A 72,089-nucleotide genomic window follows, 5' to 3' on the forward strand; every position below is an offset into this window, starting at 1 on the left:
ATGCAGTGTATAAGAACCCCCAAAGTTACAATCCAAAGGGGAAAAAAAAGAAAAAAAAATGTGAAAAGAAACAAACAAATTCTCACTCCATTTTCCACTCCACCATTCCTCAAGAACAACAAATCTCAGACCAGCAAACACAAATATCAGCTTATCAGAATTACAAAAATGGAGATATTATCACAATTGTGGACACTGTTAGGGTTACTCTCTCTGCTTCACTTTCTATATGAATCAGCGCAAGATCTGTTATCTCCTTACGCATACATTGGGATACTCGAGTTCAACGACTACTGCGGTGTCGACCTCAACGAGTTGAACCTGGTGCGGATGAAACGAATTCACGAGATTTCGGTGGAATGAGAAAAAAGCGACGAGAATCGCAAGAATTTCGATGAAATCGCGAAATTGAATAGAGACATGGAGGGTACCTGGTGTGGAAGATGGGAGAGGAAGAAGCCGCAGGGTGATTGATGGTCTTCCATGAAGGTGTTGATATGATTTCTTTTTGGGAAGTTCTTCTGGGAGCTGAGCCGAAATTGAATAGAGATAAAAAGTTAGGAACAATATGAGCTGATACGAGGGTTTTATTATTGGGGCAAATTTAAAATATTGAAAGATTTGTTACCTTTTAGTATAAATTTTAATAAATTATTTATAAATTAAATATAAACCATTTTAGTATAAATTTTAATAAATTATTTATAAATTAAATATAAACCATTACATCTGTTATCAATCTAATCTAATGCTTTAAATTGAATGGTGCATCAGATAAGCTGAAAAGACTTGAGCTGATTTTAGACAAACCCAGTTTAAGACGCCCGTTTTTTTATCTTAGTATTTTTAGATTCACTTTATTTTTCAACTAGTAACAATTCTAATAAAAACTATTTATTCAATATTTTTACACATGTAAATTATTTTATAAAAAGATTTCATATTATTTTAAAAATTTCGCAAGATTTTTGAATATCAACTACTAATATATTCCAAATAAGGCTTAACCCAATTTAAAAGCATTAGGGTGTTATATCCACAATAATTCATGCTATAATTCTCACTTATTCTAATAATGGTTCATTAATTATATAGTTCTTTATCTTCTGCTTTAATTAGTGGGTAATAATAATAATAATAATAATATTGTATGGATACAAAATTAATTAGTTAATAAATTAAATTTTAATTATTATATTTTATTTTTTACTCATATTTTTATTCAATAGTTATTTTATTTTTTATATTTACAGTAAATATTGAATATAAAAAAATAATATTGATTGTTATCTATTTTATTTATTTAGAGTTATAATTAAATTTGATATAATTATAGCAAGTATCTATAATTAATAATAATATGATACTATTACTTTAAGTTGTATAATATAATAAAAAAGAACGTAGCAATTTATATTTGCTTTCTATAGAACAACAATATTATATATATTTATATATCTCTTCTTTTAGTTCTTTCCTAAAAATGTTGGCACATAATTAATGTAGATAATATATATACTGAGCAAGTATCTCAATTGAATTAATCACAAAGTTAATAAAAGATAATGGTATGATTTTTATCTAATTGTAGCAAGTATCTCTATTAAAAATATTGACTAATTATTATCGTGTATAATGAGTGTCTCTGTGTGTGTGTGTGTATATAACAATATATATATATATATATATATATATATATATATATATATATATATATATATATATATATAAGGAGTAATAGTGAATTATAACAATTATTTATCATCTAAAAATTCGTACCGCAGACATAGTTCTTTTCTATTTATTATTTTTTTATACCTAATGGCCTACAATTCTATCAACAGTATTACCTATGGTAGATTATTTAATGAAAAAGTTTGGAAAATAAAGGTAAGAGTAACGAATAAAGATGGTCTACGAGTGCTGCTGCAAGATCATGGACACTTGGAAGATAACTACACGATGAATGTGGTATATAGAGAAGTTTTTTAGAGCTTATAATAAAAAGGTAATAATAATGAAATCTCTTAATTAAATTTATTAATTTATTAAAATTTATTACTATCAATTTAAAAAATTGACAAATTCTAGGTACTAATGGGTAATGCATTCTTATTGTACATTTATAACTTGAAAATATTAGAATTATCATAAAAATATGTATTATTTATTCTCCTAATAAACAATTTTATAATTACGTTAATCATATAATTTTGTATATTAACATTGATATAGTATTGTTTCAGGTATATATTTTGCAGGCATCAAAGGATAATGTTGAGTTGTTACTTAGTGGTTTAAATTATTTATTATTTATTGGAGAACTTCTGCATTAGAATTTTCTAATAATTTATTGTTCATTTTCAACTGATTTTGATATGTTCTTACATATATAACAATTTGTTGGTAAATTTAGGTATTACTAAATTATTTATGACCACATTTAGTATATATGTCTGATTTATTGAAAAAAATAGATTACTAAAATTGATTAATAACTATTTTAGAGTTAATACAATTAACACTAAATAAAAAAAACAAACAATGCATAACTCATTACTTTTTTATTAGTCAAATTATTATAATTCAAATTAATTTTAACAAAACAACTTAAAATTATCATTTTAATTTTATCCAATGTTCTGAACCGGGAACCGATGTAAAAAGCGAATCGGTCATATACCAAAACCGGAGAATTCAGAAATCGCTGTTGAACCGTCGAACCGGTCGGTCGAACCAAACCGAAACCGGACCAGTTTTCTGAAATTTGCTTAAAACGGCGCCGTTGGTTTGAGGAACCCTAACCCTTAACCAAAACGGAAAACGCGCAGCACCCTCTTTCCTCTCCTCTCTCACAGTCTCACTCAGCCACTCTCCTCCTTCCTCTCATTGAGCTCCTCCTCACTCCCTCACTTCCCTCTCTCTGGCCTCTGAACGAACACACTGAAGGACGCAGAGAAGAGAACTCAAACGCAGCTTGGAGGAAGCACCGAAGGAGCCTCCATCTGGTCGCCGTTCTTCAACCTCCAACCACCGGCGCCGTCCGCATTGCTACAGCTTCGGCGCAACATCGCCGTTGTTCGCCGCGTGTCTGCCTCCTTTTTGGCCAAGCTTCTGCCTCTGTTTTCTGGTCGAGCCTTGTTCTGCCCTTTTTGGCCAACCCTTGTTCTGCCTTTGTTCGAGTTGCTTAGCTTTCTGTTCAGCCTCTGTTCCGCCGCCTTTCAGCCACCGTTCCGCCATTGTTCAACCATCTCCGTCGCGTTTTAAAGCTCCTCCCTCTCCTTGTACTGTTAGAATTTTAGAACTGCTCCATTCTAGGGTATTTTTTTTCCTTCTTCTTGTTCTTTCTTGTATTAATTATTCAGCTATTATTTTATTTGATTGTTGTTTTCATGATTAGTATGCTTTTTTAGTTCTTATTTTGTTGGATTGCTATAGTTTAAAATTTTAATTGTTCTTGTTATTTTGATTTTCAGTTTTAATTGATCTTATTAACTTGTTAATTTGATAAATTATTATTTTGGTGTTGTTCTTGACCTTTTGATTGTTATATTGTATTTTGCTGTTGTTGATTTAATAAATTGTTCATTGAGTGGAAGATGAAAACCTGCCATGATAAACCTACTCCTGCCATGTTAAACCTACTCAATTCATTTCATTCTTGGCATTCATAACAAGGCTTTTAATTTTATTGCAAGAGTGGTGGTAATCTTGATGAAGCTATAACGATGTAGGCATGGATAAATCATAAGTTTGATATCTAACACACTTTATTCCACAAACAAAAAATTCACATGACAGAAAAAAAGAGAAGAAAGAAAACATATGGGTTGTTCTGTTAGACAAATTCACAAACAAGTCTCGCAAACCACAAGGGTTTAGATAAGTGAGAGATTAATTTATATATAGAGGTATTAGAAAGAAGCTTGATTTGGAGGCAATTAATTAATAATGACAAGCCATGATGTATTACATTATGATAATAATGATGGTGGTGGGGGTTTGCTTACAATACTGGGAAGGAAGAGTATAAGATCAAAGGGGCTTGGTTGATGACTCTAGTACTAATAATAAATGGTTTTGAGAAGGACCTCAGAGATAATAGATACTTTTTATTTTATTTGTTTTTTTTTTTTTTTGCTCACAAGTTATATGTTGTTGCTGGTAGAGTAGGAGTAGTTGTATTTGCACAATAAAAATTAAATCTAATTATATATTTATATATGATTGATGCTGATTTAGATTAAAGTAGTAGTGGTGGTGGTAGTAGTATATGTTATGCTGCACCACTTGATTTTTATGGTCTAAGTAATTGATGTATCAAGGAAGCAAAACTGCTGCAAGTTATGGCGGATTTTGATGATTGATGACAAACTTGGATGTTGGCATTTTATGGTTGATTGGTTGTTTTCGTTATTTGATTTTTGAGTTTGTATTTGAATGAGATTATAACATTCTAGTTTATGTAGTACTTTTAATTTGGATGATATTTTAAAGTTTATATTAGACTATAATTATGTTTTAGTGTATTTATTTATATTTTATTTATTATTTTATTATAAAACGATTTTTTCGATTCAATCACGGTTGAACCAGTTGAACCTATGAACCAATAAACCAGTCACTAGAACGGTTCGGTTTTCAGAACATTGATTTTATCACGTGCATAGTACGGGTAATTACACTTGTTTACATAGACTAAGTTTAGGAATGAGATGTAACTAGATTGAGAATGTTATAATTATGTAAATTTGAGTTATAATTTATTTAAATATATCATTTGTCTCATACTTTATACTCTGCTAAAATTGTTAATTATTTTTATTCAACTTAGAAAAAAAGTTAATCATTCAAAACTTTTAAATTATAAAATGTTTAAATTTAATTTAGTCAACTCCTTATTAAATTATATTTATTTAAATTTTAAATTTAGATCATCTAAAATAAAAAAGTTGATAAAATAAAGAGTTGATTACAGTTAATTTTATAATTTTTATGAAATATGTGTTCAATTATCTTAATTTAAGAGTAATTAATTTTTTATTTAACTATTTTATCAATTTTTTTATTTTAGAAGATATTGATTTTTAAATTTAAAAGTCAATTCTATAGTTTCTATGAATTGATGTCTAAATTTTATCTAATTTATCTTTATAATATATTTTAAATTTTTATCTTTTAAATTAAATATTAATTTTTATCCATATTTAATAAATTAGACACTATAATAATCTTTTAGACACTATAATGATGCCCAATTTTAAATTAAATCATTCAAAACAGGTATCCATCTTTGAGCAAGCGAAACCCTAATTCAATATTTAAATACCAGAATCCTCTCAAAATTTCATATAAAAGGAAAATTTCAGGATGGGATGGATTAGTCGTTTTTAAAAGACCCACCGTCCTATATAAATTGTAACCCCATTGCAAAAGCTCTTCCGCCTTCTTTTCCCTCTCTAATTATCCTTGCTTTCACTTCAAATCTTTGTGGAACATCAATTCCTTTCACATTCTCTCTTGATCTCCCTCTTCTTAGTCTTATATATTATATTTATATATATTTACAGCTTCTTCAACCAACACTTTCATCAGCATCGGCTTCGGTGCAGCACAGAGTGAGTTTTTTCTAGGGTTTGGTTCTGACGATTGTTATGAATCCTTTTTTCGTGTTTGTAGTTTTATTTGTTGGTGAGAGTGAATTGACGTTTATTTTCTACGAATTTTCAAATTCTGACTTTTTTTTTTCAGATCTGACTCTTTGTAACTCAACATAGCTCGAGTCAGAGACATGGACGAGATTAATCGATGGGCAGACATTGACGAAGATTTGTTGAAAGAAATTTCAAAACGGTTCCATGCCTACGATGATTACCTCCAGCTTCGATTGGTTTGCAAAGAGTGGAGCTTGAAACTTGCAAAGATTCCCAATGGAAACAAAATTCCGTGGTTATTGTTACCTGACGAAACTGTCAAGAATCATTCCTACGAAGACGAGGAGATTTATCATCTCATGCAATTAGCTGCTGCAGATGATGAAACTCTTGATACTTGCGTCCTTGAAGAGAAAGATATTTACCATATCATGCTGCCAGAGATGCAGTCGGACAACAAGTTCATCCGCGGTTCTGGTCATGGATGGGTGATTGTCCAATCCATATCTGATGGCACTATACAAATGTTAAATCCATTTACAAATCGTAGTTTGGATCTTCCTCCAGTCTCAACTTTACCCGATATAATTGATTACCAGCCTGATAATCATGGGGATGAATACACACTGTGGGATTTTCGTGACATTAGGATCACCCTGGATAGAGATAGCGTGCATAGATTCGAAGTTTATAAGGTTATTATAAACTCATCTCCTGAGCATGACATTGAAAATTTTATGGCGGTGGTGATATTCGGACCTAACCAGAGATTGGCCTTTTACAAGCCTGGCAATATGAGATGGGTAGAATTTCCAACCAGAGATAAGAGGTTTGAGGACGTAATATTTTTCCAAGAAAAGATATATGCCATAAACAATGACGGGCAGCTATATGAATTTGATACAAAGATAAGAGCAGGGCTTAAGGGAGGAATCCATGAAACCAGACCTCCATCCGAAATTCCCGTAGGCCCTCACGAGCCTAAATGTCTTATTGGGTGCGCCAATGGAAGCTTATTGATGTTGGTAAGATATCTTCGCCATCCCTTCTTGAGGAGAATACGCAGGGATTTTGAAACTTACAAATTCGATATCTATGAGTTAAAAAGAAACAGAAAAGAGTGGTCAACATTAGATAATTTAGGTAACTATATACTAGTGATTGGCTTTAATTCTTCTGTTCAAATTCCTGTGCCTTTTCTAAGCAAAGGAAATCAGATTTGGTTTACAGATAACCAAACAGCGATGCAATCATCATTTTACGGTCCTGTTCCTCAAGATATCGGCATCTTCGACTTGGACCATGGAAGTTTCCAGAGAGTATTGTTAGAAGTGAAGTTCTTTTGCCCTCCTGTTTGGTTGTTACCCTAATTCATACTCCTTAAGCTTTTGTCATTGTAGTTTAATCTTTTCAAATTTCAAATCTTTTAATTTGTTTAGACTATTTGTTATATATGGTTAAATATTAGTTCTTCCAATTCCAATCGTACCATTCTCCCTGAATGGTGAATACATGTTTCCAAATTATTATTAATGCACTAGTTTGTGAGTATAATTTATTATTTTTAGTCAATATTCATAGACAACCGTCTAATTTTTTTAATTTAATAATTTAATAATATATTTTTAATCTATATTTTTAAATATAATAATTAATTATTGTTTAAAAATAATAAAATTTGCTAGTCCATTAACATTCTTTTTTAATTTATTATTGTTAAAATATGATTATATAAAGATGATAAACAATTATAATATAAAATATTGTTGTATACATTTGTTTATATAGTTCATGGCACAATAACATCGTCTCAAATTTCTCATCCAAATTTTAAAAACATAATATGTGATATATACATAAGCATTAATAATAAAAAGGAACAAACACAGGGGAAATTACTTTTTATAAAAAAAATAAAAGAAGAAATAAAAAGGGGGGATAAATAATGAGTTATATGCCTGATATATTCTTTGGCAGAAATAATTTTGTGCAGGTTTTATGCTCATATTTCTAATAGCTACATTATTGAACTACAGGTTTTAAAAAATTATGGCACAAAACAAAATTATTAGTTATGCTACATATTCAAATTTTTTTGTCATCTAAATTTAATTAAATTGACTTAAATTAAAAAAAGTCACTTTTATTTTGGAAATCATACACGTGCCCAAAAACAACTATACAAAGATGTTTTCAATGAAAACTCAAAATCTCGCAACAAATAATCAAAATCTCAGTGAAAACTCAAGCGAAGGAAAGAAGAAAAATTATTGAACATACGTAATTTTTTCTTTCATAATCTCTCTCTTGTGAAACAGTAGATGTAGTTAAAAATAAGAAAATAGAAACAGTAGTTTTTTTTATAGTATATATTTTGTGATAACTATATTTATTGGATGTTATCTAACTTACATTGACGATCTTTTTGGATATAAAATTGATTTACATGTGTTTCGATTAATGATTGAATCTCGTTTTTCTGGATTTTATATAATTAGGGCATAGAATATGCTTTTAGTGCTTCTGGTGTCAAAATTTTCAAATAAATATTCTACAAAATTTTTTTAATATAAAACAATTCAAATTTAACATTAATTTACATATTATCTAATCTTTAAATAATATAATACTTATTATTAAAAGAAAAAAACACAAATTAGCCCCTGACAATTATCTCAAAAGACAATGAGGTCCTTGATAAAAAAATATTCAACCCAGTTTTTGAGCTTTATTTTTATGGGATTGATTAGCTCCTGTGCCAAAAAAATCAATGTTATTTTTTTTCAGGATTTGGTGGTTCCAGAACCTTTAGACCACTTAATGGTCCCATTAAAAAATATGTTTTTAGAATTTTTTTAACAATTACTATATAGTCTTTGAACTAATTTTAATTATAAATTAACCCATATATTTTATTTAATTATAAAAACTGTTTTTTATTTTATAAATTATTATTTTATCAATTATTTATTATATTTATTAACAATCAAATACAAAAACAACAACCAATTATATCCTCCATTGATCCTAATAAAGCTTTTAGCCATTCCAATCGATTAAAATATTAAATTTGATCTCGTGACGTTTGTCCATAGCTTCCAAATCGTGTTTCCTTGAAATTCAATCGATTGAATTACAATGTATCACAAAACAATCGATTGAAAGTTGTAAGGTAGAATGGTTTTCGCTTAAACCAATCGATTGTTTATACTTTCTAATCGAATGAATGCCTAAAAACAATCGATTGTTTTTGTTACTCAATCGATTGAATTCATGAAAACATGTATTTGCCAAATACAATGATTGGAAAGTGATGACATTGAAGTTTTAGCCAAATTCAATCGATTGGTAATGTAATCCAATCGATTGGAAAGTGATAAAGTTGAAATTTTTGCCAACTTTAATCGATTGGTAATGCTACCCAATCGATTGAAATGTGTCCTGTGCCTATTTCAATCTTGTTATCTTTTTAGAAATTATCTTATTATTCATCTATCTTATCTTTAAAATTCTATCTTCAATTTTTGCTGTTTTATTTTGATGTAGATAAACTAATCTTATCTTTTCCTTAATATTAACATTATAAATTGGTGAATAATCCATCACTAATTATTCAATCCCACCATTAAAATCGTGTATCATTTTCTTTGATTATAAAAAATTTAATTATTTTTCTTTGGAACATCCATCTACTCAATATCCAATTTTCTTTTTATTTTTTATCCGTCTATTTAATATCCAGTATTTCTTCATCGTTAATCACCGTTGCAGTAATCAACAAAGATCTAATCAAGTTTTTCATTATAGTGTTCAAAAAATAAACCATCGTTTTGATTACAAAATCGAAGTCAGTGAATAGAATCTCTAATTTTGCAATTATTCGTTTTGATACTTTATTTGTGAAATTGATTGTGTAAGGAAAAAATATTTTTTTATCTTTTATTAATTCACAAAAATTGAGAAATACTAAAAAGTAAATAGATGTTATTATTTTTTATTATTAATTAATTAGCTAGTAATCAGAGACGGACTTAGAGGGGGCGAGTAGTGGTCTGGACACCCCAAAATTTTAAGAAACTATACTTATCTATAACAATTTATATTAGGAATACAGAGGGTTTAGTGTCGATTATTTTTTCCTATTTTACCCCTATGTTTATAATCTAAAACAACATACTCAATCACGTACTCACATTCTGTAAATTTTGCATTAACCCATGACAGAATGATGTAACTACTTATTAAGATATTCTTGTTGGATATAAATTATTGTTACAAATATTTGTATTAAGATATATTTTGAAGGAATAAAAGTAGAATAGTTCAATAAGGATTAATTTTTTAAAAAAATAAATTTACACTAATAATTTTTCTGTTCAAATTATTAACGTATTTTTCTAATATACTCTAAGTACCTACACAATATATAATATCAATTAGCGTTCAAATTTAAGTTTCAATATTGTTATTAACGAGAGAGGTTTATTAATTTTTAAATAATATTTATTCATCTAAGTTATAGAGTGTCTTGAAAAATTATATTTAAATAATTTTTTTATTTTTTTAACTATTTTATATTTTTAGATTGAAAATTTTGTATTTTTTTATTCAAGCTCTATTTTTATATTTTATTTTAATTGTCTTATTCAAAACTATTAATATGAATTTTTTTTTAATAAATTAAATTATTGCCTTATTGTAAAAGAAGTTAAGTATATTTCTTGATTATAAGAATACATATAATTCACTTTTGAATGTAATCAAAATAAATATAAATTTATTCAATTTTTTAAAATTTACATTAATATTAAGGAAAAGATAAGATTAGTTTATCTACATCAAAATAAAACAGCAAAAATTGAAAATAGAATTTTAAAGATAAGATAGATGAATAATAAGATAATTTCTAAAAAGATAACAAAATTGAAATAGGCGCAGGACACATTTCAATCGATTGGGTAGCATTACCAATCGATTGAAGTTGGCAAAAAATTCAACTTCATCACCTTCCAATCGATTGGATTACATTACCAATCGATTGAATTTGGCTAAAACTTCAATGTCATCACTTTCCAATCAATTGTATTTGACAAATCCATGTTGTTTTCGTGAATTCAATCGATTGAGTAACAAAAACAATCGATTGTTTTTAGGCATTCATTCGATTGGAAAGTATAAACAATCGATTGGTTTAAACGAAAACCATTCTACCTTACAACTTTCAATCGATTGTTTTGTGATACACTGTAATTCAATTGATTGAGTTATAGTTCAATCGATTGTTTTGATAAACTAATCGATTGAATTTCAAGAAAACACGATTTAGAAGCCATGGACGAACGTCACGAGATCAAATTTAATATTTTAATCAATTGGAATGGCCAAAAGTTTTATTAGGATCGATGGAGAATATAATTGGTTGTTGTTTTTGTATTTCATTGTTAATAAATATAATAGATAATTAATAAAATAATAATTTATAAAATAAAAACGGTTTTTATAATTAAATAAAATATATGGAATTAATTTATAATTAAAATTAGTTCAAAAACTATGTAGCAATTGTTAAAAACACTCTAAAAACATGTTTTCTAATGGGACCATTAAGTGGTTCAAAGATTCTGAGACCACCGAATCCTAAGCTTTAAAATACACTATATAATATAATTAATTTATCATTCTGCACATTGTGCAAATTTCACTCTAGTTGTTTATTAATTTCCAAGATTTTGATGCTCGTTTTTTCGTTCTTAGTAACATTTCTATTCACATTTGCGTTTCACTTATTAATTACTAAAAAGGAAACTCGGCAGCAAATAAAAATGGTTTGGTTGCCCATTCCTCACTATTAAAGTCATAAGTTTGCAGTGACGTTGGAAAATCTAGGATAGACGAAAAAATCCAAAATTTGAATTTTAAACCAAATTCAAACCAAATTACTAAAATAAACTAGTTTTAAATAAAAAAATTAAATCAAATTATATTTATTTTATAATTTGGTTTTTAATCTAAACAATTTAAATAGTTTTAAATTTGGATTCAGATCCAAATTAAAAAAAAACTCTAACTCCAATTTGGTGAACTACTTTACCGTGTTTCACACATTTTAGATTTGAATATTAAAAAACCGAATTTAAAATCGGTTTGTAAATAAAACCGAAGAAGGGAGAGCTTCCATGATATGCAACCAATCAAATGACTTGGACAAATGTGCACCATGCATGTTCAAGTATTGCAGGGATGAAAGACTCGAAAGCCATAAATACTTTGGAGGCCAAGGTGGACCAAATCGGTGAGGTTCCCAAATTGATATGGAATTGTTCCATTGGCAACATATTTGAGGTCAAGATAGAGCAAATTGGATAGATTTCCAATTTGATAAAAAATCTTTCCATCATAAACCCGGAATGTGAGAGGTTAAGATCGATAAGTTAAGCTTCTGATTTCATAAAGGATGTTTGGAATTTGCATACCTCCAAAATCATTGCCGCTCAAGTCCAAGTACTTCAAATGTTTCAGTTCAACCAAAGAGTGACTTATCTCACCACGAAACACAGAATTCTTATAAGCTTTCTCAGCTTCTTCATATTCTACATAATTATCAAAAGCATCATGTTGAGGACCACCAGAAGTGTGGAGGTCTAGCTGAAGAATGTGTGCAGTTACTTCACTACAAACAACTCCATACCAATTCAATGGCAGCAATTAGGATTGGAAGCATTCCAAGAAGAGTCATTGAGATGAAGCTTGAATTGAAGAAGCACTTCAACGTTCACTTGGAATGCACTTAATCCCTATTTATTGACGGATCCAATAGTATAATAATAATTTTTATATAGTATAATAATAATTTTTATAATTATACCATAGTATTATAAAATATCATTACTCTTTAAATTATTTAACTAACAAATTAAAATAATAAAATAATAATTTTTAAAATAATAAATAATTTAAAATTTCATTTTTCTGGTTTCATATTTTGAAAAGATTGAATAATCTTTTCATTGTCAACACAATCAAATGTCTCTCTTTCTATATATATCACTAAACAATCATTTAAAAATTCATCTCCCATACGATTGCGAAGTCGATACTTTATAATATTCATAGCAGAAAAAGTTCTTTCAACTAATTCAGTTGTTATAAGCAAAACTAAAGCTAACTTCAAAAGAAGAAACATTAATGGATAAAAAATATTTTTTCGACTCTCAACCAATTTTTAAGAAAGAACACTAATCCCATTTAAGTTTAAGAATTGATCATCAGAACGTACATCTAATATGAAGTTCTCAAGTTAACTATTAAATGCCAAAAGTTGAGTAGAAGAAAATTTTAATGGATAGAACTGAGCTAGCTGGATCGACTTTTCCTTATCAAACGCAAGAAATAAGTGTCTTAGATTTAGACAAACTATACAAAGAAACAATTCAATATTCACCTTTGTAAATCGATTGTTGAGTTCTTGAAGTTGGCTATCAACTATTTGATAGAATATCTCAACTTAAAAAATAATGCAAATTTGAGATCTTTTGAGCTTTTGCGTCTTGATCTTCCTTGTGACACAAATATATCATCCATTTTTGGAACAGTAATATTATGTTTGTCATAAAACAATGAAACTTCGTCAAGTAAAAGAGACCAACTATCATCTCTTATAGTTTGCAACCGTTACTTAGACACTTTAACCAGTGCCATAGTATTTACAATGTCTTGACCATTCTTTTGTAATGCTTGAGATAATTCATTAGTAACTCTCAAGATATTTTCATCAAGTGCAAGTTGAAAATGAATTGACATTTAATAAATGACATGCTTCAACTATTTGTTCTGAATTATTTTCATTTTTCTCAATATATTCAAGAACATTGACCACAAAAGGAAAAAAAGAAATTAATCTAAGTATAGTTCCATAGTGTGAACCCCATCTAGTGTCTCCAGCTCTTTTCAAAGCTATTTCTTGATTCAAACTACGTCCACTAAAAATTTCTCCACGTTGTAATACTTCAATTGTCTTAATCATCTGACTATCACAAAACATATCTCTTCGTTTACACGAAACTCCAACAAAATTACACAATTTGGTTAATAAATTAAAAAAACAAAGCAATTTCAACTTATTTTTTTGCAACCGTTACAAGAACTAACTGAAGTTGGTGGGCAAAGCAATGTACATAGAAAGCATAAAAATTTTCTTTCAATATCAAAGTTTTCAAGCCGTTAAATTCTCCTTGCATATTACTTGCACCATCATATCCTTGGCCACGTACTCTTGATAAGCTTAAATTATATGTTTCTAATAATGACTTTAATGCTAATTTTAGAGATAAAGTATTAGTATTAAAAATATGAACAAGACCAAGAAAATGCTCCCTGGCTTGCCCTTCTTTATTCACATACCTTAAACAAACTGACATTTGCTCCTTAATAGAAATGTCGCGGGTTTCATCAACCAAAATAGCAAATAATTCATCCCCAAAATCATTAACAATAACTTTTGTCGTTTCACTTGCAGCAGCTCTTACAATATCTTTTGAATTGAGGGAGCTCTTAATTTAAGATTCTCACAAATATTTTTGAAAGCATGATAAATCTCTTCATTATGTTGCGCAAGAAAATTTAGAAGTTCCAAAAATTTCCTTGATTAATAGAATCATCTCATCATTACCACGAAAGATCAATCATCATCGCAAAAAAATATAATACAATCAATTGTGGCTGTCAAGTGAATTTGATAATTTTTTTTAGCTTGCTCAGATTGTTTTTTAATAGCAGCACTAATGTGTTGTTTTCACTTCATAAGTGTTTCATATTTTTTCCAAGCTTGATTATGAGCACTATCATGAATCCCAATATGAGTTTATAATCTTCTTTTTTTTCAATTTGAAAAGTCATTGGTTATAAAAGTATTGCCACCTTCAGTCTCAGTCTCAGATTTCATAAGATAACAATAAAGTAAAAAAACAACATCTTTTGATATACTATACTCTAACCAATTGCCATAATCATAAAATCAATTAGGATTAAATATTCGAAAAGAAGAACCATAAGCAGTTTGCGAAAAATCATGAGTCCTTGGTTGACAAGGACCTTTTTGCAAATATGCACATTTAACTTTGTCCCGGTCATTCGGATGATAACTTGAAATCTTTGGTCATTATCCTAGATCTGTTATGAAACTCTCTACTTCGAATTCTAAAAACCTCCTCTTGTTAGAAGAGATCGATAAATTGTTTTGGGATCCAATCCAATGATGAAGTTCTTTTGAAATATTTCTCATTACTAATAGAATAAAATTATAAACTTAAATTAATTAATTAATAAAATTAATATAAAATTATAAATACAAAATTGATCAATTAATAAAATGAATTTTCATCATACGACAACAACAAACTAGCAACTTATAATATCCTAAATTCCTAATTCAAAATAACTCAATACACAAAAATAATTAACAAAGAAATTAATAAAACTAAAGTATCAATTCCATTATAACAAATTCAATCACAAATTTACAATTTCTAAACCAATTAAATTATCAATTATCAAACAATGAAGCAAATAAGTGAAAAACTGAATGAAGCAACTAAGTGAACTAACTATATAAACTATGTGCTAACTATTGATTATTATTCAGTCACATAAAAATATAACACTCTAATAGAACTTGAATCTCAATGAACATAATGGATTTGGTTAGTTGCTCATAATTTTTTGTTTCAAGTTAACAAGAAAACTAACGCAATACCACCTAAGACCTAACCAATGGCATCTTACACAAACCATTCCTTTATTCTGAATCTCCATTCGGCCATTCCCCACTACAAAAGCTTATTTATTTATAATGTACATATGCTATAATTAATTGATTCCAGGGTAAACTTAAGAATTTTTGGTATTTACCACTTTTGATAGGTTGATTTGGGTTTCCAATTATGTAGTAAGAGGCAAGACTCCAAGACTGAACTCCAGGAGGACGACCCACTAGCGATGCGGGGCCAGCGACAACAGAGAAAAGTATTGTAGAATAAAAAAGAACCAGAAGTCCAGAAGAGATTGATGTTTGTTGAAGAAGAAGAAGGCAGAACCGTAGAACCAGATGCCGAACTGCCGAGTGCCGAAGGAAGGAACGCAGCGGCAGAACCACACAAATAATAAGCAATGACGCAGAAGAAGGTAGAACCTGAGAACCACCAGACGCGACGTGCCGGCGATGCAAGGAGAAGCTGACGGAGTACGGAGCCACGCAAGAGAATCGTGGTGATACAAGGAGAAATCGACGGATTGACGGAGCCATACGGGAAAAATGTTGAATAGGGCAGCGAGTTAGCAACGTCAATGGCAGGGACTGTGCTTTCGGTTATAAGTGAAAATTCCTCCAAGAGTATATGAAATATTTGCATAAGAGAATTGGTTAAATACCTTTCTAAGAAACTTTGTCCTAACTTAATTTTGTATTTTTGTTTGCCAAAATTTTGAAAATAATAATTCCAAGGATGTTTCAAATTCATAATGATGATGAGGTAAGGGCATTATTCATGCTGCTCTCGAACTCAAGTAATTAGTACACTCATATTTTATCAATACCCATCTTTTATTTCTCTCTAATTTTTATAAATTTGGTTTCAATTCTTATTTTTATCATGTTGGATACCCTCAAAGTTGGCAGCTTTTTTCTTTTTGCATTTTGCTCACATCACCAACTATTTATAATTTTTTTTCTTTGTCATGTTCAGAACTTCAGATAGCAAAAAAGATATAGGGGATTCAAGTGGGAGACACGTAAGATACTATACCCGTTACACTTGAACTCTCGGGACAACATTCTTTTCTCAGGTAAGTGAATTTAAATATTTTAAAATGATCAAAGTATTTGGTGGTCTGACATGAATTTAAAATCTTGCTATAGATTAATTTTACTTTTTTTTTCTTATTTTGATTGATAATTTGTTTTCAATGTTTTAGCTTTATATGTCAAATCAAAAATTTATTTAATTTATTTATTTGTTTTTTTAATTTAAAATACTTTTTTAATTTTCACTTTTCTTAGTTTTTTTGTGTATGGAGTCTCCCTCCTTTTGCAGTATGATGATAATTCTCCCCCTTTTAATTATTTGAGTAACATTATGATAAATTTATGATAATTTGGTCCTTGAAATTTCTGTGTGGATTTCATATTGTGGTATGTTGGTTAAAGTGGATTACCTGCTAGAAGTGAATGCAAGATTTAAGAGGCTGCATGCATCAACATTTATATGACTATGTAAACATACATGCATATATTATATTGTTACTCATTTAGATCAAGTTTTTGTTCTTCGTATTTTAATTACAAGTGATTTTGTTTGTTTATATTTGTTTTAATAGTCATACTACTATCTCTTTTGCGAATCAATTTTTAGAAAATGTTTTACTAAAGTGATGTTGAATTGCGTCTATCATTGTTGTAGCTTTGTGAACCTGTGTGAATCAACAAAAGAAGAAGAGTACCCTATACCAAACATTTATGGCACCATTTTAAATATGTATCTAGATTCTTAGTCAAGGTGCCATTTATTACTGCTGCAATGTAATTGATGATTGAAAAAAAATAGAAAAAATAAGATCATATTTTAGTTAATCTGTAAGCTCAAGAAATGTAATATAGGAATGTAAGAAAAGTTTTGTGCAGGGTAATGCTGTTTGTTTGTTTTAACTATTATTAAAAATCAAATGAAATGTTGTGATATTTTTTCTTTTTCTTCTTTCATTGTTTTTAAGGTGTTCATTTTATTTGGCCAAAGAAAGATAATTTCTCTGTCAACTAACTAATTCAATTTTCATGCTTAAAGTTTCTCTTTTTATATAGATGATGCGATTTGCTGTTTTATTGTTGTGATTAGTTCCATCAATACCAATAACGAAAATTTGTATGTTTTATGCCTTATTTACAGGGTTATCTTGCACAAGTGTTTGCCTTTCATCCTATCATCACAGATGTTAAAATCTCTAGATATATTCCCCTTATTTAGTGCAAAAATATTCACTTATATTTTGGAGTATTTATGATCTTCTTAGTGCATATTTGGGCGTCATTATTTTATTAAAAAAAAGATATTTTTTCAATAAAAAGATCTTTTTTATTTTTTAACGTGTTTGGCAAATTTCTAGTAGTAAAAGTAAAAGCATTAGTAAAATAAAAAAAAAAAAGATCTTTTTTGAGAAGCTGTAATTTACATCTTTTTTTAAAAGATCTTTTTTCCTTAAAAAAAAATATTTTTCATGTAATAAATAAACAAAAAAGTACTTTTAAATTGTTATACCCAAACATAATTGATAGATAAAAAGATCTTTTTCACAACTAGAAAATGGATTAATACAGACAGATTTACAGACAGATTTACAGACAGATTTAGTCTTTATTACAGACGGATTTTTGGTTACCGACAAAATTACCGACGGATTTTGTCCCTCTGTAAAAGCCTCGTCGGAAATTATTTACCGACGGATTTTTTTCCGTCGGAAAATTACAGACGGATTTTTACCAATTACAGACGGATTTTTCCTCTGTAAATTCTCTATCAATTTTCCTAAGACGACGAATTTTTCGACAGATTTTTCGTCTGTAATTACAGACAGATTTTCCGACGAATTTTTCGTCTGGTTTTCCGTCTGTAATTACAGACAGATTTTCCGTCTGTAAAATCTGTAATTACAGATATTACAGACGGATTTTCCGACAAATTTTCTGTCTGTAATTTGAATCTTGAAGAACCATCTTATACTCTAATTACAGACAGAAAATCTGTCTGTAAATCCGTCGGTAAGGTAAAATAATTGTTTCTTAGATTTTTCTATTACAAAAATAAACCTGTTTTCATACAAAATAAATATAAATTTAATAAATACAATTTTTTTTTATCTATTTTGTATTCAAATATTTATAATATTTCAAAAAATAAACAAATTCATCGTATTATCAAACTAAAAGAAAAGTACTATAAACAAGCAAGTTAATATAATTCAAAACATAAACAAAATGTATTAATACATCAACTATAATTCATCACAAACAAAGTGTATTTCTAATTCAAGCTACAAGAACAAAGAATCAATGATCTTCCTACCCAACCAAAACCAAGCCTACTTGCTAATTAGCTTACAGTCAAATGCATTCAACTAAATCAATTAAACAAGAATATCCTACTTTTTTGAAGCTGAAAAATGAAGCTTTAAGGGATAATGTGGCTAGTTTGCAGCAGAACTTGGCCGAGAACCTTAGATCCTCCTTCCTTGGCTCCTTTCTCAGCTTGTCCTTCTTCCCCCAATTTTGGGATGTTACAAACACAGCTCAAACACCCAAACTGAAATAACAGAGTAAGATATAGTGCATGAGCGATTTTATTTAAATCACAATATACAATTTCTTCTTTATTACCAAATTAAATACCGACCAAAAAAAGGTAAAGACTAAAGAACAAATAAAGATGCATGGTACACCCCCTTTTTTATGTTTCTAGTACGTTATCCATGTGAAGTTGGTAAAGAGAAGCTAAGTGCAATTTAGGTTTCTTTATTTAAGTACAACATAATTTAATCATCCTTTTCATATCAAATCCATAGATTGTTATTGAATTCCTACCAAGACAGACAACATTATATGAAAAAGAAAGCAAAAATTAGTAAAGATCATCTTACCTTTCTTGGGTCTAGTCCAGGTTGAAAGCCAATCCCCACCACCTTTTCTACTCTGTGTATGTGGCCGTAATCCACAGATAAGCCTAAGAAGCAACATTGTCAGTAGCCATCAACTAAGCAGATCAAAACTTGGAAGAAATTCACCGGAGATGCATACATTTCAGGTGTCCTGATGTCATAAAGTCTAACAGAACCATCTACAAAACCAGCTGTCAACTGTCCCCCATGAACTTGAGATGCAGCCTGAAATACAAGTATCAATACATATATCAGGAGAGAAAATCATTTTTAAGGAACTTGTCATGTTCCACCGGGTTTTAGGTACCACAATGAACTTGTCATGTATCATCAATCAACACATGCATAACAATGTATCATCAATCTCAACTCTTTGAATCCCAATGCCTGGGAAACCAAATCACTAACTAAAGCTTCCATACAAACAACTGCAGAAGTCCCGATTCGAGACACAATGTCCAATTTCACACCACTTGATGTAGACCTATTTGCAGCTCTCAAAACTCCAGCCGCAGCCATGAAAACAACAAACGGAGTGTAGTTTTCCTTAGAGGTTCCAAAAGTTTCTAGGAGAAAAATATGCACTTTATCCAAAAACTGGAAATTGATCAAGTTTGACATAACCCAATCAGTCAAATACAGAATCATTAGTCCATGAGAAATATTACCGTGAGGCCCATCTTTCTTTCCCCAAATTTCAAACAATGCCTTGAGTATCACAAATACCCCAAGATTAAGTCTGTATCAGTATATTGTATCATCTTCTACCTCTTGGTTACTATGTATCAGTAATACGGACAAGGGTTTCCTTTCTAGACAAATCAGTCACATGCTGCAATGAGAAATCACCCGATCAAAACCATCGATTCAGCAAATTCAAATAAAATAAGAACAAGGAGAAAAGATGAACATAGTTTACTCACAATAAAGGTGTCATTGAATGATGCAAAAATGTGAGCAACACCAAAAACATGTTCGCCCTCTCTAACAGTATCCTTATCACATTCCCAATTGCACAACCAACATAACAAGTTCTAATAATGAAAAAAATAGCATCTTATTATTGCTTCCTTCGAATTAACAGAACAATGAGATCATAACGAAAACATAGGTAGTTAGGGAAAAAGAAAAAGAGTTTATTTAAAAGGAAAATCAACATCTAGCTGAATCACCTAATACACTACAATCAGACTTCTTCATTGATTATCACATATCAAACAAGATGACGTGGACTAATAATTAAGAACAAGAATGGAAGACTAACCAACAGAAACTGGTGGACTAATAATTAAGAACAAGATTTGTAATAGACACCTCTTCAACTACCTAAAAATTAAAATAGATGTTCAATCGGGCAAATATTTTAGTCTTAATAAATAAATAAATAAATAAATAAATGATTCAACCTTATGATCAGTTTCTTATTTTCTTATTTTTCTAATAACCAAAGAATCATTTTTATTTAAACCGAAAGAATATAGATGTTTAATTGTCCAATTTTCTTTGTATTCATAATGCTCTCTGTTACTTTTAGAAGCAATCAATATATGAAATAAGTTATTGCTTAAGGTACCATATTGAAAGGCCATCTCTGGTTCACATTGAATTAAATAAGGAGAAGCAAAACTAAAATATTGGTCATGAAGGCTTTTAGTTTGCTTATACTTCATACAAAATAAAAACCAAAATAATTATTGGTCATGAAGTAGTACATACAAGTAGTACTCATCAATTATATTAGGCACAAAACAGTGGTTTAATAATAACTAACAACTTCAAGCAAGGAAAAATACTACCAATTTCATAAGCAATCCAAGAGGAAAAGTACCTAAATCTTGTGAATTAGGAAAAGGAAACACAGAAAACAAGTTCCGCTCTTTTCCATCTCTCTCAGGAAATTTATCAAACACATGACAAGCATAACAATACTGAAGCGAGGTTGCAACATTGGGGGTAACACCAGACTTTCCCACCAAATGGGTCTTTATTTTCTAAAGGTTTCAAATAGTAAGAAAGCATAAGAGGTTGCCCTAAGGAAACTAGTTATACTTTTTCACATAAGACTTACATATGGACATGTCATTTGACAATGGGTGAAAGAAGCAGTGCATCTGTGTCTTGAATCCTTGATCCAATAAAAGTGAAACATCTCTTCAGAAAGGGGAAAAAATGAATACAAATTAGTTCCCTGGAGATAAGTTTGCTAAACAACTCAACAAAATGTAAAAATTGAAGAAGCACAAACATTACCTGAGACAGTAGCATGACAACAAAAGAGAAATAAAAGTTGTAAGAAATAATTAGTTGTAAGAAATGGAAAGAAATAATGGGTGGGAAGAATAATTAATCAGTTGTAAGAAATGGAAAGAAATAAAAGTAAAATAGCATGACAACAAAAGAGAAATAAAAAGACAAAGCAGCAAAAGGAAGAAGTTACCCCTTTGTGCGATCATTACCTGAGAGAAATTTTATGATAGTTAAAATCAGCTCCACAAATCAGCAAAAGGAAGAAGTTACACCACGGCCTCGTCCTCTGCCACCATCCCAACCATTACTGTATTTCATACCTCCATCATAATTTCCTATGTGAAACAGATTGTGTCCAAGTAAGTATTTTTCATATTCCCGAAGAAACCAAAACAAAGAGTATAAGGAATCTTCTGATCAAAAAATAAAAATAATAAGTGGTCAGCAATGCCTCTACCCCTTCCTCTTCCCCTCCCCCTTCCACCACGTCCTCTTCCTCGCACCCTTCGTGAGGCTTCTGTATCAATCGAATCGAGTCAGAATAACAACCATATTAATCTGTCAAAATAATTGCCAGAAGAATTATAGTTTACCTCCTTCCTCATCATATTCATTTAAAGATTTTACTTGATCAGATGGAAGAGGAGGCTGGTAACTACATAAGAAAAAAGACTTAAAACTTTAGCAAGCAGTGAAAAAATAATAAAGCATGTAACCAGTATAACAACTCACACAAAGAATATTGCCTAAATTTTTATATCAGGTATAACACATTATGAATACAAAAGTAAATGAAATACAGAAATCCCATATCCCTGTCAGTCTTAACATGAGATGATTTTTCATGCCGTCTAGAATCTTGATGCTTAATTGACACAAGTGACAAGAAGCAGCAAGATAGTCACAATCAATTTGAAGTCAAAGTATTACCTTTTAATAGAAAGCCATGCACGACTTCTAGAACAATATGCAGATCTGGAAAAGCAACATGTAGAATTGCTTGAAAGGCATAGAAAAGATCCAGGATGGAAGAGATGATGTCAAGAAAGCAGCTTTCAAAGTAGGGGTAAAAGAGGTCCAGAGTCTAAGTTCATAAATGCCTTAGCTGCAGAAATTACAGCATTAAAAGCTAAAATAGAAAAGGAAATAAAAATTACAGCAGAGTCTAAGTTTACATTGCATTGTTGCTGTTTGAACCAAACTCTTGTGGTAATTTCTAGAAGTGGGCTATGGATGCTAAGCAGGAAGCTGCAAAAGCCTACAAACAAGTTGATAAATTGAAGAATAAATTTCCAAAATAGAAACCGTGCAGCATCCTTGCTTTGACCAAGCAATGAGGATGAAGGGTACATGTTTGTTCCCATGCCAAGCCTTCTTCCAGTTTCCTTGGCAATAGCAAGCTGATCACCTAGAGAAAAAGAAACCCAAAAAAATTTCTAAGCAACATGATTTGAGTTAATGGTATGAACAAAAAAGAAAAATAACACCACAAATCTTACAGAAATCATTTTTACATTAACACCAAGGTTCAGGGTTCTTGTGATGGTTTCAGCGCTATCATGCCTGGGAGGATCAAATAGTGGTAGCAGCGCAAGAAATTGCCATAGTGCACCAGGAGCATCTTTTGATTTCTCAGGTACTTCCTGTTATATAAAGATATTCAAGCAGCAATTATGAATAAAAACTCATTCAACCAAGTTGTAAACTATAAATGTTAATATCCTTTTTTTACCAAACCTGTCTAGCAACCCCCAAAGATCGGAGCCCACGCTCAGCAAACTTAACAATAGTTGCATAGCCTTTCTCCTCACATCCTCTTTGTAGTTGCAGAGGTTCAATATCTAAACCGGGAGAAAAGAATATTGTTAAGTCCCCTGCACAAACATAATCAGCTGGTGCCAATAGCAGAATAATTTTACCTGCTCTGGAGCACCTTTGCTAGATATATGCCAATTTCCATCAGATTCAATGTAAGTTAGAGCAGTCCTCTTGTCTCCAGGATTGAAAGGGAAAAAATGGACCTCCCTGATTCTAGCTCTTGCCTGCAAAATTTACATTAAGATTTAGAAATTCTTACCTTTAAATTCAACATATATTTTTTCCCTTTTAATTTCTTATATTGAAAAATCAATTTGGGAATATATTTACCTCCTTTGGATCAGCAAGCATACCAACAATTACGGCATCTATAGCATCTTGATTCTCAGTCCTATATGGAAGACCAAGTTAACATGGACACAAGTCTTTAATCACTGAGACACTGTGAATCAATAAAAACCTAAACCCCAAAAAATTCAACCAAAATGAAACTAGTCAATGCATTCAGGAACCTTGATTTCACAAACAAGTTTATAAGAACACAAAATAAAGAATTGTAACCGTTACAAGTTCTTACCATAGAATAGGAAATAGAATTAGAGTTAGCGATAGAACATAGGATAATATAATTAGAGTTAGCGATGGAATTGAATGAAAGAAAACAGCGATGAAAGAGAAAGGAGATTAGGGTTACCTGCACAGCTGAGGCAAGATCGAAGAGAGAAACGCAGCAACACACGGAGAAGAGCAAGTACTAGTGGTGAGATCGAAGAGAGACACGCACATTAGGGTTCGTAAGGGAGCGACGCGAGCAAGGCCGACGGAAGGGGTGCGACGGAGAAGAACAGGGAAGGGGTGCGACAGAGCCTCGGTGCAATGGAAGTTCAGTGTAATGGAGGTTCGGTGCGACGGCGGTGCAAGGCTGATAGCGACGCCGATGGAGAATTTAGAGGGATGAGTGTAGAGCGCGGAAGTGGGAACTGAAACGGAGAGAAGAACGTGATTCCAAAACTTTATTTTAATATTTCCGACGGAAAATTTTAAATTACAGACAAATTTTCCGTCTGTAATAATTTAATAAAATTGAAGCTTTTTGTCTATTTAATTACAGACGGATTTTTCGTCTGTAACCATTTTTCACGAAAAATAATTAATTTTTTCGACAGAATTATTGACGGATTCTCTTTTCCGTCTGTAATTTATGTTAATTTATTTTTTTTGTTTTCCGACAAAAAATCCCTCTGAAATTCCGTCTGTATTTCTGTGGGATAAAATCCGTCGGAAATATCCGTCTGTAATAACTAGTTTTCTAGTAGTGTTTACATGAGATATCCAAACATAAAATTACTTTTACTTCTCTATAAGATCTTTTAAAAAAAGATAACTCGAAAAAAGATCTTTTCTTAAAAACTCACCCAAACAAGCCCTTAAAGTTGTACAAAATGACAAAATGTATGACAACGAATGAAATGAAGTAAATTAAGTATCGAATTTCAAGTATAACTATTAGAAGAAATCACATGATGAAAATATACAATTTTAGGAGGAAAAAAATAATGGGAGTATGTCAATATGTGTGTTTGATAGAGTGTTTCAATGTCTAAATAATTTTAAAATATAATAAAGAAAACCCGATCACTCAAATGCTTTCTAATTAACTTAAATTTAACTCACAAGTTTAGGACTTCTCTCTAAACAAATATCTATGTTGAATCAATATATTAATTTTAGCCTAAGTGCATGTTCTAACTAGCTATATATCTTAATATATTAATGTCTTAAATTTGTGGACTCAAGCTCTGATTTTTAAATGAAAAATTGCCCTCAAAATTTTGTTGCTCATCAAATCCTGATTTCAAAAAGGAAGATCATGTTCAAATTTTGTACTTTTATTTTTATAACTAAGAATATGAATATGAAATACAGTTGAGTTTGAGTGCAATTTAGTGATAAATATGGTGAGATGTATTGTATTTTTAACTATTTAATATTGAGTTACATGTGCTGCACTAAATTGTATACAATTGTATTTGAAGTTGATAGATGAAAAAATATACCATGCCTTTTCTTTCTTCTCTTTAATGTTGAATTTTTTTTTTTTTAAAAATACCATAAATTTAGCCATTGTGTGATATTTATGCAAAATCAAATGGACCGCAAATAGCAGCAAATATGCTTTCAAAGCAAAAAATTTAAAAATGCTTAAATTGCAATGTAGTAATTAATTGCTGGAGGGATAAAATAATTGACAAGAAACTCTCATTTGGATTATGAATTTATAAATGCATGTGATGATTTTACTGCATTAATAAAATCTATCATAAAAGAATTTTGCTAGGAACCAAGAAGAGTCTAGCTAACAACAAGTTAACAAATATTTTTGAATTATATTCTATACTAATTAATTGTCATTAATTAGTGATTATTTAAATTTTTTTAAAAGATACAAAATTAATGATTATTAATTGACTCTTTTTACTCTAATTCACATTTTATCATTTATTACACAAATTCTAATTCCTCTTTTCAAAAAAAATTTTGAAACTCCAAAAAACAAAAATACTAAAATATAAGATAAATAATCATCAAAATCCTAAGAAAAAAAAATATCCAAAACATAGGAAAAAGAATAATCCAAAACTAATAAAAAGAATAATCCAAATCCTAAGAAAAAAACATACAAAACATAGAAAAAAGAATCATTCAAAACTAATAAAAAGAATCATCCAAAATGTAGAAAAAAAAAACATAAAAAACTAGTTAAAAAAATCATTCAAAACTAAATAAGAGGAGGAGAAGAAGAGCTGCAGAATGGCCGACAACGACGTTTTGGACGACGTTGCGTGGACAGTAGAAAAACTTGCGATGGCGCCATGAGTATGGCTTGGACTGGACGGAGGAGGTTGGTGCTTCTTTGCTCTTTGGATGAGAGCTCCTAGGAAACAGCACCGTGGAGAGGGAGAGAGAGTGAAGACCGTTCGGTTTCTTCTCAACATATCACTTCAAATCTGATTTTGGTATTAAAAGCCATTAATAATAAATATTTTAAATTATAAATAAATAAAATTAATTAAAATAATTATAATTAATTGAATTATTTAATTTTTTTGCTGATTAGGACTTGATTCCATATACTTTTTCTTTATATTTTGGATAGAATAGTCCTTAATAAAAAAAACTAACAAATAGATTCTTAAAGATGACTAACCATAGACACATTTGATTCTTCTGTCAAAATTTTTTGTAAACATTGATAGTGTTACTAACAGTGTTACTAATAGAATGACCCGGCGGTTAAGTTATATATTGGAATAAAACAAAAAGTTGAAGATAATTTAGTCCTTATTGACTCTCAATCAAATACTCCTTTTGATTCCTAATTTTTCTAAAATTTTCAATTTCACACTTTTCTTCTAGATCTTGACCTATCATTCTTCAACCATGGTAGTTTCTTTGTGCCACTGTGTAGTCCTTTAGGGCCAGCTTGAGCAGATTCATTGTGAGCAGGAATTTCTCCAAAAAGATATCCAATATATGGATCATCTTCAACCTCTTTTGCAGCATTTTTCTTAGCATCTGTCTTCTTTGTAGTTATACTTCTAATCCCCAAATCCTCAAACCTCACATTTGACACTTTTTTTTCTTGAACCACTAACCTTTTATTTTTCTACCTTCTTCCTCACCTTAGTTAGGGGTGTCCGCGGATCGGATCGGATCGGATATGGCCAAAATTTCGATCCGATCCGCACTAAAATCATCGGATCGGATCGGATCCAATATCCGCAGTTTTTAAGGTTGGATCCGATCCGATCCGATCCGCACATTTGCGGATCGGATCGGATCGGATATCGGATATATCCGCACAACACAAAAATATTTTTAAAAACTTATTTTTATTAAAAAAATATCAATAAAATTTATTTTTCTATTCTTTTAAATATGTTTACTCTTAAAATAATATTAAACATATTTTTCTTGAATAATAAATTAAAATAATTTAACATATATGATAATTATTAGTTAAAATAAAACATAAAAAGAATATTTTACTTATTTATTTCTTTATTTTTGCGGATACGCGGATATGCGGATCGGATATGCAGATACCAACACAAAATCCGTAATCCGATCCGATTAGTGTGTGGATCCGATCCGATCCGATCCGATCCGAAAGCCTTGCGGATCGGATCCATATCCGCAATTTTCGGATCGGATTCGGATAAACACTGCGGATATGCGGATCGGATCCGATCCATGGACACCCCTAACCTTAGTTGCATTATATTCTACCAGAGTCTCATATTCAGTTTCTTCACACCATTGGAACCACATGAAAAGAAACCACAACTTTTCAAACACAAAATTATTAAAAAAATTATCTAGAGGATGAATATGATAACAGCACATATCGTCTTCTACAACGTTGCAAGATCGTCACAAGAGTCACTAGTTTTGGAGAAAGTTTTTATGGCCTGTTAGGATTTGTGGGTGAATGAAACGACGTGGGGAGGATTAAGGAAAATTTCTAAACTTAAAAACGTGGAGGAGAATTGCTCGAAACAACATTTTCATTCCTAGCTAGCACCAATGGACACATCACTGTTAATAACAGTACATATGGCTAATTTCGTTTCGTTTTGTATTAACACTTAACAAAAAAATCGAACGTGTTTGATGTCAGTCATCCTTGAGGCTCTATTTGTTTTTTTTTTTTTTCTTAAAGATTATGCAAATCTTCATTAATTTAATTGTCACTTTACTTTAAGTATTTTTGTAACAATTCCACTTAATATCATTAAATATCAATAGATTGATTGATTTATAACATAAAATATATAAGAATAGAATAATCTTTTAATAAATAAAATTAATAAAAATATAGTAAGACAATTTTTTTATAAAAACACTTAATAATCATATTAAACTATTCATAAAAAAACGAAATTGATGTGATATGCATTACATAATACTTCATATCATTTGATTTCACACATTAACCATTATATATTACTTTAAAAAAAAAAAGATTTTCATATATAAATATTCAAAATATTAACAAAATTATTTATAAAAAAATTTAGTATTATATTCATAAAAAATAAGTTTTATAAGACAAAAATACGCTATCTTTATATTTTTGAATTTTTGTTGATTTCTAAATAATATTAACTAAAATTTTTAAATTACCTTTACTCATTATCTTTAGCGTCAGACACCATCTTCATTTTTATTTTCCCATATCTCAAAGACTCAAACTGTCACGGTCCTCCGTCACAATCATTTTAGCCACCTTTGACACTGTAACAATAACCACACTGCCACCTGTCCACCACCACTACTAAATCCATTTTTTTAACTAATCCATACATTCAATATAACCCAATTAAAAAAAAAAAATCGGAATTCATTCTGTTCTGAGTCTCATATCTGCAACCCGGTCTCCTCACCCACTCACATCCGCTGCAACTGCAACTCGGTAATATTTGATTCAAACTAGATCTGGTAACATGATACATGAGCAATGGATCCATTCTCGGTTGCTAACTTTACAACTCTTGCGGATTCATCCATCCCACCAATTTGAACCAGCTTATCCTTTAAATTCATGCTTCATCCATCCCTTTAATTTATTCCCACTATCATCGGTTTTATTATTTCTTTAATATATTTTTAAATTTTTGGTTTAGTTGTTTACTGATTTGTTGTTAGAATTTTGATAGCACTAGAAAAGATGGGGCTGGATAGTGTAAACATTACATGCAAGGTTTTAAATACTATGAATTAAGTTCTTAATTGAATACAGAAATTTTATTGAAAACAGAGGAAACATGATGGAAGCAGATCATGAAGATGGAAGTTATGATAGGAACAAGGAATTAAAGCTTCTTGAGGAAACAAAAGCAGGTGTGAAGGGTCTTGTTGATGCTGGTTTGACTAAGTTACCAAAGATATTCGTTCATGACGGCCATAAAGTCAACATTTCTTCTTCTTCCTCTGCTACCAATGTTAGTATTCCAGTTATTGATTTGGGATTACTACACGAAGAAGGTAATTCACGCCATGAGATCATTCAGAAAGTCAAAGATGCGGGTGAGAAATGGGATTTCTTTCAAGTGGTCAACTGTGATATTCCACCATGTGTTTTGGATGAAATGCTTGATGGGGTACGTAGATTTCATGAGCAAGATGCTGAGGTGAAGGGATAATTTTATTCACGTCATATTACAAGGAGAGTGTTCTACAACACCAACTTCAATTTTTAGAAAGCTTCAGAGGTTAATTGAAGGGACACCCTCTCTTGTCTATTGGCACCAGGGCCCCTTGACCGTCACCAACTCCCTTCCATTTGCAGGTATATGGAGAAAGACTAGAACTCTAGCCTAGTTGTTGATTTGGTAGAGACTCACATGTATTTTGTCATCGTATAAAGTTGATAATTGAGAACTGTAAGATAATTTGATTTGATATGTTTGCAGAGAAGTAACAATTAAGTACTTAGATCATGTCAAGAAACTGGCACTGACTTTGTTAGAAATTAGAATTGCTTTTGGAGTCATTAGGCCTAGAACGTAGTTACTTTAACGACATAGATTGAGCTAAAGGGATTTTTATGCTTGGACATTATTACTCTCCTTGCCCTGAGCCTGAACTCACTTGGGGGTTAAGTGCCATACAGGTGTAGGTTTTGTAACTGTTCTTCTACAAGACTAAGTTGGTGGACTTCAAGTCTTTTATGAAAACCAGTGGATTGATGTCACTCCTATTTCTGCTGCTCTCATCACTAATCTTGGTGATATGATGCAGGTGATTATAATAAATTCATCAATGTTTTTGGTAGTGATTTTTATTGTATATCCAATTGTGTATTATTACGTTACTATATACCTTTGTATATAATCTTCTACAAAATTAAACAAACTTTTAAGCTCTTTAATTGATCTATTAATGTCTTAGCACTGATTACAGCTAATCACAAATGACAAGTTTATGAGCGCCAAACACGGAGTTCTTGCTCAGAAAGTAGGTCCACGAGTTTTGATTTCATGCTCTCTGAGACAACATGTTCAGGATGAATGTCTAAGAATGTATGGACCAATAAAAGAGTTGGTGACAGAAGAGAGTCCTCCAATTTATAAGGAAATAAAAATGCTGGACTTGATTAAACTGGCGTATACCAAAAAGTTAGATGACGATGTCTCTCCACTAGAACACTTCAGGATATGAAGCATTAAGAATTAAAGATATTCCTGTATAAAAGTATATTAATTACAAACTTTCTCGAGAAATTCTAAAGTGAGAGATTCAACATTTGCTGTTATAGAAACTCTCATGTTTTGTATCTAAATAAAGAGTAATTCTCCACATACAAGTGATTTTCAATACAAGTCATACAAATCATTTATATTCACGCCGTTTCATGTTTTTTTTGTGCCTCTTTTTCTTCTTCTTCTTTCTCCGTGCTTCCTCTTCCTCTTCCTCCTTCTTCTTCTTCTTCTTTTTCTTCTCCTTCTCCTTCTCCTCCTCCTTCTCCTCCTCCTCCTTCTTCTTCTTCTTTGTGCCTCTTTTTCTTTTTCTTCTTTCTCCGTGCTTCCTCTTCCTCTTCCTCCTTCTCCTTCTCATTCTCCTTCTCCTTCTCCTTCTCCTTCTTCTTCTTCTTCTTCTTTCTCCTCCTCCTCCGTGTCTCTTTTTCTTCTTTTTCGTAATTTTTCTCTCTCGTTATCATCGTCATCAACACCACATCTTCCTCTCTCTTTTTTAATTAAAATTTCTTCTCCTCTTTTCGTTTTCTCTTTCTCCTTCATCAAAATCACCAGAAAAAACGAAGAAACATTATTCAAGGTACTATTTTACTGTTCTTCTAGATTTTTTTTTAGATTGTCTCTGTCATGTGCCTCATCCTTAACCAGCAAAATATTAAAAGATTTCAAAAAGAAATATACTGTCTTTCCCTTTATTGGGTGTATTTCTTAAATTCTTTGGATGTATTTCTGTCACTGTTTGGGTGTATTTCTGTAATCCTTTGGATGTATTTCTGTAATCGTTTGGGTGTATTTTTGTAATCGTTCGGGTGTATTTCTGAAGTTCCATCATCTTCAAAACAATTTCAAAGCTTGATTTCAGAAACTATGAAAATCGAAAAAAGCAGAAGGAGATCGAAGGCAAAGAGAGAACGCTTTTCCATACAAATCATACAAATCATTTATATTCACGCCGTTTTCACATTTTTTTTGTGCCTCTTTTTCTTCTTCTTCTTTCTCCGTGCTTCCTCTTCCTCTTCTTCTTCTTCTTCTTCTTCTTCTTCTTCTTCTTTCTCTATGTCTCTTCAGTAACGCGCGTGTTAGGCCCAACTTATAAGACTTGTAAACAAAAATGACTTATATATGTAGCACTCCTCCTAAATAAAATTCATTTGGTGTATGTTAAAGTAGATTATGCGAGTCATTTATGCAAAATATCAAATAAGGGGCTGTACCATCATAAGTTCCATGAACTGAGATATTAAACCTCTCAAATCTTAAAAAAATTTAATTTTGATACACTAACATAGTTGATTTTTTATATATTAATAGTATAAAATATTTTATATAATCATAATAACATATTCATTTTTTTAGATGATTATTCATACCGTCAATAAAAATAGTAGTTATTTTTTATGATTAAGGTAAATAAATATGATTCAAGACAATAATAATGAATTAATAATATTTTAGCCAACATATTGACACATGATAATATTACTATTAATAAAAAATTTAAAATAATTTTTAATAAATACAAAATAAATACATTAAAAATTTTAACTTTTTGTATTTACAATAAAAAAAATTTTAATTTATAATCTTTACATGTATTTTTAAGATACAAGTTAGTTATACCATAATAATAATAATTTTAATTATTATTATTATTATTATTATTATTATTATTATTATTATTATTATTATTATTATTATTATTATTATTATTATTATTATTATTACCCTTGTAAATTAAGTCCAAATCTTTTGCTCGGTCATACTAAATTTTATTTTTATTATTTTATTTAATAAATTGTATTTAATTTTAATTAATTAAGAGTTGATCAATTAAATAACATATTTTTAATTGACCATTTTTTTTTGTGACTGAACATAACACAAAGAAAAAGATCTAAGAGAAAGAGTAGCACTCCTCTCTAATAATAATGTCTAAATTATTAGGGGGCAGTAACCACTCTAGATACACCTGCTTGTTTAAAGCAGCAGTCTTAACCATTAAATCAGCCGCTTTGTTTGCTGTGCGCTGGATGAGAACTAAAGTAGCTGTCCAATTGCGCTGGAGCATCTCTTTGATTTTGTCAAGCAGATCAGAGTCATTCCTAATCATGCTGGTTGTGCCCCGCGAAACAAGAAGAAACGCATCAAGATTATCAGTTTTACAGATGACCTCTTTGCACTCGCAATCCCAAGCCATAACAAGCCCTCTCCAAATAGCATGAAGCTCACAACAGAGAACACTAGAAAGAGGTATACTGGCAGAACAACCTTTTATCCAAATTCCCATGCTGTCTCTAATAATACATCCAAATCCAGCTAATTGCTCATTTTCAAAAATGCTTGCATCGCAGTTCACTTTACAAACATTCATTGGAGGTGGTTCCCAGCTATATTTCAAAGAAGAAGGAATAATATGTTTTTGGTTGGTAACAACATTAGAGAAATCTCGAGCAGCATGTTTAACCAAGTGAACAATTTTCTCCTTACTCCATGGATCATCTTGATGGAAGATGTCATTGTTCCTATCCCTCCAAATCCACCAAAAGGCCGCTGCAAAGAGAAACTCATTTTTGTGGAGGTTAGAACGAATCCAAGACACAAAATCCAAACTAGAGTCCTCAGCAGTCATTCCCAAATTTAAGCTAATCCAAATCTGACGAGCTTTTTGGCAAGTCCTAAAGCAGTGGTTAATATCCTCTTGAGCAAGATAACATCTCTGACAAAAATCAGAAGTAGCAAGACCTCTTCGAAAGCGGTAACTAGCTGTGGAAACTCCGTTGTTAAGGCAAAGTCAGAGCAGACACTTTATCTTCTCTGGTATTCTCAAGCGCCAAAGCCAAAGCCAATTTTCATTATCATTCCAGCCAAATTTCTTCTTCAATAGCCATTCATACCCGCTTTTAGTCGAGTAGGTGAGAGTATTTGAGTTTGTCCAAAACCAACCTGTTTTATCTCCTGCCTACTTGATAGGATCAAAGAGCATCAAATCAAGTTTAACTTCTTCCGGAATAATTGTGCAAAGAATATCCCACGCCAATGCCCATGGTTCCAGACATCTTCTAACTTCAAGTGAGAATCAGATATGTGCACAAAAGGAACCAAATGAGCTAGCGTTCCACATGGTCGCCAAGCGTGATACCAAAAGGATTGAGACATCCTGCCTGTACACCAATCAAAACCATTACGAAGCTTTTCTATTGTCTTATAAATCGCCCGCCAAGTGCTTGAAACATTATTAGAAAAATTGGGTGAAAGGCAAGAACTCCCAGATAAATATTTTGCCAACATAATTCTTACCCAAAGCTTATCTTTATTATGCAGTAATTGCCAAACAAGCTTTCCGAGTAAAGTAAAATTTACACATTGGGTATCTCTAATTTCCAAGCCTCCATATTTTCTTGGAGTGACAACTTTGCTCCACTTGACCAAATTTAAGCAACGCTCTCCCACCTTTTCCTTCCACAAGAATTGTCTAAGTACAGAATCAATCTTTTGACAAATCGAAATAGGAAAAAGAGTCACTTGCATCTGATAAATAGGAAGAGAAGAAGCAACAGATTTAATTAAGCAAAGCCTGCCTGCTCTGTTAAGGAGCCGACCTTTTCAACTAGCCAGCCTATTCTTGATCTTCTCTAAAGAGTCCGAAAAAATAGATCTAGCAGCTCGAGGATGATTAAAGTTCACCCCCAAGTATTTGCCTAGGTCACTAGTAAAGGGAATATGAGAAACACCAGACAACATTTCCTTCCTTCTATTAGAGATATTTCTAGAACAAATAGTTTTAGATTTTTCAATGTTAACCTTCATACCTGAATCTTTACAAAACAACTCCAAGGTGTGCACAATATTCTGAACTTGATTTTTCTTCACTTTACAAAAAAGAAGGAGATCATCTGCAAACATTAAGTGAGAAACTCTAGGTCCCCCTCTAGAAATAGCCACACCATCCCAAATACCTTCGTCAACTTGTTTGGAAATGAAGCACGCCAATCTCTCCATGCACAAAAAAAATAAATAAGGAGAAATTGGATCTCCTTGCCTGAGCCCTCTGCGAGGTTGGAAGCTGTCCAATCTATTCCCATTCCAAAGAATGGAAAGATTTGAGGCCTGAACACAATTCATTACAAGCTGAATAATTTGAGAAGGAAAGCCAAAAGATTCAAGAGTGTGCTCAAGAAAATTTCAATCAACTCTATCATAAGCCTTTTCTAAATCAATCTTAAAAGCCATAGCTCCTTTTCTAGACTTTGTCCGCTTAAGAAAGTGAAGAACTTCTTGGGCGACAATAATATTATCAGGTGCTCCTCTACCATGAATAAACCCTCCCTGAGTTGGGCTAACAATCTTATCCAAAAATGGACGTAATCTATTAACTAGCACTTTAGTCACTAGCTTATAAATTACATTACAAAGGCTTATTGGCCAAAAATCCTTCAATCTAGTTGGAGGGTCGCACTTAGGGATAAGAACAATCAAAGTTTCCAACAAGGAATGGCTTAACGTCTCCTCCAAGAATGCTTTCTGAACAGTACGCCATACCTCATGACCCACCACATCCCAATATTCCTTGAAGAAAAAAACTTGAAAACCATCCGGCCCAGGAGCTTTGAACAAGCTCATATTATCCAGAGCTTTTTTAACCTTCAACATTGTTACTGGTTTAGACAAATTATCACAAGCATCCTGGCTAAGAGCTGGCATAGGAATTTCTCCCATGCAATTAACCTCAACAGGCTCAGTAGAACAAAAAATAATTTTGAAGAAATGAACAACCTCCCTTTGCAAAACTTCCGGATCATCAGACCAAGACCCATCACTGACCAGCAACCCATGAACCTTGTTAGATTTTCTTCTAAGGATGGTTTGCATATGGAAAAAGCTAGTATTTTTATCACCATACCGAACCCATTGATCTCTTGACTTCTGGTACCAAAGCATTTCTTCCTGGGCCAAAACTATATTATATTCAGCTCTCAATTCTTCTTCTTTGTGCTTCAGAATCAGATCATCGTCAGCTTCCATTTTCCGTTGAATACGATTCAAATAACCCTCCAATTCCCTATTTTTAATAAAAATATTGCCGAAGACCGTAGAGTTGAATTCCAACAAAGCTTCTTGGACCCCCAATAACTTCCTATGGATGCCAAATTCTGTACTATCCCAAGATTTCTGAACAATGGCCTTGTAACCAGGATGCGTTACCCATGCCGCTTGGAATCTAAAAGGCCGGTTTCCTTTCTTGATAGAAACTCCTTGATATCGGATAAGTAGGGGACAATGATCAGAGTGGGAATGGCTGAGAACTTCAACAAAACTTCTGAAAAAAGAAGGCGCCATTCTGTAGTACAGCAAGCTCTATCCAATCTCTTTGCAATTTTTTTGTTTCCTTGAATTTTACGGAACCAAGTAAACCGTCTTCTAGAGGTTGTCAGATCAAAAAGACCACAAGAATCTAGAGTACTTGCAAAGATATTACTGCGATTTGAATAGAAATTACTCCCATTCACCTCATGAACACTCAAAATATCATTAAAATCCCCAACCACCACCCACGGGTCCTGAATGCACAAATCAATATCAAGCAGATGACTCCATAATTCTACTCTATTAGTGGCTTGAGGGCTGCCATAAACCGCATTGCAGATCCATCTTCGCCCACCACCATCAATTTCCAAAGTTACACATTGATTCATAGCCCAAAGAATTTTACAAGAAAATTTTAAATTAGCAGAGAGGAACCAAATTCCTCCCTTTTGTCCAACAGCATCTACAATCCCTACAGGATAATAGCCTAATCTCCCCCAAAATTCTTTCATAGTTTTAAACCTAATATGAGTTTCCACCAAAATAAAAAAAGGTGGTTGAAATTTTCGTACCAACTCCTTACAGTGCACCCGAGACATCTTATTTGATGCCCCCTAACATTCCAACTAATAATATTTAAATGGTCACAATCCATAAAAAATAAATTAAATAATTAGAATGATTAATCATTCTACCTCACGTTGATGGACCCCTGTCTCGAAGTGTCTTCTCGTGGACTTGCGCCGCAGAACCATCATTCTTCTGTGGAGGTTGGTTCTCCAAGTTTGTTGTTGCCCTAACTTTATCAAGCTCTTTTTGTACTCGAGAATCCATTGACAATGCTTCAATAGGTGAGTTTTGAAGTGAAATAGGACGCGCCTTTTGTGCTCTGCTTTAAAAAAGGGAGTACTCTGATCCTTGAAAGCCACCTGAGTTGTTCCCAAAGAGCCAAGCGTAGATGGAGAATCCTTCTTTTCCTTAGGTCCCACATTTGCATTTGATAAGGACTTCACCTTTGCATTTGATGAGGATCCAGCATGTATGTTATTAGACCCAAAAGAAAATTTCTTACTCATCAAATTGGAGCATATTGCTACATTGGCTTTTTTTGGCACCACATTGGGGTCTTTACCCACTTTTTTATTGCCTTTTCTACTAACTGTAACCCATTTACCCTCTTTTGCACGAGTATCCCTTTCCATGTGTGAGTCTTGCAAATTATCATGCACAAGACCTGCTGCACCATGCTTCTCTTTCGCACATTCTCTTGTTACATGCCCAAAGCAGCTACATTTTTCACAAATTAAATTCAAGTGCTCATATTCTATGTCATACATATGACCATCAACTTGAATTTTTTTTATAACTGGAAGTCCCAAGTTAATTTGCACACATGCTCTTGCATACTTTCCCCTCTCTACAGACTTGGTGGCTAAGTCGATGCGGATCGGTTTTCCTACAGCTGACGCAATTATTTTCATGGCTCTCTCTTGATAATAGTTAATGTTTAAACCCGTGATTCTTATCCAAACCATGGTAGACCCAAAAGTGTTTTCACAAGGTCTGAATGAAGAATTCCAAGGTTTAACCGCAATATAATTACCAGTAATCATCCATGGTCCTCCAAGTAGAACTTTCTCTCTTTCCTCCAAGAGATCAAATTTGACTAAAAAATACCCAAAACCTCCTTTGGTTCTCCAGACGCCTTTAAGCCTGTGCGTGATCACCGTATAGCTAAAATTGGTATCTCCGAATCACCTTGCTTACCAACTACTATAGCCAACTTATCCCAATCAAGAGAATCAGCAACCTCCAATGCTCTCCTTGCTGAGGCACCAACAACTTTATCTCTGAACGATATCCGCTGAGTTTAAGTCTTGTTACCGTCTCCCTTAATCCCCTCCTTTTCACCTGATGCATGCCCCCTCCGCTCTTCCCCTTATTGCTTCCGCCGGCATGGCCGACTGTCTTGCTATGTGTCACCCTCAAAGGCTCTCCCCTGCTCTCTCCACTCTCCATTTCACGTACTCTCACGTACTCTCTCTAGTACTAGGGTTTTCAAAAGAAATCTTATTTATTTGATTAAATATTATTGTTAATTGACCATTGCATTTAGCATGTCTATTATTCACTTACTACTCATTTAAAATTACATGTTTTTTTTAATTATATTTTGTATAAATTTGCATTATAATAATATCATTTCTATTTTAATAATGTCACTTGTTCAAAAAAAATCTTAATCATTTCTCTGTCAAAATTTTAGCGGTCTATTATCCTTTTTTCGGATAATAGAAATTTAGATACAGTTAGTTTTATATGAATTTGATAATTGAGAGTTGTTAAATGATAATTTAATCAAATTTTTTAAATTATTTAACTATTATCAACTATCAACTTTATATGAAACTAACATAATCTGAGTTTTCACTAAAAAATGGATAATAAACCTATAATGCAAAACAATAATTAGTTTTTGTGCAAATTATCCAAAAACAGAAAGAAAGAAAAGAAAATATTAATTTGGAAGTCACCTCATTCTTGTGCTGTAATTGGCTAATTGCGAAACTAATACCTAATATCTAGAAGAAAACACATATGAAAACAATGACATGCAACCAAATGGGATAATATAGTAAGAAAAGAAATTAAAAATTTATCAATTGCCCCAATTTTGTGCTTTCTACAGATATCTATCGTATCTTTCATGCAATTGACAACCTTAGATATCTGTCACCTATTACAGGAGGCAAATGATTAAAAAGCTTGATTAGATAATAGTAATAAACTTATATAAAAACTCTTAATAAGTAGATTTAATACAGGAACGTGGAGTGCTTATGGGCAGAGTGTCACATTTTTATTTTTAATATTGGGTTAACAATGATATTTTTTTAAATTTTAATCTACTGTAATATTTTTTTAAGATGTGGAATGATTTAATTTACGGAATATAAATCAGATCATCCGATTTTTGTATTCAGATTGTCCGATTTGTGTTTAAAAAATTAAAAAAATTTAGAGTACACAAATCAAACTCTAAATTTTTTAAATTTTTTTAACACAAATCGGATCCTCCGATTTATGTACTCCTATAATTTTTAAAAACATTAAAAATTACCATAATAAAAAATAACACCCATTCTATTTTTATATCCAAATTTTTTAACCGAAGAATATTGCTCCAAAGCATCTTTGGTGGCGAATTTTTGGTTTCACAGCTGACATAAACAAATCGCCCTTCAGGTTCATGATCAGACATCATTCAGAAAATCAGAGAGAATGAGAATGTATATTTAAAATGGAATTTAAAATTGACACTCAGCAAAAGAATTAAATAATTATAATTCTCGTAAATAGTAATCGTAATGTAGCAAAATATTGAATTAATTTCTCTTCATGATCAGGTATCACTGAAAAAATAATGTATAGTTTTCATAATAAAAGAATTAAATATAAAATTATACAATTGTGTCATAATAAATATTTTTGAAAAATGCTTCTTAATATATTAAATTATATATCTTAATAAATATAAAAGACTACCTATGTATATTTATATCTTAATAAGTTGTTATGCAAAGTAATATAAGAATGAAACTGATCCGTCTGTTGGTTATAATTTGGCTCAGGTAAAATTATAAATCGAAATCTGGTTAAAATTAAAGATACACGTACTATATCAGGAGTACGTGGAGAGTACATATTTTACTCTCCTAACTGATTTATCCTATAAAATTAAATAACTACGTGCCAACATAATTTTTTCGCAAATTTCTCTAAAGAAGAGCACTAAACAGCAGTTATCATCTACTCGGTAACAGCTCCACAAGAGAGAAGAGCACTAAACAGCAATTATCATCCACTCCTGATACGAAGAAGGTACGTTATTCATTCTGAATATCATCTCTATTACTCACACTCTTACTAACTTGAGCGTTAGAGTCTCTTTGCAGATGCCTAACGCCGCCGTCCTTACAAGAAGACGATGTTCCTTCCTCTCATTTCCAAGGAAAGCAAGTTCAAGTACTAGCAGAACTAGTAGACCTCTTCTCACTCTCAAGAAAAATAAATTCAAGCACTAGCAGAACAAACTATACCTCGAAGACCTATTTTTATGCAGAAACAGAAACAAACCCTTGTTAATCAATTGATGAACTCTTAGGTTTTTATTGTTAAGCTAATTACTGTAAGTGCTAACTAAGAATTTAAAAATAACTAAAAATTAAAGTTATAACTTGAGAAAAACACCTTATAGTAAAAAGTGGTATAATGAATATGAAAAAGACTAAAAATAATATATGAAGTAATAAAAAAATGATGCAAATTTTTGTTAGACAACTGGTGAATTTTTAAATTTTAATTGCTAAATTAACTACTGTAAATTAAATGTTAACCAAAGATTTAGAAAAAATTAAAAGTTAAAATCATAACTTGTGAAAAATATATTACAATAAAAAATAGTACAATAAAAATGAAAAAGACCAAAAATATATAAAATAATAAAAAAATAATACAAATTCTTGTTTTTAATGAAAAACTCTTAAATTTCTATCTCTAAGCTAATTACTTTAAATGCTAATAATATTTATTTTTTAGAATTTTTAATTATTAATAATATACCATAAGAGTCAAAAATAACAGCAGCGGAACCAAACACCAGGAGAACCAAACACCTGCAAATTTAGAAAGCAGGAAAGGGTGAAAGGCTGTCGAACATGTGACACAACGTTGCGTAAAGAAATGCAATATGCTACAATGGAAATTACAAACTTAATAAAAGAACATTCATGGTATTGGTAGTCAATAATACTTTATATTTCTAACCTGCAGAAGGAAGAAACCATAAGCAGTTTGTTATATGAATTAATTCAATTAACATTTTACCTTGTAGATTTCATGAAGTAGTTGGCGGTTGTAATGCCTAATTAGAATCTCCTAAATAGATTCCCAACTGGCCATGTGTGTGCAATACTTAAATCCTTCAAATAAATTTGTGCCCCCTCAACATCTGCAAAAGCCATTAGATCTCGCTGAAATTAATCATAATCTGTTAGAAAATACTATCTAATGTAGAAGAAGATGTGAAGAAGCTTAGTATAATCATAAAATTAATCAAAGATATCCAGAAAAAACGATGTTGATAAGAAAATTAGGAAAATCCATTCTTAGAATTGGTGTACTGTCACACTCAGAATCCCTTAACATTCCTGAGGCACCACTGCACCCTTGGCTGCTAACTATACTGTGTGCACCACACTTGTAAAAATGTACACTCCTTCACTCAGTTGTCCACTTTTATTGTACCTCTCACACTAGTCACCTCCAGGCACATAATAACTCATAAAAATTTGGAAACTTAGGAGACAATTCCTGCGAAAAAGTTGCATATGTAAAATATAATTATTTTTTTTCCCAAAATTTAGGAGCAGGGTTCTTGGTGTAAAATTTCCTTGATTTTGCCATGAGTCTAAACTTTATATTTTCATATGTGAAAATACACAATTTTCACAGATCAAATGTTCACTGATGAGTATAGAAATCCTTAAAATTGAACCCTTAATGATGAGGAGAATATTTTACAAGGAGAAATTAGGACTCGAACTCTGCCTAAATAAAAGGGAGAATAAAAAAATAATAGAGGCCAGGTAAAAAATAGTGAACTCCTAACGCTCTGAAACTCCTAAATGCTTGATGGAGTGCGTAGATTTCATGAGCAGGATTCAGAAGCAAAGAAAGAATTATATTTACGTGATATATCAAAAACTTTAATTTGTATCCAGTTCCATCAACTAATTGGAGAGACACTCTTTACTGTGCATTTTCTCCTGCCCCTTTTGATCCCAACCAACTTTATTTTACGGTTTTTAATTTTATTTTCATACAAAAATATCTTCGTGTGAGTATTTTTTATTTTATGTTGTATTATATATTTTATTGTTTTAGTAAAATATTTCCTTCTTTGCCTAATTGTTTCTAATTTATTTTAGACTTTTTTTCCTTCCATGTATTTCAGTGAAAAATATTTTGGTAGAAATTTTTATAGTATTTCTAAAGGATCAAATAGATTTTCATATCAATGATTAATGTGAAATAAATTTATTACCTGCAGATGTATAATGATGGAGTACTCAAACAATGTGAAGAGATTGGTACTGCTATCCGAAGCATTAGGCCTTAAGCCTAGTTATTGTAAGGAGATAGATTGTGCAGAGGGGCTTTTTATGCTTGCCCATTATTTCCCATCTTGCCCTCAGCCAGAACTCACTTTAGAGTCAAGTGGCCACTGGGATACTAGCTTCCTTTACCTTTATCTTCAAAGACCAAGTTCAGTGGCCTACAAATCTTTCACGAAAACCAGTGGATCCATATCACACTTTTCCCTGGTTCTTTGATCATAATGTGGGTGATATGATGCAGGTAAGCTTATCAATTATTTTAAGAGAATAAACAGCTGAAGGAAGTTTATGGTTTGAAGTAGGGATGTCAATGGGGCAGGGCGGGGGCGGGGGATGCCTCCCTGCTCCCCATCCCCACCCTCAGATTTGCTCCCCATCCCCGCCCCATTCCCCGCCGTGGGGGAATATTGCTCCCCATCCCCATTCCCCACGGGGCCCCATTCCCCGCGGGGATCCCATTCCCCATCTACATAATAGTTCTAACTAATTATTAATTTCCATATGAATAGAGCTGCAAGTATCTATTTTATACAAAAACTGCAAGATTTTATACAAAAAGTCTAAATAATACGATGGTGACTTCTCTCGAAATAACGCAATAGGGGGACGCAACGACGAGTCAAAGGACAAAGCAGTGGACGAGGTAAGAGACATGGCAACAGAGAGGAGAATGGACACGACGGCAGAGTTATAAAAAAGAACGACGCGATAAGGGTGATGGCACTGTGAGGTGTGACGATTCGGTGAGAAGGGTGATGAGGGGGTGGCTGCAGAGAGGTTAGATGGAGTATGGACAGTCTTAGGGATCTCTGAATTGAAGAAGGGTTATGCAAATAAGGATTAGGAGTTTTGGGTTTCTACATATGTGTGTGTGAGAAATGACTAAAAAACATATATGAGAAATAAACTATTAAGGATAATTTAAGGAATTCATAAATTTCGGGGAATAGCGGGGATCCCCGCTCGGGTCCCCACACCTGCTTCGGGGGAATTTTGTCCCCCATCCCCATCCCCGCGGGGAAAATTCCCCACAATCGGATCCCCATTCGGGACAGTCCCCGCAGGGATCCCCGCGTCTCGGGGAATTTTGCCATCCCTAGTTTGAAGGATGCTCACGTAATTTGCTACGAGTACAGAGAATTTATGCTTTGAAAGATTCACACGTAATTTGCTACTTTCTATAAGGTTTTGATAGAGTTTTACAAGATAACGCTTAAAATTTTTTGGGTATAACAATTTACATAGATTACATTTAGGATTGAGATGTATTCAGATTGAAAATGTTACAATTATGTAAATTTGAGTTACAATTTATTTAAATATGTCATTTGCTCCATATTTTATCCTGTGCTGAAATTGTTAATTAACTTTAGGTTAAATTGTACCGTTAGTCCCTATACTTTCAGTGAAATTACAAATTGGTCCCTATAGTTTAAAAGTTTGTAATTGGGTCTCTGAAAAAAATTAAAATTTGTAATTGGATCCCTACCATTCAAATACCGTTTGATTTAACAGAATATTCCTCAGCATATTCGCTATTTTAAACATGTGAGTTGCACGTGTTTAGCAGTAAGGACTAATTTACAATTTTAATAAAAGTATAGGGACTAATACTATAATTTAACTATTTAAAAATGACAAAAAAATCCCTAACCCACCCACCCCACCCCGGCCCTCTCATTATCACTTCTCCACTTTCTAAAGCACAGGAAAAAGAGGAAAGAGCGTCATGAATTGGATTATGGAGGAGATGGCTGCCGTTGTTGTTGTTGTTGTTACTGATAGTTTCAGTGGCTAAGAGAAGGGGGTTGAATCTTAGCCTCTTTTTTGTTTGATTACACTTGCTGATCTTTTGAGGAGACTTTTTTATTTTTGTCTCGTCCCTGGCCACGAGACTTTTATTTTTGTCTCGTCACTTGGCATGAGACATTTTTTCAGTTTTAGCTCCTGTGCAGTAGAAACAGAAATGGAGTAGAAGAGAGAGAAAATTACACCCAGATATATCCTGGTTCAGCTGCTAAATATAGTGCAGCCTACATCCAGTCTCCATCACAACAATGATAGAATTTTCACTATAATTTTCTTGATTACAGATTGTAAAGTGCTAACCCAACTTACAAGGGGATTCCCATAGAATCATGAAACACAACACAGATGTACAAAGGAACTCTAAGGACATCTATGGCTTTTTCTTTTAATTTTGTACTCTCTGCCTTTTTTCGCTCTATGGCTTTTACATACAAACCTCACGGTTTGTCTTTTTCCATGAGACTTAAGACATGACAAAATTAAACAGAAAAATACTAAACAAAATACATTGAAGGAGAAGAAAATCTATAAGCTTAGGTAGCTATGAGACTTCTGTGCCTTGCACTCTCAAACTTTCTCCTTGAATCAAACCGTGACTGTTCACCTTTTTTATAGAAGGGGGAAGCCTCCACAGTTGAAACACAAAACCAAGCTTAACTTCTTTTCCTTCACACATAACCGGTTCAGCCAGAGAGAGAGAAGAGGTAACCCATGCAAAATCCAACATGTAAATACCTCTAGTTCTTCCTTGGTCATCATCCTTCATCAATCCGAGCGCTCCATCCTTGACTTGTTCTTCAAGATGAAATTATGGCCCTTGATGCTTCATGATGATGATGATGGCTTCATCTGCTCCAATCTCTGCCTCTTCCATCACGTAGCCACCCTAGCTACCTTCTGTGGTGGTTGAGCAGAATCAGAGACAAGCCATCCTCCAAGGATCTTCACCTTGTTGGCCGAGATCTTTTCTTCATTTTTTGGTATGAAGAGCTCGAGATTACCTCACCAAATCTTACCATTTTTGGTGAAAATCTCAGCCACATCATATTTTATGTTTTTTTTCTTGCCATCATTGTGATGGTCTTGTGACTTGTCTTTCCTTCTTTTCGGTGACTCAAAGTTGCTTCCATGGTTTGCTGTGTATTGTCCGAAAAGAAGAGAGATGAGAGAATAGAAAATGTAGAAAGAGAAGCAATCAAGTGTTTTTGAACAATTAAACTAAAATGAATTAATTTACTTCCCTTTCTTTGCTATTGATAGCGTGCAGCACTATGGCAATCAATCAACTCAATTACAAATTTTTCTCTCATATTTTTCATACAATAAATGACACTTTAATAAAATTTGGAATCCATCACATGGTAAAATGCTTGGATCCGTTGGAAGTAATTTTTTTGCTTTCTTCTTCACTTGATTTCGGATCAACCATGAGGAACATTCATCAAAATTAAAATTAGGCTTAGTAGCAACAACATTTAATCTAGCTCAATAAAATTTTGATTCATCCAAACTAATTGGGCTTATGGCAATGTTTGAGTTCTGCCCAATTAATCACAAATTGCTTCAGCCACATATTATAGGAAACATACACCAAGGCTGAATGTTAGTTTTGATTTGGGCTTGCAATATTTCTTTTATGTTTCGGCCCAAATAAAACCTGCATTGCAAAAATTAATTTATTCAAAATATATTATTTAATATTTTTGCAATTAATCACATTAATAATGTTTAGTTATCACAAATATTAATTTAGAGTTTTCCAAACTCATCAATTATCATTTCAAGTACTGTTTGGTTTATTATTATTATTATTATTGTTGTTGTTGTTGTTGTTGTTGTTGTTGTTGTTGTTGTTGTTGTTGTTGTTACCTCCAATGATGGAGGAGATGGCGGCTGCAATAGCGGCGGTGAAGTTAGGATCGGTGGTAACATGTAGCTCTAGCACTATAAAAAACATATTCAGATATGTACCAACATTTCTCAAACGCTACCCTTCTCCTCACAAGCATTTCATCGAATACCAAGAATGCATCTTTCATTCGTTGACATCCAAAAACATGAATTATCACATTATTATATACAATTATGGTCATCTAGATAACCTGACTCAGTTAACTCAAAACCCACAAATTTCTTCAAGTATGAACATAGTTCGTTTTCCCAAGCTTGTACAAGAAATAAAAGAAAAATTACATTTACATGTTGAAGTAATCAGAGAGAGTTCAGAAAGATTGGGCAGAGTCAAAGTTTGAGACTTTGTATACTACTACGATAAAAGGAAGCTGAATTTTCATAATGGATGAGTTTTGAATTCATTGTAATTCAACATTTCAAACCATATAATTAGCATCATTGAACAACAGTAGAAATACAAAAATGCAGCCCGACAAATTATTATTTGCTTGAAGAGGAACTGAATTTTCAAAGAGTAAGGAAGGGGAAGAAGAAGGGAACTGCTGTGGTGGTTGATGCTATAGCCATGGCTATCAGTGAAAAAAGGAGGGGAAGAGGGGAAGAGAAAGGATAATGGAAGAAAAGGAAAAAGAAGAAGTGGACATTATGGTAAATGTGTATTTTTTTACAGTAAATGTTATTGAGGATTTAATTACAAATTTTAATTTTTTTTGGGATCCAATTATAAGCTTTTAAACTATAGGGACCAATTTACAATTTTATTAAAAGTGTAGGGATTAACTGTGTAATTTAACCTTAATTTTATTCAATTTTAAAAAGTTAATGATTTAAAATTTTTAAATTATAAAATGTTTAAATTCAATTTAATCAACTCCTTATTAAATTATAGAGCAATGTTACATATCCAAATCTTTTTATGAACCAAATCCAATTAAGTTAAATAATAAGATTTAAAATAATACTAGTTATAAATTATTTTTGTTATATTAGACTAATTTATTTGGACTTGGTTAATAAAAAGATTTGGATGTGTAGTATTATTCTAAATTTATGTTTATATAAATTTTAAATTTAATTTATCTAAAATAAAAAATTGATAAAGTGAGAAATTAATTACGGTTAATTTTGTAACTTCTATAAAATATATATTTAACTATCTTAATTTGAGAGTGATTAATTTTTTACTTTATTACTTTATCAACTTTTTCAATTTGAAAGATATTAATTTTTAAATTTTAAAAGTCAATTCTATAATTTCTATGAGTTGATGTCTAAATCTTACTCGTTTATACCTGACCTAAAACATAAGACAGCCACATAAAGTTAAAAGGTCCAATCTAGAGGATTGGCCTCCACTGCTTGTCCGACCTCCTCAAAGAGGTCGGGATCAACGCAAGCACGCAATTAATACTTATCCAAGTGAGTAACTGCTTTCCTAGATCTCTCAGCACTTCTAGAAGAGAGATCTCAACAACCCTAAGATAAAGGGATGGTTATCCACCATTAGAAGTGGAACTACTCCAACGGTGGTAATTGGTTCGTCTCCTATAAATACACTAACACACTCAGGTAAATCCAAGTTCTAATACTCTAAACCTGCTTAACCCCTTGCTAACTTAAGCATCAGAGTGTCTTGCAGGTACCACCCCCACCTATTCAAACACATATGTACAACTCGGACGGCGGCTCCCAGACATGAACAAGTCAGAGTCTACCATACTTCAATATTTCGGCCTTTCATTCGAGTCCAATCATCCGGTTTCAGGTAAGCTCCGGAACATTGACGTCGTTGTTTGAGACTTAGAGATCAACGCTCAATGCCGGACAACCAGTACGAAGACGGACGCACCGCGTCTGAATCAGATTAAGAATACCAAAATATGGTCAATAACGACCAAGCATTAGCGATACCTCCACCAAGAATAGAGGAGCCACATGGAAAAGGCCCCTCCAGCAATCAAAGGAGAGTCCAATCCGAAGTTCGCCTCCCTGAAGGGGAAGGACAACCCGAGGATCCCGACCTCTTGGGATGGCTACAAGGGCATCAAGGTCGATTTGAACAGTTAGAGCAAGAATTAGAACGATAGCGTGAAGCGGAGAGGAGTCTGAAGAGAGAGATCAAAAGGCGGAGGGAGCTAGAGGATAAGCTCTCAAAGATAGAATCCAATCTCCAAAACAAGGATTCTCGTACGACTCGGGAAGACAGTCTCCTGGGGGGAGAAGACCCATTTACGGAGGATATCATCCGGGCTAAAGTTCCCAGAAACTTTAAAATCCCTTACATGAACCTGTATGATGGAATAACTGACCCGAAGCATCATCTCAGCAACTTCAAGAGTCGGATGTACTTGGCAGACGCCTCGGACGCTACTCGATGTAAGGCCTTTCCGACAACACTAACCAAAGCAGCCATGAAGTGGTTTGATAGCTTGCCCCCTAGATCGATATCTAGTTTCGACGATCTCTTGTGCAAATTCCTTACCAGATTTTCAATCTAAAAAAGATAAGGTCAAGCACGCACCCAGTCTACTCGGGGTGAAACAGGAGGTCGGAGAACCTTTGAGAGAATACATAAAGAGATTTAACAAAGCGTGCTTGGAGATTCAAGACCTGCCCACTGAGGTGATGATAATGGACTCGTCAATGGTCTTCGAGAAGGACTTTTCTCTCAGTCCATATCAAAAAGACATCCGACTTCCTTGAACGATGTACAGGAGCGAGCTAAAAAATACATCAACATGGAAGAAAATGTCAGGTTACGAAAACCGAACTAGCGACTTGGGAACCTTCACCAATCGAAAGAAAAGGAGATGGAGCTCAAAAGGAAAGAAGAAGTCAGACCCAAGAAACATAGAAGGTATCACAACTACGGCCCGTTGAGGGTTTCCCTTGTAAATGTATACAGGAAAATTTGTCACACCAATTTGTTAAATTCATGCTTCATCCATCCCTTTAATTTATTCCCACTATCATCGGTTTTATTATTTCTTTAATATTTTTTAAAATTTTTGGTTTAGTTGTTTACTGATTTGTTGTTAGAATTTTGATAGCACTAGAAAAGATGGGGCTGGATAGTGTAAACATTACATGTAAGGTTTTAAATACTATAAATTAAGTTCTTAATTGAATAAAGAAATTTTATTGAAAACAGAGGAAACATGATGGAAGCAGATCATGAAGATGGAAGTTATCATAGGAACAAGGAATTAAAGCTTCTTGATGAAACAAAAGCAGGTGTGAAAGGTCTTGTTGATGCTGGTTTGACTAAGTTACCAAAGATATTCGTTCATGACGGCCATAAAGTCAACATTTCTTCTTCTTCCTCTGCTACCAATGTTAGTATTCCAGCTAGAAAGCAGTTACCTTAAGGACATAGATTGAGCTAAAGGGATTTTCATGCTTGGACATTATTACCCTCAGTGCCCTGAGCCTGAACTCATTGGGGAGTTAAGTGCTCATACACATGTAGGTTTTGTAACTGTTCTTCTACAAGAACCAGTGGATTGATGTCACTCATATTTCTGGTGCTTTCATCATTAATCTTAGTGATATGATGCAGGTGATTATAATGAATTCATCAACGTTTTTGGTAGTGATTTATATTGTATATCCAATTGTGTATTACTACGTTACTATATACCTTTGTATATAATCTTCTACAAAATTAAACAAACATTTAAGTTCTTCAATTGACCTATTAATATCTTAGCACTGATTACAGTTAATCACAAATGACAAGTTTATGAGCGCCAAGCATGGAGTTTTTGCTCAGAAAGCAGGTCCACGAGTTTTGGTTTCATGCTCTCTGAGACAATATGTTCAGGATGAATGTCCAAGAATGTATGGACTAATAAAAGAGTTGGTGACAGAAGAGAGTCTTCAAATTTATAAGGAGATAAAAATGCCGGACTTGATTAAACTGGCGTATACCACAAAGCTAGATGACGATGTCTCTCCACTAAAACACTTCGGGATATGAAGCATCAAGAATTAAAGATAATCCTGTATGAAAGTATATTAATTTCAAACTTCTTCGAGGAATTCTAAAGTGAGAGATTCAATATTTACTGTTATAGAAACTCTCATGTTTTGTATCTAAATAAAATTCATTTGGTGTATGTTAAAGTAGATTATGTGAGTTATTTATGCAATATCAAATAAGGGGTTGTAGTGTTAAGTGTTGTACCATCATAAGTCCATGAACTGAGATATTAAACCTCTCAAATCATTAAAAAATTTAATTTTAATGCATTGATATATTTTATTTTTGATATACTGACAGTATAAAATATTTTATATAAGCCGAGGTCTTTGGTGGCTATATTATTTTGGTGGCTAAGGTGGCCAAGCTCAATAAACCAATTTGGGATTGATATCTGTTACATTTAAAGAAAGTGGATATAGGCTTTGACCCTTTTAACGATGGTAACTCAAGTATCCGAAGGAAAGTAAAATATTTCAACTTTAAAGTGTAAACTATAGTAATTAGAAAATTTTTATTGTGGCATTAGTTTTGGTGATTAAAAATAGTAAAAGTTTGACCTATAAATAAAATATTAACACATAATAAAAAAATTAAATTTAAAATAAAAATAAATCTCTCTTATAATTTCTTATATATGATTATTTTTATCAAAATTATTTTTTATAATTATTTTTATAATTATAAAAATAATTTTTAAAAAATAACACAAAAATATTTTTTAATTGTATTTATAATTATTATGTTATTTATAAAAAATATTTTTTTATAATTATTTTTACTAAAATAATTTTTTTATAATTATTTTATTATTATTATTATTTTTAATAATTTCTAAAAACAACACCAAAACTATTTTTTAATTATTTTTATTTAAAAAAATAAATTTTTATAATAATTATTATTATTATTACCAAATTGATTTTTTTATAATTTTTTATAATTTTCAGAAACTAACACCAAAATGATATTCTCTCTCATAACTTTTTATGATTATTTTTAAAATAACATTAAAAGAGAGAATATCATTTGGGTGTTAGTTTTTTAAAATTACAAAAAAAAAATAATTATAAAAAATTATTTTAGTAAAAATAATAATAAAAATTTATTTCTTAGAATAAAAATAATAAAATAAAAAATAATTTTGGTATTATTTTTAGAAGTTATTAAAAATAATAATAATTAAAAATAATTGAAAAATAAAAATAATTATAAAAAAATTTATTTTAGTAAAAATAATTATAAAAATAATTATAATAAATTTTTAAAAATAATAATAATAATAAAATAATAATTATAAATATAATTAAAAAAATTATTTCGTTGTTATTTTTTATAATTATAAAAATAATTATAAAAATTATTTTGTTAAAAATAATCATAAGAAATTATAGAAGAGAGAAAAAATTATTTTGGTTTTAGATTTAATTTTCTTGCCATGCCATGTGTTAGTATTTTATTTGTAAATCAAACTTATGCTATCCTTAGTCACCAAAACTAATGCCACCATATAACTTCCGGAAATAGTAGTTATTTTTTATAATTTAGATAAATAAATATGATTCAAGACGATGACGACAACAACAGCAACAATAATATTATTATTATTATTATAGCTAACATATTGACACATGACAATATTACTATTAATAGAAATTTTAAAATAATTTTCTATTAAATACAAAACAAATGCATTAAAAATTTTAAGGGTAAAGTATCATTTTTGTCCCCAACGTTTAGGGTAAATTCTAAAGTTGTCCCTAACGTTTTAATCGTCCTATTTAAATTCCTAACGTTTCAAAACTGACTCAATGTTGTCCTGCCGTTAGGGATCCGTTAATAGAATTGACGGCGGGACAAAATTGAGACGATTTTGAAACGTTAGGGACTTAAATACGACGAAAATGTTGGGGACAAAAATGATACATAGAAATAAATTTTAATTTTATCCTTCAATAATATCAATTTTTTACTATACATAGTATTTAATTATTTTTTAATCACATCTAAATAAATCACACTTAATCATATTACTTTTATTTTAAATAAATTAATTTTTTTTATAATTTTACTCAAAGATTTTTAGTTATCATGAAATATTTGTAGAATAACTAGTATATAAACTTGTAGAAAAGAAAAAAATACTATATATACAATAAAATATAAATTATACCTTTTGTCTCTAATGTATCAAAATTCTTTAAAATTATAAAAAAATAAATTTATTTAAAATAAAAGTAATGTGATTAAGTGTAATTTATTTAGATATAATTAAAAAATAATGGAATACTATGTACAGTAAAAAATTAATATTATTGAAAGGTAAAATTAAATTAAAATTTATTTTTATGTATCATTTTTGTCCCTAATGTTTTCATCCTATTTAAGTCCCTAACGTTTTAAAATCGTCTCAATTTTGTTTCGCCGTCAATTCTGTTAACAGATTCCTAACGACAGGACAACATTGTGTCAATTTTAAAACGTCAGGGACTTAAATAGAACGATTGAAACATTAAGAATAACTTTAGGACTTACCCAAAATATTGGGGACAAAAACAATACTTTACTCAAATTTTAACTTTTTGTATTTACAATAAAAAAAATTTAATTTATAATCTTAGCATGTATTTTTAAGATATAAGTTAGCTATACAATAATAATAATAATAATATTGTTGTTGTTGTTTTTTTTTATTTTTATGACCCTTGTAAATTAAGTCCAGATATTTTGCTCGGCTATACTAAATTTTATTTTATTATTTTATTTAGTAAATTGTATTTAATTTTAATTAATTAAGAGCTTATCAATTAAATAATATGTCCATCATTTATCATTTTTAATTGATCAATGCATTTAGCATGTTTATCATCTACCTACCACTCATTTAAAATTACATGTTTTTTGTTGTTATATTTTATATGAATTTACATTATAATAATTTCACTCCTATTTTTGATAATGTCATTCGTTCAAAAAAATCTTAACTATTTTCGGTCAAGGTGTTAGCTGTCTATTATCTTTTTTTCGGATAGTAGAAATTTAGATGCAATTAGTTTCACGTGAGTTGATAACTGAAAGTCTTTAGATAATAATTTAGTCTATTAAATTATTTAATGATTCTAAACTATTAAATTCACATGAAATTAACTGTATTTGAGTTTTTACTATCTAAAAGATGGATAATGGACAGTTCATGCAAAAAAAATAATTAGTTTTTGTGCAAATTACCTAAAAACAGAAAAAAAAAAAAAGAAAGAAAATGTTAACTTAGAAGTCACCTCATTCTTGTGCTGTAACTGCAAACACATGTGTTTCAAACTGGTTGGAGCACTCGCATACATGACTGAAAGTGGAATGAATTTGCTCCAAAGCATTTTTTAAGTAAATATGCAGGAACAGGAGATGCATTTGCGTGGAGTGTTGCTCCAAAGCATCTTTTCTCGAGAATTTTGAATTTTGACAGTGTACACAAACGAATCGTCGCCACGTTTATGATCAGACATCAATTTTTGAAATTGGCGGGTCCTCGGTGATCACACTGCAAGTCGAAAAACTAAGGTTTGCTTAGTTTTAGAAAGAAAAAATGAAAAAAAGAACCGTAAAAAGTGTTTTAAGTGTTGCTCCAAATCATATTTCTCGTGCATAGATATATTTCCTTGTAGGTTCAGGAGGATCATGAGGAGCAGACATTGCATTTGCATTTGAAATTTTGGTGAATCAATAATTTCGAACCATTGACCTCTTCTTTAGATATGCATGCATTTCCACGAGACTAACTCACACTTCGGATATTTTAACGATAATTATGATATATAATAATACTATACAAGACTTTCATTCAATAAATTTTATCATTCATTTTTAACTTAATTATATTTTTAATTATACATAAATAATAATATAAATATAAATTTTTATTAAACATTTACAAATTAATAAAATAAAAAAATCTTTATTCATTACAATATATTCTTTTAATAAATACTTATAAATATATAATAATATATTAGATATAAATTAATTATTGAAATATAAAAAATAATTATTATGCAAATAATATTAAAATTGTATATACTTATTTAATTATGACCGGATTAATCAGTTTAACATGTGACCCACCAATTAAATTAATAATCTAATGATTCAGTAACGGTTCGATTACCGATTTGATTTTAATAACTGTAAAAAAAAGACAGAAAATACAAAAAAGAGAAATAAAATAATTATTTATACTAACGACCAAAATAATTGGTAAGAGTACGTGCGATAAAAAAAAATCTCTAATTAAAAACTATTAACTAATTTTTTATATTTAAATATTTGTTTATATTTTAAATCATATATTTATAAACATATTTTTTCATACAGAGAACTATTGTCATATAAATTTAAATAATTATTAAATATATAAATCTAATAAATAATTAAATATATATTAAAGTTAAACTATATATATAATAAATACGGTTACCTTTAAAATAAATATAGACATGATGTGAAGGGAATGTAATCAGGGACGGATATACGGGGCGAGTGGAGGCCTCGGTCCCTCCCCCAGTTTTTTGAAAAAAGATTAATAGCTATAAGTTATTAAGTATGATTTAATTTTTTAAAAATTTATTTAATATTTAGTTTAATATAAATAAAAGTCTAATCTAATTTAAATATCAATGATTTCTAATATCTAAAAAGTAACTAACAATATTAAAAAAATCTGAAAACTAATATTTTTAAATTAAATAAAATTTTTCAAATCTCATCAAGTAGATTTTTTTTTCTTCTTGTGAGCGTCTTTCTTGATTTATTTGGTATTAATTCTCTATGTTTTAACTACTATAACTTAGATATCTTTTTCAGCTATGAATGTTACGAAGAATAACTCAGAAACAAAATGAAAGATGAATTTTTTACTAATTATCTTTTAATTATATTAAAAAAAATTGCTGAAAAATTTGACACAGATTCCATTATTGATAAATTTTATGATACGAAAAATCGACCACTTCGTTAATAAAAAATACATATATACTTTTTGTATTTTAAAATATATTCTCTATTGGAATATTTTTGTAATACATTTTACTTTATATAATTTTTTGCATAAATTTTTAATATTATATATATTATTGACCCCATAATAATATTTCTGGATCCGTCCCTGAACGTAATGACCCGTCTTTCCTTCAAAACGTTGAAAATAATCATTTAGCTATGTGCAAATGCAATTGAACAACGATTGTGGACAGTAATACTTGCAAATAAACCATAGGGAAGACTTTTTTGTTTGCCTGGGTTGATTCCGAAAGGAATAGCAAACTGATGCATAACTAGGAAATTTTATTCATATTAGTTACCTTTTATAGGGTTTATTATCAAGGAATAGCAAACTCTTTCAACCCAAAAAGTACATTTGAATTCTACGTTTAACATTATCTCAATTTACTTTCTAAGAGAACCAATTTTGGTTAGTCGAGTTACTTCAATTCACTTTTTTAGAGAATTAATTTGGGTTGGTCGAGTTATTACTTTTCAACTCATTTGTCCGGTTAAATAAGTATTGAGATTCGAATTCCGCCTTATGCACACAGTTGGTCAGCAACAGATTTTTAAATGGAAAATATTTTTCAAAATATATTAAAATTGCGATGTCAAATATGTTTGCATAATGAACTGGTAGTCTGACCGGTTCAATTAATAGTTTGGACCGAAAATGCAAATAAACTGTCAAGAATCGAATGGTTCGCCACAAATCGGTCCAAACTGACTGGTTCGTTGCAAATCTGTGAACCGATCGATCATACGGTGCTCATTCCATCAAGGCATGTTATCAAACTGTTTTGTTCGTTTACTACTTTATGTGCTAATTATTATATATATTATATACATGCACACTTGAATTATTTTATATTTATTTAATTTAATTTTAGTTTTATATTCATTTTTTTAATTTATAATTCTTTAAGATTTATACGATTATTAAAATACATATTAAATATTTCAATATTTACATTTACATCATTAAAATGTTAGTGAAGATATTTATTTTAAATTTTTTAGGGTATTGAGTCAAGTAGTAGATCTTGGAGAATTTCGACTTAGGACTAATTAGTAGGGACATATAAGTATCACCATTAAATTTCACATGATAAATTAATAAAGAGACATAATGTGTCCACCGTTTACTATCGTGGAGGACCAAATTGGTACTTTATTTTTTTCAAGGACTAATTAATCTGAAGTTGAAAACTTTAAGGACCTAATTGTCACTTTACTCAAATTTTTATTATTTTATATTTTTTATTTACGTTGTATCGATTTTATCAGTTCAACCAGTAATTTATCAGTTGAACTAAGAAACTAATGAACTAATAACTTAATCGGTTCGATTACCAATTCGGTTCGAACAACTATGTATGTTTGTAAACATAATCTTTTTGATATTTATTATAAGTGTGAAGTAATTTTTTTGAGTCAATTTTTTATTCTGAGTTCATAAAACTACTAATTTCCAAAATTTTTAAGAGAAGTAATTTTATGATAAAATTGATTTAATTTTAATAACATAATAAGATAAAAATGATTGGAATACAAATTTCTAAAAAATTTATCATATGAACTTTCCTATTTATTTTATATTTTTTTGGGCATTCTAATTTAATGGTTATATTATAGCTTTAAATTTTGATGGACAATTTAATATTAACACACCCAATGATAGATAGGTTAAAGAATAATAACTATAAATTAAAATAAGTCTGTCTCAAAATTTTATCACCGGCAATTTTCAACCATAATAAATTAATACATATATATATTCCATTATGAAATGAACATCTCTTGGTACTGAGATACGTGGCCAGACTTAAAACCAATTAACTTGTCTAATTTTTTTAATCAAATTTTAATGCATGTACAACAATTCTAATTTCTTAAATCAATTTTTAATGCATGTATTGATAGGAATAAAATGCAATTTTCTACTTGTAAGAATTAGAGGAGCAACAATATTTACTTACAACAAGTATTAACACCAGCACAATAATACTCAATAGCAGCGAAAAAATCACATAAACCAGAAATTAGAAATAAGCTAACACACCAAGATTTTTAACGTAGAAAATTTCCTCAGTGAGAGAAGTAAAAACCACGAGTTACCAAGATCAGGATATAGCTTCACTATGATGAAAAATAGGGTACAAGAGAGTCACAAATTACTGCACAAAACGTGCATACAACAAGCCAAACAACCCAAGCTTCAAAGCTTACAAAACAAGAACAAGAAGATGAAAATACCACAAAAATAGAGCTACTGTGCGTGGCCAATATCTCTAGCTACAGATGTCGAATTAAAGATCCAAACAGTGAAATCAAAGAACCAGATGTGTAGAACACACTGTTCAAATTTGAGCTCGATCCAACGGTTAACGAATCTGCAGCGACCAATTTAGAGAGACAGCTTTGTATATGTGCGAAAATGACTTTCTCTCTTCTCTCTAGTGTTTGGTGTTCTCCTTTCAAAATGACCTCTCTCACTCAACCCTAACTCACCTCAACCACTTCAACTATTTATGGGTTTGGATACTAGCATTTGGGCTTTTTCTCCACATAGGAAGGGAGCCCAAAAAACCCAACAAATCTCCCCTTCACGACTATGTGGAGGTAACAGCCAATCCGGCGATTAAGCAACAAACTTCAAACTTCTATCTTGGTAATGCATTGGTCATCATATCAGAACCATTCTCATCAGTATGAACCTTTTCAAGTTCCAACAACTCAGCATCCAAAACATCACGTATCCAATGATACCTCACATCAATATGTTTGGATCGAGAATGAAAAGTAGATTTTTTACCAAGATTGTATAGCACTTTGACTATCACAAAATAACACATACCTCTCTTGAGTAAACCCGAGTTCTTTCAAGAATTTCTTCATCCAAAGCATCTCCTTGCACGCTTCGGTAATGGCAATAAACTCGGTCTTGGTAGTAGACAAAGCAACACATTTTTGCAATCTTGATTGCTAAGACACAGCTCCACCCGCAAAGTTAATCAAGAAGCCTGAAATGGACCTTCTAGAATCAATATCTCCTGCCATGTCTGAGTCAGTGTAACCAACTAAAATAGGCTTATCACTTCCATAACACAACTTCATATTAGAAGTACCATGAAGATATCTCATTATCCATTTTACAGTATTCCAATGCTCTCTTCCTGAGTTTGAAACAAAACGGCTAACACAACTAACAGCATGAGCTATATCCGGTCTCGTGCATACCATAGCATACATTAAACTACCCACGGCTGATGCATATGGAACTTTTTCCATGTCTTTCTTCTCTTCATCACTTGATGGACTTTACTTGCAACTCAATTTAAAGTGTGTAGCAAGAGGAGTACTAACGGTCTTTACTTTCTCCATTTGAAACCTGTGCAACATTATCTCTATGTATTTCTTCTGTGACAACCAAAGTTTCTTCTCCTTTTTATCACGCTCGATTCTTATACCAAGAATCTCTTTTGCTGGCCCAAAGTCCTTCATTGCAAATGACATTGCAAGTTTCTTCTTCAACATATCAATCCTAGAAGCATTCTGGCCAACAATAAGCATGTCATCAACATATATCAAAAGGATAATAAAATTATCACTAGCAAACTGTTTAACAAATACACAATGATTAGAAGTAGTCTTCTTGTAGCCTTGTTCTACCATAACAGACTCGAACTTCTTGTACCATTGTCTTGGAACTTGTTTCAAGCCATACAAGCTCTTCTTGAGTTTGCAAACATGATTCTCTTTGCCTTTTACCATGAAACCTTCAGGTTGTTCCATGTAAATTTCATCCTTAAGATCACCATGAAGGAAAGCAGTTTTCACATCCATCTGCTCTATCTCTAAATTAAGACTTGCAACCAAACTCAAAACAATCCTAATAGAAGATCTTCTCACAACCGGTGAAAAGATTTCATTATAGTTAACTCCCTTTTTCTGCCTGTAGCCCTTGACCGCCAATCTAGCATTGTATCTTGGACACTGAGAATTTTCTTCATGCTTCAACCTATAAACCCACCTATTCTGCAAAGCTTTCTTCCCTTTTGGAAACTTTACAAGCTCAAATGTTTGATTATCATACAAGGATTTCATTTCATCTTGCATTGCATCAAACCATTTCTTATTGTCGTCACCTTCCATAGCTTTCGCATAACATTCAAGTTCTCCCCCATCAGTCAAGGTCACATATCCATCAGTAAATGTTACATACTCATTAGAAGGATACCTCGTTGAAGGTCGTCGCTCTCTAGTAGACCTCCTAGGATGGAAATCTGGTGGATCTTTAGGTAGCTCAGGTTGATTATCAGCATCATCATCAACTGGAGCATCAATCGAATCTCCCATCTCCTGGTCATCAGGAACCAAAGGCTCATTTTGCTGCATAGCTCCTGATCTTGATTCTCTGTTTGTTTTGACGAAGGAGGCGGCTGAACTGGATCTACATCAGTCAAGTCACTGCTCTCTTGTGATTGACTCTTCTCTACTTATCAATGTCTCCAATGGTCTGGTCTTCAACAAACTCTACATCACTGCTCCTTACAAGCTTCTTTTCAAATGGATCATAAAGCCTGTAACCAAACTCATCTTGACCATATCCAATAAAAATGCACTACCTTGTCTTCATATCCAACTTGGACTTCTCATCCTTTGGAACATGAACAAATGCTTTGTATCCAAAGACTCTCAAGTGACCATACGAGACATCTTTGTCCGACCAAACATGATCTGGAACATCATTATCTAAAGCAATTGTAGGACTCAGATTAATCACATGAGCCCCTGTAAGTAGCGCTTCACCCCAAAAGACTTTAGGTAGCTTAGCTTCAGTAAGCATATACCTAACTCTTTCAATCAGTGTTCTATTCATCTTTTCTGCCAAACCATTCAACTGAGATGTCTTAGGAGGTGTCTTTTCATGCCTAATGCATTGCTGCTTGCAATACACATCAAATGATCCACAATACTCATCACCATTATCAATGCGAATACATTTAAGCTTTTTACCTGTTTGCCTCTCAACCAAAGCTTGGAATTGTTTGAACTTTTCCAAAGCTTGGTTCTTTGTTTTCAAAGCATAAATCTAAAGCTTTTTTGAATGATCATCAATAAAAGTAATAAAGTAAATAGCTCCAGTAAAAGAACGTACCTTCAAAGGACCACAAATATCGGAGTACACCAATTCCAAGAAGTCTGATTTTCTTGAAGGTTGATGCTTCTTGAAGGATAATCTTCTGTGTTTGCCAGCCATGCAATGAGAACATTTCTCCAACTCTGCATTCTTCAAACCTGAAAGAGCATCCTTTCGAGCCAAATAGCTAAGTCCTTTTTCACTAATATTACCAAGTCGTCTGTGCCACAAGCTACAAACTTCTTTACTTTCAATTGCATTCACACTACCTTTTGAAATCATGGCATGCATCACATACAAATTTGAAGTACTTTTTTCTCGAGCCACCACTAAGTTGCCTTTAATAAGCTTCCATTGTCCAAAGCCGAAAGTGCTTACAAAGCCTTCATTATCCACTCGAGATCGGCAGGGATGCTGGGAAACTCAGGCTTGCCCAATGTTACTAACCAAGGACTGAAAACAATCAATACAAATCTCTCTGTTAAGACGACAAACTTACTAGGTTCTTTTAGGGCTTCGCAAGCCACTAACTTTTCGTCTTTGAATTTTAGACCATTCTCAGCCTCCAGAAGGATGGATATCCCAACAGCTTCTTCCCATGAATAAGGTTTTAATGGACGTTCATGGCTCAGTGGCCTTGGAAGCCGGATCCTAAAGCATTGGGATCTCAATTGATTGGGCTTACTGTGGTTTCGAATACTGAGTGTAGTTTTTCTGGTAACTTCGAGTATACTAGCAGCAGGTTTTGCTACTAGTCCTGTAATTCCTAAAGCAACTCCTGTAGTAAATAAATATGAAACAGAAAAGTAATATCACATCTCACGAAAAAATTATCACAGGGCATTCTTCAAGTTGCTCTAAAATTCAATTCGATTTACCTGAGAGGACACCGGGGAGACCATGCTTCTCAGCTCTTCTTACAGGTGACTGGAGAAGACCAGTCAATCCCTAGAAACAATAAAGTTAAGGACAACTTGCATTTACACAATAAAATTTATGCTAACACAAACAGATCAAGAAGAACCAATAGTGGCACAAAAGAAAAATCCAATTAAATTGCATAGGTAAATTTTAATGTAGATGCTAATCATGTTAATTGCCATGCTAACCTATATCCTACACATTCAAAGATCAATGACACCCATCAAGTCAAGTGGGAGCAGAAGTAATCAAGCAGGGCTCGTTAGAAGTAGGAAGGCGAGCTGCAAAAAATCGTGTCCTATCCCCTGAAGGGAAAACTATAGCTTTTGTTAACATATATCCATCCGCTGAAGGTTTCTCTTTGGACAACATGCAACACAATATTCTTATTGGATGCTATAACATGAAAATGATGAAATCATTAACCAACCTCTAAGACTTCATTAATTTTGCCTTTGTTATCTGACGTTATAGTTGCTTGGTGTTTTTCCATATGTGAAACTGCTTGGTCGTCATATATGTAAATGCAACAATACCCTGGAAGTAAAAGATTCGCTATGGTTAAGAAACAAAGTAATGTAAATCGAATTATCATTGTGGCAAAACAAGAAATACATTGCGTGCAGCTTTACTGAATTGGGAACCGCATCACTGATGGCATATACTGTGTTGCTTAAAAGACTAGAGTTGCCTTGGGCCATGCCCATTACAAATCCGGTGGGACTCTAAAGGTTATACCAATAGTGCTAAATCCATTAGTTAATTGAGTATCTAACTGAAAACAAGTGAATAAGAATAATTTAAACTTTTACATGCATAATGTACTTTGCAGGCACTGATAAGAAATCTCTAATGCCAAGACCCATGCTTCTCACAACCCAAGGGATTACCAATGCACTTTAGAATTGGTGTACTGTCACACTCAGAATCCCTTAACATTCCTCAGGCGCCACTGCACCCTTGGCTGCTAATTACACTGTGTGCACCACATTTGTAAAATGTACACTCCTTCACGCATTTGTTCACTTTTATTCTACCTCTCACACTAGTCACCTCCAGGCACATAATAACTCAAAAAAATTTGGAAACTTAGGAGACAATTCCTACGAAAAGATTACATATGTAAAATATAATTTTTTTTTTCAAAATTTAGGAGCAGGCTTTTTGGTGTAGAATTTTCTTGATTTTGTCATGAGTCTGAACTTTATATTTCCATATGTGAAAGTAAGTGTATATTTTCACAGACTAAATGTTCACTAATGAGTATAGAAATCCTTAAAATTGAAACCTTAATGATGAGGAGAATATTTTACAAGGAGACAAGAGGACTCGAACTCTGTCTAAATAAAAGGGAGAACAGAAAAATAATAAAGGCCAGCTAAAAAGTAGTGAACTCTTAACGCTCTGAAACTCCTAAATGCTTGATGGAGTGCATAGATTTCATGAGCAGGATTCAGAAGCAAAGAAGAATTCGATTCACGTGATATATCAAAAGGAGTGTATTTTCTGACAAACTTTGATTGGTATACACCTCCATCAACTAATATTGTCCGCTGCCCCTTTTGATCCCAACTAACTTTTCTTAGTTATTTTAGGGTTTTTTAATTTTATTTTTATACAGAAATATCTTCGTGTGATATTATATATTTTATTATTTTGGTAAAATTTTTACTTTTTTACCAAATTATTTTTAATTTATTTTAGTCAATTTTTTTCCTTCCATGGATTTCAGTAAAAAATTTTGTTTTATAGAAATTTTTATAATATTTTGAAGGATCAAATAGATTTTTTTTTACCAATGATAAAAAACTCGAACTCGCAACCTCTTAATTGAGTATGAAGAGACTAAGCCATTTGAACTATAACTCATTGGCGATCAAATAGATTTTCATATCAATGATTAATGTGAAATAAATTTATTATTTGCATAGATATAATGATGGAGTACATGTGAAGAGATTGGAACTAACCCTGTTTGAGTTGCTATCCGAAGCATTAGGCCTTAAGCTTAGTTACTTTGTTGTGTTTGGTTGTTGTTTCAACATAAATGAGACATAGATATAGATACATAAAGGTACATAGATACAAGAAGACATTAATTTTATATTCTGTTTGGTAAGTTAGATATGATAAAAAATTATAAAAAAATTAGTGTCTCAAGTTAAAAATTAGTGTCTCAACATTTTAGAGAAATACAAAATAGATGTTTTTAATGAGTGTTTGTGTATTATCGTGTCTTTCATCATTTTTGTCTCAATAAACAAACACTATACATATGTTCCTATGTAATCTCATGTCTATGTTTTGATGGACATGTATACCAAAAACAAACGCTGTCTAAGGGCATAGATTGTGCAAAAGGACTTTTCATGCTTGCCCATTATTTTCTATCTTGCCCTTACCCAGAACTCACTTTAGGGTCAAGTGGCCATTAGGATACTAGCTTCCTTACCGTTCTTCTTCAAAACTAAGGGTGTGTTTGAATTTTTTGAACGTTTTATTTTTATGTTTGGCAATATTTTTATCCTCTAAACGCTACCAATTCTAGCTTTTTCGTTCACCTTTTCACCTTGGATTGAAATTATGTTCTATATACTTGTTCATACCCTGGCCCAATAATAAAGGTCCAGGATCCAAGCAAATAGGTCCAACCCAAAGGGTTGGCCCTCACCCAAAGGGTTGGCCCTCACCCAGTACCAGCCTTCATCCCAAGAAGTCGGTACTGAACACGACCTGCTCCAAAGAAGTCGGATACGAGGGTTAGCTGGCAGATAACACTCATTCGAATGAGTAACTGCCCCTAGAAATTCTCTAACCACTTCATAGAGCCATATCTTAACCTCCCTAAGATATGGGAACGGTTATCCACCTAAAAAGGTGGCACTACTTCAGCGGTGGTTATTGGTTCACCACTATAAATACACTGACACCATTCAGGTATCTCTAAGTCCAATACTCTCTAACCTGCTCACACTCTTGCTAACTTAGGCATCGGAGTGTCTTTGCAGGTACCACCCCCCATTCTTTCACACGTACAAGTCGGACGGAGGAACACCAAGTAACAGATCCGCTCGAAAGCCACCTCCTTCATACGTTTGGGCCAACCAACACCATCCAGCCCATTAATCTCCGGTTACCCACCGTAACATTGGCGCCGTTGCCGGGGAACTCGAGAGATCAACCAGTGATGGCGGATAGATCCCCTGAAGAGGGTCATATGGAGACAGATTCTGAACAAGAGAATCTGAACACTGGAAACAATGAGGCAGACCAGACCCTTCACCAGGAAGCCAACGATCAACACAGGGAAGGCACCTCCGGAATCAAAAACCCGAAGGTAAATTCCTCGGAGGGGCGCGAATCAGAAAAAGAAGGACCATCCCACGCAATTGAGCTCATGGGATTAGTCCACAGACGCCTCGAGCAGCTAGAACAGGAACGGGAACGACAAAAGGAAACCGAAAAGAACCTAAAAGAGGAGATGGAGCGACGAAAAGAGTTTGAAAGAAAACTCTTAAAGTTAGAATCCTCCCTCAAAGGTCAGAACTCCCACGACGGTAGAGAAGATTCGCCCTTAGGGGAGAACGATCCTTTTAGCGAGGACATAATGAGGGCAAAAGTTCCGAGAAACTTTAGAAGCCTCGATATGGACCTCTATGACGGAACCACTGATCCAAAGCATCATCTGAGCAACTTTAAAAGTCGGATGTATCTGGCTGACGCCTCTGACGCTACGCGATGCAAAGCTTTTCCGACAACCTTGTCAAAAGCAGCGATGAAGTGGTTCGACAGCCTCCCTCCGAGGTCAATTACCAGTTTTGAAGACCTCTCAAGAAAGTTCTTGATGAGGTTCTCCATCCAGAAAGACAAAGTAAAACATGCACCAAGTCTCCTAGGAATAAAACAGGAGGTCGGGGAGTCCTTACGGGCCTATATGGAAAGGTTCAACAAAGCATGTTTGGAGATTCAAGACCTGCCCACCGAAGCAGTCATCATGGGGCTAGTCAATGGTCTTAGAGAAGGTCCCTTCTCACAGTCCATATCAAAAAGACACCCCGCCTCTTTAAGTGATGTACAGGAAAGAGCTGAAAAGTACATCAATATGGAAGAAAATGCTAGGCTAAGAGACCCGAGTTTGCGACCCGGTCACCCTCCCTCAACGAAAGAGAGGGAGAGGGAAGCTAAGAAGAAGGAAGAACTCGGCCTCGATAGGCCAAGAAAATATCACTCTTATACTCCACTGAAAGTTCCTGTAGTGGATGTATACAGAGAAATTTGCAATACCGAAAGGCTGCCTCCTCCCAAGCCCATTAAAAATAAAAGAGGGGGGAGCCGCGGTGATTACTGTGAGTACCATAAGATATATGGGCACTCCACAAACGACTGTTACGACCTTAAAAATGTGATAGAAAAACTGGCCAGAGAAGGTCGGCTTGACAGATATCTCATAGAAAGGTCGGACAGTCATGGAAAGAGAAAGCGAGATAATATGGATAGAAGAGACCCACCACCACAAACTCCGGAGAGACATATCCATATGATCTCAGGAGGGTTTGCGGGAGGGGGACTCACAAAATCTTCTCGTAAAAGACATCTCAAGAGAGTTTACCAGGTCGGAGAGGGGTCCTCCGACCTTCCAACCATTTCATTCACAAAGGAAGATGGGCGAGGAATAATCCCTGGGCACGACGACCCAGTGGTAATTACCATGATCCTGGCAAATGCCCATCTACACAGAACACTAGTAGACCAAGGAAGCTCAGCGGACATCCTCTTTAAGCCCGCTTTCGACAAACTAGGTCTAGATGAGAAAGAGTTAAGAGCCTACCCCGACACCTTGTACGGATTAGGCGACACGCCAATAAAGCCACTAGGATTTTTGCCCCTCCACACCACCTTTGGAAAGGGGGAGAAATCAAAGACTCTGAGTATAGACTTCATAGTCATCGACGTGGGGTCGGCCTATAATGCTTTAATCGGCAGAGCTACCCTTAATCGACTCGGAGCGGTGGTATCGACACCCCACCTCTGCATGAAATTCCCGACCTCAGCGGGGATAGCAACGGTGAGGGGAGATCAGAAACTGGCAAGGAAATGCTACAATGAAAGCCTAAACCTGAGGGGAAAAGGCAAAGAAGTTCACACAATAGAGCTCGGGGGAGCAAGGATTAAAGAAGAGCTGCGACCACGACCCGGAGGAAAAACCGAGGAGATTCAGGTCGGAGAAGAGGAAGGAAAAAGCACTCACATAGGAACCAACCTGGGGGAAACCCTAAGACAAGAATTGATTAAGCTCCTAAGAGATAATTCCGATCTCTTCGCTTGGAAGGCCTCCGACATGCCTGGGATAGATCCAAAACTCATGTCCCACAAGCTCTCGGTCTACTCGGGATCTCGACCTGTACAACAACGAAGACGCAAGCTCGGCCCAGAGCGAGCTCTAATAATAGAGGAGCAAGTACAAGCGCTCCTAGAAGCCGGTTTCATCAGAGAAGTTGAATATCCAACATGGCTAGCCAATGTGGTGCTAGTCAAAAAACAAAATGGTAAATGGAGAATGTGCGTCGACTATACCGACTTAAATAAGGAATGTCCCAAGGACCCTTATCCACTACCAAGCATTGACACCCTAGTAGACTCTAGCTTGGGGTATCAATACTTGTCATTCATGGACGCCTACTCAGGGTATAACCAAATCCCAATGTATGAACCAGACCAGGAAAAAACATCATTCATCACGCCCAGAGCTAACTTTTGCTACGTGGTTATGCCATTTGGATTGAAAAATGCAGGGGCCACATATCAGAGGCTGATGAATAAGGTGTTTGCCCCTCACCTAGGGAGCTTAATGGAAGTGTACGTCGACGATATGCTGGTAAAGACCAAGAAAGAAGTCGACCTCTTGTCTGACCTTTCACAAGTCTTTGACACCATAAGGTTGCACGGGATGAGACTAAATCCTGCAAAGTGCGCCTTCGCGGTGGAGGCAGGAAAATTTCTAGGATTCATGCTAACACAAAGAGGGATCGAAGCCAATCCCGACAAGTGTAGAGCTATCCTAGAAATGAAAAGCCCGACTTGTTTGAGAGAGGTCCAACAGCTGAATGGCCGACTAGCAGCTCTCTCCAGATTTTTGGCAGGATCAGCACTAAGATCCCTTCCACTGTTCTCCCTATTGAGAAAGGGACACCAATTTGAATGGACTCCCGAATGCGAGGAGGCGTTCCAGGAGTTCAAAAAGTTTTTGAGCCAACCTCCTATTTTGACCCGACCTGTAGCCGGAAAAGACCTCGTCCTATACCTATCCGTGGCAGACAAGGCTGTCTCAGCAGCCTTGATAAGAGAAGACGAGGACGGTCAACACCCAATCTATTTCATCAGTAAAGTTCTACAGGGCCCTGAGCTAAGGTATCACAAATTAGAGAAGTTTGCCTACTCCTTAGTGATAGCCTCTCGAAGGCTACGGCCTTACTTTCAAGCTCACACAATAAGAGTCCGCACGAACCAACCCATGAAGCAAATCCTCCAAAAGACGGATGTTGCAGGAAGAATGGTTCAATGGGCAATAGAGCTCTCCGAGTTCGACTTGAAGTACGAAACTCGGACGGCGATTAAAGCCCAGTGCCTCGCCGACTTCATTGCAGAATATGCAGGGGATCAAGAGGATAAACCAACTACATGGGAACTCTATGTAGATGGATCCTCCAATAAAACAGGAAGCGGCGCAGGCATAATATTGGTAGATGAAAGGGGAACCCATATAGAGGTTTCCCTCAAGTTTGAATTCCCAGCTTCAAATAATCAGGCAGAATATGAAGCCTTGATTGCAGGATTGAAGCTGGCAGAAGAAGTCGGTGCTACGAAGATAATGGTATACAGTGACTCTCAAGTGGTGACCTCCCAAATAAGTGGAGAATATCAGGCAAAAGACCCAAATATGAAGAGATACTTGGAAAAAACTCTGGAGCACCTTGGGCATTTTGCAGAAACCGAGGTCACGCACATAACTCGGGACCTAAATAGCAGAGCAGACGCCCTATCCAAGTTAACAAGTACCAAGCCAGGAGGAAATAACAGAAGCCTGATCCAAGAAACTCTCCAGGAACCTTCAGTGGCAAAAATGGAAGACAAACAAGAAGTCTTTGAAGTGGTCGGATTAAACCTCGGATGGATGAACCCCTTGATCGAATACCTGAAATTCGACATCCTCCCCAAGGAGGAAAAGGAGGCCAAGAAAATCCGAAGGGAAGCACAACACTATACCTTGGTGAAAAATATTCTCTATAGAAGGGGGATATCAACACCATTGTTAAAGTGTGTACCGACCTCAAGAGCCACCGAGGTATTAGAGGAGGTACATAGTGGAATCTGCGGGAACCATCTCGGAGCAAGGTCATTAGCCAGAAAGGTGATCCGAGCTGGATTCTACTGGCCAACCTTGCAGAAAGATGCCACAGACTTTGTGAAAAAATGCCAACCGTGTCAAATGCATGCAAATTTCCACGTGGCCCCCCCAGAGGAGCTCATCAGTATCACCTCCCCATGGCCCTTTGCAAAATGGGGAATGGATTTGTTAGGTCCTTTTCCCCAGGCGCCAGGACAAGTCAAATACCTAATAGTGGGAATAGATTATTTCACAAAGTGGATAGAAGCAGAACCACTGGCCACCATCATTGCACAAAGAAGTCGGAGGTTCCTTTACAAAAATATAATCACAAGGTATGGGATACCTTATTCCATTACCACAGATAACGGAACCCAGTTCACCGACTCCACCTTTAGAAGCCTAGTAGCCAGTATGAACATCAAACACCAGTTCACCTCAGTGGAACACCCACAAGCCAATGGGCAAGCCGAAGCAGCCAACAAAGTCATACTGGCAGGGCTGAAGAAAAGATTACAAGATGCGAAAGGAGCTTGGGCTGAAGAGCTCCAACAAGTACTATGGGCTTACAGAACAACCCCCCAATCCGCCACTGGAGAAACACCCTTCCGACTAGTTTATGGCGTAGAAGCCATGATCCCAATAGAGGTCAATGAGCAAAGCCCAAGAGTGATTTTCCACGACGAGATCGGGAACATACAGGGGCACAAAGAGGAGCTCGACTTGCTCCCCGAAATCCGAGAAGAAGCCCAGATAAGAGAAGCAGCGTTAAAGCAAAGGATGACCGCGAGATACAACAAAAAAGTCATTCGAAGGAGTTTCACTCCAGAGGACTTGGTCCTAATCAGAAACGATATTGGAGTCAACAAATCAGGGAAGGAAAGCTCGCTGCTAATTGGAAAGGACCATACAAGATCAACGAGGTCTTAGGAAAAGGCTATTATAGGGTAACCGACTTCGACGACAACGAGTTACCAAGATCATGGCATGCTTGTAATATGAAAAGGTACTACAGCTAAAAGCGAACCCTACTCCCTGATGTACTCTTTTCCCAATTTCATGATTTTTTCCCAAAATCAAAGGGTTTTTTCTGAAAAGGGTTTTTAACGAGGCATCATAGTAGGGGCTAAGGGAAAATAAATTATCAAAAGCCCTTAGTAGCAATAAGGTACCTCCTCAATTAATAAAGATCTCTTTCATTTCAAATATCTCTTTTAAATTCCCTTTTTATTCTCTTTCTACGAAACGCGCCGATTTAAGCTCGACAAAACGTGAAAATCCCATGAACCGACCTAGATGGTCGTCAGGATAAAACGACGAGGTACAAGTCGGCGTAAAGAGGCTATAGAAGTCGATCATGATAAACTCGGGAGCAGTCCGACTCACAAGTCGGAATGCGAAACCGAGTAAAATTAAAATGAATCGCAAAAGTAGCCTAAGTCACGAAAAACTCAATAAAACAAAATTGAGTACTAGGAATAACAAAAAGAGATAGGAAAAAACTAAGAAAAAGTTGTAAGGTTGCCTTGAGGATCAAAGAGATTCAGAAAAGCAGGCAAGCCTCAAAGAAAAAGTTTTTTTTCCAGAAAAGATCAAAGAGTCAAAAGAACCACGAACAAAAAAGCATGCGCGCATAAGGTAACTCAAAACCCTTATCCAAAAAAAGGGCATTTATTTAAACGCTAAATTAAACCCTTATTAAAAAGGGTATCGAAAATTTGTTGTTGTTTACGGCCCTAAAAGGCCAAAAAATTGTTGCAAACATCAACAAATAAATATAAAAAGAGTTTAAAAAGAGGGGCCCACAGGCCGAGCCCCAATAGCCAAAATCACTTCTTAGCAAGAGGAGTAGAAGGATCACCACCACCAGGACCAGGAGTTGGAGAGAAAGTCGGAGGAGCGGCAGAAGAACTCGGAGCGTTCTTAGAGCGAGGAGGGGACTCTATGATCCTCTGCCCCCGAGTCTTCAAATCAGACTCGGACTCTACCACGGGGACAGGAGGATCCACGATGGCACCATCAATAACAACCTTATCAGGGTCCAAAGGAGAAAGGTCCAAGTCAGGAGCAATGACTCCGACCTGCTCCTTAAAAACTCTCCAAGCCTCATCAGCACCATCCGCAATAGAATCTTCCAACTCGGTATAGGCCTTCCGGGCATTCAGCAAGTCATTCTTTACAGACACAAGATCAGCAAATAAACTATTGTAGCTGGCTTGCGCTGCTTTCCTCAAATCCACCTCCATGTTGCATTGGGCTTGCAACTTCTTCTCCTTCTCCCGGAGGCTGGCCCTCTCCTCCTTTAGTTTGGCAACTTCCCCCTCCAACTCCCTCTCATGCTCCTGATATATGCGAAGCCTGCCTTCCAGTTCATCGACCCTCGAGGTCGTCCCTAAAGAGCGGAGAGGAGTCTTCTCAAATATATCTAAGAGTTTGCCACAAACCCCCGCCGTCTTGAGACTCTCCTCAACCACAGTGGTGAGGTAGTGCTGAACAGAAACATCATCCATACTCATACGAGCATGGGGATAAATGTTCTTTCGGACGAACGCAAGAGCGTCCGCCTCACCAGAAGCGCCAGACTCTAAGGTCTTGCGCTTCTTCGGCTCTGGTTCAGGAATAGGTCGGACAGAAGGGGGTGGCAGAGAGGAGGCAGAGGAAGAAATTACAATAGGTTGGGACGGAGTCCCGACGTTCCGAGGAGGAGGAGGAGGAGAGACAACCGCCCTAGCACCACCAGATCTGGCACGAGACCTTGCCTTGGCTTCCTGAACCCTCTGGTAAGACTCTTGAGCGTTTTTCTTTGCCATCTCTGCAAAAACAAATTGGTAGCTAAAAGTCAGACAAGTCGGTAAAAGAAATTGCAAGTCGGAAATAAATAAGAAACGCAAAAAGCTACCTAGTTGTGACTGGACAAAAGTCAGCGACCCCTGGAGAAATTTTTTAGTATCCAAGTATGGGGCCCTCCCCCACACTTCTCGAAGGAACCCTACGATGGCCGCCTCCACTTCGTCCAGGTCGTCCAGACCATATTTCTCATAGGGGGGGCCTCTAACCAGTATAGAGGAAAGCGAGGAGAAGAACTCTCATCTAAGAAAAAGGGGTGGTGACCCTCTACTGCTTGAACTTTGAAAAAATAGCTTTTAAAATCGTGAAAGGATTCGTCAAAAAGGGTAAAAAGCCTCCGACCTTGTATGGCTCGGAAGGACACCCACTGTTGCTTATTATTTAGCCCACTGAAGGGCTTGGTCATATGGAAGAGATAGAAGAAAATCCTCAGAGAAATCGGGAACTCTAAGGCCTGGCTGATAAATTGGTAAATTTTCAAAAAACCCCAAGAGTTGGGGTGAAGCTGGGTGGGAGCAACCCGGTAATGACGTAACACAGACATTTCAAACTCTGAAAACGGAAGAAAAACGCCCAAACGGGTGACCATACTCTCATACATAAAAAAGAAATGAGGGGCCGCCTCGTCGGCCCTCCCGAAGCAAACCCGGTCTTCTGGACCCGGGACTACCAACTCATACTTCGGCTCATCCTCTTTAGAAGTACAAATTCTGTGGTGAGTACGAAGGTGGGTGATAAACTCGGTATCGACTGAAGGCTCCTCCCCTAGGACCGTGACATCGACCCACTGAGAGAGAACATCTACGGAAGCCATTTTCTTTTTTTTAAAAGGGTGACAAGAAACCTACAAAAAGAAAAGGAAAATCAACACACGGTCTCTAAAGGGACGGGGT

The 72,089-nt window shown here is 33.4% G+C and overlaps 1 protein-coding gene, 1 long non-coding RNA gene and 2 pseudogenes across 5 annotated transcripts; 2 read left to right on the forward strand and 2 right to left on the reverse strand.

Moving 5' to 3' along the window:
- The first annotated feature begins 5,426 nt into the window (after positions 1-5,426).
- Positions 5,427-7,179, forward strand: LOC107641525 (uncharacterized). Its single transcript, XM_088486473.1, has 2 exons — positions 5,427-5,618; positions 5,752-7,179. The coding sequence occupies exon 2, from the start codon at positions 5,792-5,794 to the stop codon at positions 7,022-7,024; it is 1,233 nt and encodes a 410-aa protein (XP_088342599.1). The 5' UTR covers positions 5,427-5,618; positions 5,752-5,791; the 3' UTR covers positions 7,025-7,179.
- An 11,476-nt stretch (positions 7,180-18,655) lies between these two features.
- LOC148566385 (ATPase 5, plasma membrane-type-like) lies at positions 18,656-24,416 on the reverse strand (annotated as a pseudogene). The gene is made up of 16 exons (XR_015883274.1): positions 24,112-24,416; positions 23,748-23,808; positions 23,519-23,641; positions 23,337-23,440; positions 23,099-23,242; positions 22,950-23,007; positions 22,775-22,857; positions 22,530-22,704; positions 22,193-22,254; positions 22,057-22,116; positions 21,809-21,934; positions 21,421-21,503; positions 20,276-20,386; positions 19,492-20,184; positions 19,335-19,417; positions 18,656-19,000 (listed from the first exon to the last, which is right to left on the reverse strand). The product of XR_015883274.1 is annotated as an ATPase 5, plasma membrane-type-like (transcript).
- Positions 24,417-28,791: 4,375 nt separating this feature from the next.
- On the forward strand, positions 28,792-30,656 carry LOC107624721 (deacetoxyvindoline 4-hydroxylase pseudogene; annotated as a pseudogene). The gene is made up of 3 exons (XR_015883389.1): positions 28,792-29,769; positions 29,894-30,221; positions 30,384-30,656. The product of XR_015883389.1 is annotated as a deacetoxyvindoline 4-hydroxylase pseudogene (transcript).
- Positions 30,657-39,637: 8,981 nt separating this feature from the next.
- On the reverse strand, positions 39,638-42,361 carry LOC148566386 (uncharacterized). 2 transcript variants are annotated; one of them, XR_015883276.1, is made up of 4 exons: positions 42,087-42,361; positions 40,868-40,991; positions 40,604-40,656; positions 39,638-40,089 (listed from the first exon to the last, which is right to left on the reverse strand). It is a non-coding gene; the product is annotated as an uncharacterized LOC148566386 (long non-coding RNA). The 2 variants fall into 2 exon arrangements; XR_015883275.1 differs by lacking the exon at positions 39,638-40,089 and having other exon boundaries at positions 40,523-40,656.
- Between the last annotated feature and the right edge of the window lie 29,728 nt (positions 42,362-72,089).

This window comes from Arachis ipaensis, chromosome B5 (assembly GCF_059453495.1).
Source record: "Arachis ipaensis isolate K30076 ecotype BB chromosome B5, ASM5945349v1, whole genome shotgun sequence".
Classification (NCBI taxonomy): Eukaryota; Viridiplantae; Streptophyta; class Magnoliopsida; order Fabales; family Fabaceae; genus Arachis; species Arachis ipaensis.

Bases quoted from the DNA above. Each gene is read 5' to 3' on its own strand.
- LOC107641525 (XM_088486473.1), top strand. From the start codon at position 5,792: ATGGACGAGATTAATCGATGGGCAGACATTGACGAAGATTTGTTGAAA.